Below are 71941 nucleotides of genomic sequence, written 5' to 3'. Positions count from 1 at the left end.
GACAATATAAATAGTCTTTTCGAGATCATCCCAGTTCGAGAAGCATCTTACTTAGGGTGAAAAGCGAAGGTGGACCAACCATAAAGAAAATCACAACACTGCTGGTGCTTTGGGATGATTGCGTGGTTTGACTCAGCCTGCACCTCTCTGAAGAGTTTGCATGCCTGCACATATGTGTGTTTATTCAGAGTTCTCCGCTTTGCTCCCACAGTTCCAAAACTTGCATTAAAGATAACTAGTTACCCTATATTTGTGTATTTGAGTTTCTATCTCTGCTTTGTTTGAGTCCACACAAGCAGGCATTACGATTCCGCTGTGAATCGCAGCGATACCACCAGAGTTTCACAGTATTCATGGATGCAGGGGTTGGGGGGCTGAAGGCCATTGTCAGCCGCACTCGCTGGAGAAAATTCCTCCCGTTCACTGAGGGAGACGTTATCAGCACAGGCACCTCATTAAAAGACCTCACTGTGAGCTGAGGACCCTCAGGCCAGGAAGGATATTAAAGCTTAAAGAAATTTGCTGACGAGGCAGTGGAGGCTATTCTGAACATCAACAAGGAAAAAAAAACAAAAACACCCAAATCAACTAACGTGGCAGATTCAAACGGTGCTTCTGACTTCAAATGACTTGTACATATATATGAGGCTTTTGAGAGAGAGATGCTGAAGTCAGTAACATTTAACTTTACAGACAGAAACGTATATTAAAATCCTTAAAAAGGCGAGTATGAAAGAGAAGACTCCCAGTGCTCTGGTTTCCTCTCTCCCGATTCTTGAGTAAACACATTATTTTGGTTTGTTTTTCATCAGTCATTATTAAAGGCCAATATTTTCAAATGCATGCGCTCCAGCACAGAGAATACAATTCACACCTGTTCATTTTTTGGATGAATGATGGCGAGAAAAAGCAGCAACAAAACTGCACATGGAGGTAGGTTATTGTTGGCTGGCAGGTAAAGGCTATTTTATTTGCCAAATGAAGTGGCCTTACCATGACATGTCACTTTGAAAGTCATTGTTACCAACTGGTGAAATAATTCAAGTTACAAGAAGTACAACGTGACAAATGTATGCAGGAATCCAGTGATTTAATACAATAAACTGCTCTCAACTCCGTGTCACAAATCGTTGCAGATTTTTATTGCAGAAATAAATAGGAAAATATCATTTAAAGGTAGTTTCCAGTGACATCAAGCTATGCCACCGTCTCCTGAACTCCCCGGCTTACTTCTGTCCAGGCTGACTCCTTTGTCCCTGAGTCCCACTTTCAGTAATCCCCTTAGTCTCACCGCCTACAGCCTTCCTATTATGTAAAGGCCGTAAGGAGGCGTTATAAGAGCTGACCAGACTGTCCCGCAGCAGATAACTGGGTGGAGGTTGAGGAGTCGTCAAGCGCACCCAGAGTGACCCCGTCAGTGGGTTTCCCGGCCCGGGGAGTCCAGGCAGAGGAACGAGTCAGGGAGCCGAGTGTCATCTGGCCTTCAAGGCATCTGATTTCACAAGTTTGCTCACTCAAGCTCACTCAAGTCTATTGATCCTTGTTGAAAGGCTCCAAAGATGTTTTACAGACTCCCCAGACTGACTCCTGGCTACATCAGGCTGCTGCAGGTGAGTGTGACTCTGAATGTTCAGGTCAAATCTGTTATCAAATCCAGTATCAATAAAATACAAACAAAATGTAAAGTAATCTGCTATGCTTGGAGTGTGAAGTGAGTCTACGTTGTTGAAAAGTGCTGAGTCATGGCTTGTGCATCGTGACTTTTAGGAAACATATTTTTAGTTCATTTCAAGATAGATCTGCGGATTCTAGCTGTGAGAATCAGGGCTTGTCTTTTCCAAATATGATTTATATCTATTTCAGTTTTGGAGAAAAAAATGAATAAATAAACAGAAAAAAGTGAGGGGTAACATTATATTCCTTTGATTGAAAAGTATTTTGTCACAACACTTTTTCTTTTGAAAGTGTAAAGTACACAAAATGAAGCTTCAGTGCAAAACTACAGTGTAACAATTAAGACAGTTGTAGAGTACATATAAAGACAGCCATATGTTCCATATATTAAAAAGCATCCAACTAGCAGAAGAAAGCTCTTAGCTTTCTCTGGATTCCGAAATTAATTCCTAATTAATACATTGGGATTTTCAACATTCAATCAAAACATACTATTTGAAACAAAGCAATATAGAAGTGAACGAGTGGAAATTATCTACTTTTAAGAAACCTGACATCCCCCCCAAAAATGTCTAATGATTTGCACATGAATGGTAAAGCAAGTTTAAAATGTTTAACATCAGAAAACGTGCAGATTAAGAAAACAGAAAAGCTGCAGAAACCTTTAAAAAAAAAAAAACATTAATAAAATCAAAGCTATAAAGTAAAGAGAATACAATTTACGATACAGTGCAGCAAAAAAAAAAAAAACAACACCAATTATTATTATAAAATTGATGAAAGATTTTCTAGTACTTATATTCTGTAGAAAAACATTGAGAGACGTTGTGTGTTTCACTCCACCCCACTGTTGTTTCTAATGATACCAATAGCAGTCAAGTCTGACTGTTGTAGAAAAGTTCAAATAAATGTACATCATTTAAAGAAAACCTATGCTAATGAAGAAGTACAGTAACAAAGTAATGTTTTGTGTTGTGTAGAAACAATCAGCACTCAGCAATCGGCACTATTTGTGTTGGCAGAGACAAAACAAATAGTTAATATATAAATAATAGAGATGTTAATCAATAAATGCCAGAACTGTGCCGAATAAGAGCAGAATGACACTCAAGGTTATTCTTTTGTACTTGAATAGCACAGCCGTGATAATCTTTCCCGGCCGGATCACAGTCGTGCTGAAATTGAGAACAACACTCCCTCTCTGTGATATTTCTTCAGTCAAAAGGTCCTGAAAGTGTGGAAGATTGAGACACCCACCTCACAGAGCTTGAATCTAATTGAACCCCCCCCCCCCCCATTTTCTCATTTTATATAACAAATATATGGAAAGTGCTATACAGTCTCCAACTGTATAATTCATCTTCATCACAAATATAATGAAACCAGTCATCAAAATGTATGTTTGGACATAATTACGAGTTTTACCTATAATTAATTTAGTTTTTTCAGGAATTGTCTGAATACGTTAAAGAAAATGGTAATGCTTAAAAAAAGGCGTCACCCTGACCCCCCTACAGCTGCTCTACACTTTAAAAATCACAATCATAGTAGATTGCACAGTGCTGTGTGCTGTGAGAAGCACAATAGAAAATAAAAAGGTGCCCATTTTTCAATGCAACAGTGAAATTGGCTCTTTGTATTCAAAATGCAGAGTCTGAAAGCAACTCTCTATTTCCCTGAACTCTTACTTCTATCTTGCATCAAATGTGACAATGTATTTCAACTTAAAGCCCCAAAAGACCAACTTTGAATTGAAGATTTTGCTGTGAGCTTGATAAACTCTTCTGTCGGTATAATAAGATGTTTGCAAGCTTCTGGTTTTATGGTCGCATACAGAGGTTTGTTGATGGAGACAGCGCATAAAACACATTCATTTCAACATTATTCTGCCTTTTCTTTCCCACTCCGTTGTCTCACCAGATTCAGCTCTGTCAAAATGATGAAACACAGTGGTGTTTTTTTTGGGGGGGGGTTTTGTTTGACAGACACACAAACCACAATTAGGTGGAATTTGGAGGCGGCTGCTGCAGTAATTGTGGGATGGCTTCAATTTTAGCTGAGTGGTTGTTGTGTTTATCACAAACAATGGAGAAATTGAAGCTTGTGACAGTCCATTGGATTGTAAGTGGAAATGAGATCTGAGTGAGTGAGCTACAGGAATGGCTTCCCAACAGCCTGTGACACAGCTCCATTAGAAACTATGAAGGTTCTATAATTTACTCCCAAATGCGTTTTATAATTGTCAAGGGGCTCGCGGAGGAAATCGTCCATGTCGCAAAAATAGATGAGCTTTTTGTTTGTTAAAAGAGATGCGACACAATTTAGTAAATGGGAAAAGCTGGAGTTTTATTCTCTGTGGGATTGGTGGGAGGTGAGCATATCGCTCATAGCTTGACCTTCCTCTCTCCTTTCAGACGCAGGCCTACCACAACGTGGCCATAACCCCGCCGGCTGCGAGGACCATGCCGGGCGTGGCGATGCTGCTGGGGGCCGTGGGGATCGGGATGTGCGGCTACAGCTCCAGGCAGCTGGCCCTCCACCACCGGCCCTCCGCCCGCGTGCTGCAGTGGGTCGGCTCGCACACCGACGCCAGCGCCCTGGGCTCGGCGGCACACAGGACCCCCGTCCTGGACGTGACCCGCCGGGTCGCTGCCTGCCAGGAGATCCCGCCTCCCTCCTTTGTGGGCCAGAAAGTTCAGTTGTAGATGGATGTAGTATCACAGGATGAGGTCCAGTGTCTGTGCTCTGTGCATCTGAGATCGTAGCTGTGCAGGCCCGTTGCACGAATGTGGCCCACGTGCTCTCTTAAGGCGTGCAGGCACGGATATCTGACTGAATCTGTGCGTTAGCAGATATCATGTAGTAGTTGTGCACCACACACACAGTTAATGCGTCAGATTGTATCACACATTCGCACATAGTAGAGAGCACTGAAAGGGCATCAAGTGAGAACGTGACTGCTGCTGGAACCTCCCAAAGACTGTTGCTGAATATAGCCTGAATGAGCTACCATGTTCAATTTGGAGGCATTGTGTGTCTTTTTGAGGCCTGGCGTGAAATGGTGCTGACGCTTGGCACTGCCCCTGTGTACACAGATGGTTGGCAACCGTCTGTCTGTAACCCCCCCCGGCCCTCCTTCCCTTCGATCTTTTCTCAGGCAGAAAGCCATGTGTAAGTGCTCAAGCATCCAGTCCCTGCCCGTGACTTCGATTGATTCCCTCCGAGGAGGAGCAGGTGCCATCCGTCAACAAGCCTCTGGTGTATTCTGGCGTGGCGTGCACTGGCTGTCAGTCAATAGGAAGACTCACAGGTTTGGATTTTGCGGTTGAGTCAGTGATTTCAGGATGTTCAACTTTCTGTCAGGGTGGTTAAAAATAGCAGGGTGGTTTTTTTGTGGCGAGATAACAGATGTTGATTTTACTTTAAATCAGAGGAATCGTATTAAAATCATGCAATTGATAAGAGATTTATTGTTACCGTGATATTGTGATACATATAAACATATCACAAAAACAATACTTAACAAATACTACAAATTCAGATGTGCAAAAATCAAAAACAACAAAATTTCAAACCAAACTGGAACACCAGTAACTGCTGGAACATATGATGAAAAACAAATGAAGAGCCACAGCTGGTGTAAATTAAGGCCAAGAGAAAGAGCACTGTTGTTTGTGAGAACCAATCTAGTAGCAGAAAAACATTAACATCATCCACTTTAGTCTTTGTATTTACCACAAGAACACTATCGCATGTTCGCCTGATGTCGTGCAGCCCCAAACGTTAACCACACATCTGAAATTAACAGCACTTGCATAACACTTGCACTATTGCTGGATTGTGAGCCCTAATTTACGTGACTGGTACGAAGCGGGTGGTGAAGAGTGGAATGGTGATTCCTGCGGGATAAAGCATGTGTCCTCGTCGGGGATTAACCCCAGTGGAAAGTCATCCCTGGCACACACACACACACTCATTAACCTAATCTGGTATTAGAGTGAGAAAACAGACAAGGAGCAGTGAGATTCAGGCAGTGAGCACACATCCCAACCCTGCACCGTTCCCCCTGTGGTGTCCACCATCAATCTCACCGTCACGCATGGATGCATAAATGCTTTTCACTTGGAAAGCAACCGGATTCGCTTTATGTTTTAAAGACTTAAAGCGTGTCCTATTGAGCCAGTGCGGAAAGGGACGTGAGATCTTGGCGAGACGCTAAGCGTGGTTGAGAATGCGTGCTGTGCCTTAGGGGGTGTTGCCTGCTATGATTGTCTACGAAACAATGTTTGTCTCCATGTGGAGGGGAAGAGAAAGAGGTGTTCAGTAAAGGTGTAAAACAGGATGTTGGTGATAAAGTTAAGTGTTTGATCAGTTAGGGGTCGGCCAGACCTTGTAATAAATTTTTTTTTTAGCCGTCCTTTGTCTGTCTGCCAAATTGGACGAGTGGCTGGTGGGAGCCCCCCCCCCCCCCGGTAGCGGACCTCCAGAACGCTAACACAGCAGGCCATCAACAAAATGGTGAGAATCCACTCTGCAGAGCAGACTAATGGCTCCAACTGGCATCATAACAAACAGTTGTTCACCTCTGGACTGACACTGACACCCATAAACAATTCTATAATGGGGTTCCGATGGTTTCAGAAATACCAGAATCCTCTGCAGCGTCTGTAAATCTCTGCTTCGCTTATATACATTTAACTCTTTAATCCGAGTCGGAAAGTATTTGTCGGGCACGCGTCAAACTCCGTCCTGCAGCCGTGTTCGGGGACAACACTCCCAGGACTCTCAAAAATCGATGTGGGTAAAAGGGCTGGAGGCTGTGTACTGCACCTGGCTGGTTTTGATGGATTCTCTTGGTACTGCAGTGGTGCACAGTGAGCACAGAGCACAGCGAAAACCTATTGATCTCAATCAGACGGCGAGGGATGGAGCTCGTCTCCCCGCCGCAGCACACTTCCTGTTTCATTCAGCATGGTACAGTTTATAGAGGGAGAGCCGCCGGGACGGGAACGTGTCGGGGTATAAATGCGGGGGGGGGGGGGATGTCTGGTAAGGTATGCCGCCTGCGTCACACATCAGTGCTCATCCATTATAGTCTGGGAGGTGTCGACTAACCCGAGTTCAGCTGTGCCCATTTCGGGAAGGAGCTGTTGTGTTAGTGAAATACTACATATTTCATGAAAAGATGTTTGGAAGACAGTTGTGAAATAAAAAAAAAAAGCTTTTGACAAAGACTCTGCTGGACTGTTTCTGTCCGAACTTTTTACGGTCAAGTTGTTATTTTTTTAAAACAATAAACAAATGTTTCAGTCAAACGTCATGTTGCGTACTTAGTCCTGGGAATAAAAAAAACTCTTAGATATGAAGAAGGTCACTATGGCATTCCTCCTGTGTTTCACTATTGCTTCAATTCAGCTCACATTTCAGTTAAAATCATGATTCAATGACTTCCTTTTTTTTTTTTCCCCACATTGATTGTGTAATAATCTACGGAGCCCTAGACATGACATCTGAAATAAAAGTTTAAATTGTGGCCATGACACAAACTCTATTCCCACAAATAAGAGTGTTTTATCCGTTTACAGCAAGACCCTTGAACCTATCAGCTCCCTGGAGCACCTTAGTGTGTGTGCCCAGCGCATCCCAGACACAAGATTAGTAAATGGAGAAACGACAATTTCCTCAAGGGGTTTAATAAAGTATGATTACTTTAGTTTCAGTTAGCTTTACAATCCACATCCAAAGTAATGGTTAGAATTAGTGTTCGGATTAGAGTTTGTGTTACATTAAAGATTACGAGGAGAAGAATATGTTAGTGTAAAAAACAACCTTTAGAAAATGTGCTTTATTTTAAAGAAGTAGGTGGCAACTGCAACCAAAACCTATTTTGCTGTAACCTGCACAAGATTGGAAATAACAATATTCCACATCAGTTGTGTAATATCTTTAGATATTGTTTCAGCATATTTCCTGTTTTTTTTAAACCAATAAATATGATGATTAGCGTTTCATTTCGAGTATGGCCAGCTTTGTCTAAACCAAAGCTCAACACTGGGATCACTGAGGTACTCTTGATTCAAAGGTATAGATTTCTGCCATTAGAGGTCAGAATTGCACAGTTTTCAAACACCTTAAAGTAGTATCTATAGTAGTACTATCAATTGAAACATGCTTTACATTTCAAACTATCACAGCATGACTGAATCTTTTTGTGCCTTTGCTGTCATCAACAACGAGAAACTGGACGGGCTCCGTCCAGTAAAGATGTAAAGTATAAAATCATAGATCACAGATTTCTTTTTGCATCTCTGTGTTAAAGACGGCAAGGTGCAGTTATTTATACACGTCTCATCAGTTACGCAGCCCCTCTGTCTTCATCATATGTTACTGTGCTCTTGTAATCACGAGAGGTTTTGGAAGACTAAAATAATTAAGACGTCACAGAGAGAAGTCATTAAAAGTAAAGGTATTTAGTTTTTGCTTTTTACTTTCACGTGAAGAAAAACTCTTGATTAAAGTTATTCAGACTCATTTTATGACCCCCACCTTTGTCATCCCAACAACATCTTTATCGAAATCGCAATTTCATTTTAAGTAGAACCTGATTGTCTTGCAAAGCTGTGTTTGATTGTTTGTAACAGTAAGTAGTATAAGTAAACATATTTCACGTCTCCTGCTCTGACGGAACTCCCATCAAATATACGGAGATTCTTGAAATCCACAAAACCATAAGAGGTTCCCGCGTTTATCTGGGATTATTTCTTAAACCCGCTTTTTTTCAACAATTGCCATCCTTTCCGGTATCTCATGCACTTCCAGCTCACTTGTGAATAATAAATGTAGTTTGGAGCCTTGGAAAATGCTGTAAATATTGATTCTCAGAACAAAATCTTTTTTTTTTTCTGCTGCCTCGGGCCTCATGGGAATGATACGATAGCAAATTGAAACGTTGACAAATGGAGCTTTTTTTAATAACTTGTAGACTAATTGGGGTTTGAAGACTTACTGAACATTGTCCTGAGGGCTGCTCTGGATTGTCTCTGAGGATCAGTTTCTCCTTTACTTTTCTGAGTACCTTTACATTTAATACTCTCAAGGACACCGTACAATCGGTTAAAACAGTGCATTAAAAACATTAAAAACAACACAAGACACAGGGCAATTGGCATCAGATGAACTAAGCAGTTTTGAAAAGACGTGTTTGGAGTTCTGATTTGAAGTGGGGGGGGAATGTGTCCAGGTTTCCCAGTTGAGGTCGCGAGTTCCAGAGACGGGGAGCAGAGCGGCTGAGAGCTCCAACTCTCGATATTAACTTTCTTTACCAAACTGCGACTCAGCACCGGGGATCAGTGAAATTATGGCAGCGAACAAAACGATGCCTTTAAATTGAATCAGCATGCATGAATTTCACGTTTTCCCTTGAAATGAACTGAGCGAGTGATAACTGAAGGCTGGTGGTCCACAGGCCACCAGTTGTCCATGTGAGTTACACTAATGACGATTTCATAACAGAAGGTTTGTCTTTCTGTAGATTTTTTTTCCCCGAATACAGTATATAGCATGTACAAAAGATCCATAACCACTATCATCAAAAAGGGCCAAGACGTCTTAAAAAATGGCAGCATGTAACAATTTTCAAGATTCTTTTTAAAATAACTTTTTACTTTTGCTTTGAGTACATTTCAGTACCTGTATTGTTTATGTAAGTAGCAAAGTCATTACCGAGTGTGGGTAGTCACCAGCTCCACAGTCTAATAAAAATTTAACTGATGACTGTTAAGCTTTAATGATGTAATTAGTTCTTGTTATAGCATAATTAAGATTACTCATTTATTGCATGGTCGTATAAAATAATATCAAACTACATAAAATGTTTTCAATTAAACCAGCTGCTTCAATTCTGTGAAAATTGTGAGACAAACCGTGCAAACATCCAAAATATGGAATTTTATCTCAAGATTTCGAGCGTTGGGTCTACCAGATTGTCCCAGTGAGTTTTAAATCTGTCGAAAGCATGAACATAAAGACAAGCTGATGCCTGAAGCATTAGAAATGTGACGCCTCGCTCTCAGACTCCAATCCTAAGAAGAGGCAAGTAACAAGCGTGTCTCTAGCAGCTTAATACTCTTCAACACAACACCCTCAGTTGTATCTGAATCACTGATTTGTGCTCTCATCCAACTGAGTACTAAGAAGCATTTTGAATTCGGATCTTAGAGAAGACAGTAGTTTGATGGAAAAACTGACAAACTGTTCAGATACAGGAAATCACACACACCTGATATCACAGCAACATCTTTATTTTGGATTACTCATCCTTGGAAACCTTGGTATTTTGTCAGGAACAAGAATGACTTCTTTACTCTTTTTTTTTTACATACACACAGTTAATTGACATACAATGCTGCGGTCGGTCATGGAAAAGCCCATCAGCATTATCTGTAGATGTCTCTACAGTGTACTATCCGGTAAGTGCGCCCTCGTCTTCCACACACCGATTTCCCTGAATCACCACTGTGCTCATAGCTTTTACAGTCTGTCTTTGCAGTTTACTTTGAAGATACTTCATTTTGCTCCTTTGCTTGACCTGTTCCCTGTGCAGGGCATCAACACGATATTTCTCGATACTTCTTGCCTTAGCTTTGTTCCTGTGCTCCGCATTTGTCCAACATAAACGGAAATTCCTTTCCTTTAACTTTGTTACGATACAACTCATCTTCTGCATATCTATTTATTTTCCCTCGTTTCTCCCCGAGCGATACATCATTCGGATATTTCGTCTTCCGCTTAAATGCCCTTTCCTTTTTCAAATACTTAGGAAGCCAAATTCCTTCTCTATCAGGACCTGCGTTGGATCTGTCATCAGAACCCGAACTGTCAATACCAGCAATACTACTTTTCCCCTTTTTCTGTTCTCTTAAACTGTATACTTTACTGTCCGAATACGCTTGGCAGTAACCATAGCAACTCTGTATTTGAGGTAGTTGCATGCAAAACAGTCTCATAATGGTTACCATTGCAGTTTTCCAAATACACCACCCGATCAGTAAACAGTGTATTATTGCAACGTTATTCAATCCAGCGATCGTGACAATAGATAAATATATTTACCCCGAAATAATCAGCTGTTGCTTGAATATCCACATCTGGAGCGCAGCTGCCAACGTAGCGCATTCTGGAAACTCTTAGATATTCCGTCATTGACGAGTGCTCACTTCTCAAAGGCTTTTCATATCCTGCAGCATTGGTTTCCAGTAGCTTGACAACTCCTGATCGAAGTTTGAAGTGATTCTTCTGTGTACCACTCACAGCTTGACTGACCGCTATAAAGAAGTTATTTTCATCAGTATCTATTCTGTGTTTGTTGCATGGGTTGCCCAACTCACCCACTTCAACCTGCTCCACTTCCAGTTTTTGTGACTCAAGGTTCAAACGTGAGCACAGAGCTTGTGCGACTTTGTGACAAAGAGGATTGAAAAGCGGTTTTCCATTTGTGACGGCATTGACATGAACAACATCAGCCTCACTGGCGTCAATCCTTTTTTAGCTCCTTTGGTGTACAACTCTTCACTGACACAGGACTCTTGAGACCTCTTTGACTATTTGTGGGACCAAATGTTGGTACAGCTGCAAACTCCTGACTGCTACCAACGTCACTCTCTACAGCGTCATCAGATGGTAAAGAGTCATTTGACCAATCGTTACTTACAAGTGGGTCTTTGTCGACGCAATGAACACCCGTAATCTCAAACTGTTTGTTACCGTTGGTGATTCTGCTGGCCAGTACACACGTGTTTGAAAACATGGTCAAGGCTACTGTAGTACACAACTGCAGTCCATCCATCTGCATCAACAATTCCATCTGCACCGCGTGAATGAGAATCAAAAACTGCATAACGACCATCTTCACGTTTAATTGCACATGTATTATTCTGCAAAGTCAGAAAGCATGTATCATACTCCGAAAACATCTGTTCTAGTCCATTCCATAAAGGTGTAAGTACCTGATCCAAAACTACCTCTCCATCTTCAATGTCAACATCACCACTGACGGAGTTGCCGTATTCAAAGTCAAACCTGTGTCCATCAGAAACACAGTGTTTGGGCCATTGTTGGACAGACAGGGAACCACGCTCACCAGATCATCACCCGAATCATGCTGATGATACGGATCTACCAGCTTCAGGCGGCAGCCCGAACGCGTCACACGTGTTGCAATTAACCGTCACTAAATAATCCTTGTGATGAACGACTGCACAGACTGCACCATGGAGATTCAGTAAGCACATGCCATCATCCAACAACAGTCGTTTCATGTCACACATCAAAGAGTCGTCCTCCATTCCACCAAAATGCTTGTAGGTCGGCAGACCAAGCTCCGCCATCCAGTTCCTGCCAAACACACTGTGATGTTCTCTGGACTTGTGCGCACCGACGGCTGCTTCACTTACCCCCGTCACATCCAAGGCTAACTTGCTTCCTTTGACACTTGCATCATCTATGTCTGCCTGTTGCCATGTACACACAGGAGCAACCACATGTTTGATTGCAGCCGTAACGCTACAGGCCGTCAACGTATTTACATCATGTGGCGAAAGTTGCGTTCCTCACATGACTACCACAGACAAGAGGTGATGGCTCCTTTTCGATGCACACATAGGTTTCTGTAAAGTTTCTCTCGTATCTTTGATGGACACATCATGGACGTTGGAAGACGCGTCGACAAAATGTTCAGCTGCGTCCACCTAAGAAGGAAAACATGGGATATTGATTGACGATTGAAAATATATTTAATTACAAGTAACTACAATAACACTTTGCATTTGAAATGAAACTACCTCTTTTGTGACCGACACCTTTGCAGTGCTGCTATGCGATTCCCTGGGACACTCCTGCTCAACACTGGGACTCGTCTTCAGCTAGAAAAACATTTTATAAACAGTTTAAAGCAAACAACAATGTATATTACCATTGATTCACAATTCTGTGTACAATACCTTTGGTTTGGAACAGCTGTGCTGGATGGAGGACAATCGAGGAGTGAAGTAGGAACATCCTCCACCTCGTCCTACAGAACATTATGGTTGAAGTGCCTATAAAAAATTTTTTAAACAAATGTTTTCCCTCAAAGTCAAACACAACAATAACAAAATGCTTCCTGTAGATAATACATACACAGTGCATAAAACATAATCACAAACATATCTAACCAGTATTCAAGCCTTCCGCGGCAAAACAGCGTTCACCACCTCAGCTCAGCTGCTGCCGCCCCCGGGGTACACATCAACGCACAAGAAAGATCTCCCGCCGGAAAACGGACAAATCCATCGACGAGACTTCTGAGATGGGAGTCGCCCACAAGCAGCACAAGCTAGAAAAATACAAAATTCTACATTGGGGATCATGATAATGTGTGATAAAGATGTAAAAAAAAACCAGATATATTCAAAAAGATTTCTTTCCACCAACCATCAAACAACAATCGTACCTTCTTGTCTGGTGACTCAGCTGGAATCAACATCTTGTGGCGGCATCCGGTCAACCATGACATGGGCCATTTCTTCACACGATTTCGGTAACCAGTACCTGCGCCTAGAATGAAAACACAAAATATTGAACATCTACCCTTCATAAATCCCTTTACAGTATGAACGTATGTTTTTGATGCAGAGCCAGCTGGCTCATTAGGCTTAAAGTTACAACACCCACGAATATAAAACAATTAATATGAAGTTTGGTTACATACGTGTGGTACTGGCGGGGTCAGGCTTCGGGGAATGGAGGGCCAGAATACGCCGCATCGCCATGTTCCTCTTGCAAGCCTGGGAACAGGCGTGGTTCTTAAGGCGAGGCAGCTATAGATAAAAATTGAAACGCAACTTCCTCAGGTGGAGTAATTTGTAATTTTACTCATACAGAAAGGAAAACGTAAACAGTTTGTCATTAAAGAATTCTGAGTGTCTTGGACACTTTGATTTTCCTTCTAGTGGAAGAAAACTAGATGGACCAAATAATTCTGAATTTGTGACACTTATTGTGCTTCAAAATGGTTTCTGGGATGGCCTCCACAAAGTTTGTACTTTATACCTCCCGACAGGTGGTTCTAAACATTACGCAGTTCATTTCTTAATTATATATTCTATAAAAGGAAGGAAAAGCACGGAGTTGCGATGGAATTGCTCAGTTGTTTTTAATCTCGGACACTTTGAGTTTGGTTGATGGAAGTTATGCATCATCTAGAAAGTCTGCTTTAGTGGCTTTTATTTGCGGTATAACTGCAGCGTTTCTCACTGAAGAAAATGTTTTATGGGGTGGTCTGAACCAAGTTTGCACCTTATACCTCCTGAAAGCTCCTAATAATTATGGGGATTAAAAGTTGATTAAAAATATGTAGTAGTGGGTTGGATTTATGACTGTTGTCCTTTTTTCAAAAAAAAGATGTGTGTCAGAGCCTGATATGTAAAATATTGCTTTAATAACCTTTGAATTTACACTTGAAAGTTTTGCTTTTGTTGTGGCGCGTAGTGTACCTCATGAAACGGTCTATAATTTTGCAAGATCAAACCATTGTTACTGAAAATGACTATAATCTGAACATAGTCAATTATAAAGAAACATTCTGCTGCAAAATACAGTGGAATGTAAAATAAACCCTCCTATAAATCCTATATAACCACCTTGCTTGATGCTCCTTCATTCGGCCCTGCGCCTCAGTAGTTACCGACTGACAGCCATCAGGTGGCGCTATGCTCCAGGCTCATTGGGACGGGGCGCAGACAACGATGGAGTCCCGACCGCGTGCTGTGGGTACATATCTATAGTTTTGCAACTTTTATAAATATCGAGGAGATTGCTGAGCCTTCTCCAAATATCATATTCCAGGTGTGTGTAACTTACATTTGCTGGGTTTATAGGTCGCTTAGCAAACTCTTTATTGAAGTGGCAAGATAATCTGAGCAATGAGCTTCGCTGAAAAGTTGCTGCTGCTCAGGTGGAAGATTGAAGTCCAGATGTATTTAGCATGTTAGCAGTCCTCCCGAGACCAGAGACTAAATTCATGGCGATTGAAAGCAAAGCATTTGGGGTATTATTATTATTATTATTATTGTTATTATTATTATTTTATAGCATTGAATTAAGTGGGAGGAAACCGGAGCACCTGGAGGAAACCCACGAGCACACACAGGGTGAACATGCAAACTCCAACACTTCAACATTCTATCTCTGTAGGATGGATCTCCACCAAGATCTCATTGATTTCATCAGCCAGGATTTGTATTCAAATGTTGTTGAACAACTCCTGGAAGAACAAGACACTTATGATCCTGCGCTTGATCTCTTGCTTGGCCTCGAGTTTAATCAGGACTTTGATCTTGAGCTTGAGCCTGAACTCCAGCCAGAACCACAACCTGGATCCTCTGGACCAGTTCATCCCCCCAGGCGGACCACGGTCCCTCGAGCCAAAGAATCTCCTTCAACTCGCAGCCAGTTGTGGTTCTGTAAGTAAAACTAAATATTCTCTTTAGACGAGTTGTCCTACAATTTAGTTAACTCCAGTTTTGGCTCTAAATAAGCTTTTGTTTGTGTTTGTGTGTTTTTTTTTAATATCATTACATTTAGCTTGTTCATCAGAGGTTTAATTCATTGCACCGTTTAGAAAACCTCAGCTTATTTAGTCTCAGTGAGGCCTGAGTGTGGATCGCATTGAATGCTGATTTAATTTTTCAATCTTCCTTAAAGTGTGTTCTTGCATGTGTTTTCTTGTGCGTGCAGAAAACGACAGCGTGACGACCAGCGGGCCGGAGCAGACTCCACTCCGGAGCTCCACTCAGAGCTACAACAAGGACGGTCCAGCGGGACAAAATATGTACGAACCCTCTCATCACGTGTAACTCATAAAGGTTCACATGACGTTACTACAACTGCAAAGTTTTACATCGGCTTGGTTAAAATTACATTTTCTGTCTTTAGGCTAAAACACGACTGCGGCCAAGAGCTAAAGGTGAAGACCACCTTTCTGTGAATCAATGTTTTAAAGTGACTAACTGCACAAGAAACATGAAGCTGTGTTTTTCAAGGATTCAGTGAAAGTCTGTCATCACATGAAAGTGGAATGCAAAACAGATTCTTCATAACAGTGCTTCTTAAATATTTAAGAAATTTGTGGTTTTTCTTTATGTTGCAGTGTCCGCAAGGAGCCACGAGAGACTGAGACCCCGCGGCTGCCTGTAAAAGTACTTCCCGGTCAATGAATGACTCCACGCTTCTTACTCTTGATGATAAAAAGAAAAATGTATTGATCTCACCAATTAACATCATGAAAACAAAAAACAGGAGATGAAAATCTCAGTTAATACTTAATGATAATTCACGTTTCACCCAACAAACTACTTCTTTTAACAAACAAAAGGTTACAGACATAGGAACTATTTACCATGTGCACCCTTGACCAGTTGTAGAAGGTATCCAACTTCTCTCATGCTCTGCTCTTGCTCGCTCTTTCCCTGATTAAACTGCCTGCCTTGATTTGGAACCCTGGCTCCCTCTGGTGGCCACAATCAGCTACTATTTTAATAAATTAATGACACGTTTATATATTTGATTCTAATTTTAATTAATTACTGATGCATTGAAATAATATTTTAATGGTGTATTAATTTAATGTTGGCCTCCATATTAAGCAGATAGAACTTTGGTTGCGGGGGGGGGGTGCAGTAAGAGCGCTCCATTCCCTCCGGCAGTCTCTGCAGGAGGGAATATCGACCATGAAAGAATTGTTCCACCTTGGGAGCCGCTATAAAAACTTCTCGGATACAGTGGATCAGCACACCCTTGTTGTGTAAACGACCCCCCCCCCCCCCCCCCCCCCCCCCCGGGTTGCATACTTGACAAATAAAGTGATTACAAATTGTGAGCAGTCAAAACAGAATATTACAACGCTCCTTCTTTTTTGGAGTTTTTTCTTCAAACACAAATGCCACATTGGAGAGGAGTCAATTGATGTTTCATATTTATGACGTGTCATTATTGCGTAATCACATAGACTCATGTATTTGAAGGCTACAATTTAGCAGGTGTTTACTTTGTGCAATCTGCACACAGCAAACTTCATGTCATGGCCTGTTTTTTGCGTTCATGTCGTACGGTGTATCTCGCTTTGGTCTTATAAGATTGTTAAAATTGCACCCTGAAGAGGGGCTCAGAGAAAGAATGGCCGAGGGGCCCATGCCTGCCTTAGTACCTTAATCCTCCCCAAGAAACTTGTGTTTCTGCATCACAAAGGTGAAGCGTCCAGGTGTTGATAGTGGTCGGTCACTGGGCTGAGTATCTGCTCTCTGATGGGGGCGATGCTAATGACTCCAGTGACTGGGGGACATTGTCTCAATGTCGCTTCTTTGTGTCGATGGAAATGAAGAAGTCACAGCTGAGGGCTGAACTATGAAGCCAGTTGGTTTACGTAAGTTTGGTTAAAACTCTTTCACGTTCACATAAGAGAGGACGCTTCATGGTTTTTAAAAGTTTTCTTCACATAATAATCGATCATGTACAGCTGGTTTAGTAACACATAGTTTTAATGGAGGATGATGAAGAATTAAAACATATATTACGGTGAAAAGACTCACGCTTGAAAGGAAGCGAGACAGAAATGTCTGAGGAAAAACAATGTGTGTAATATATTTATCCTACTGATCTATGCTGCTGCTTATGCTGATATAGTTTGACAGGATTTGAAGCCGAGAAGATTTTGTTCAGATCGGAAGAAATGTTCATACATATTTGTTTACACAGGAAGAGATTTTTAGGTATATTTCTAAAGTTACAAGCCAATCAGTATTTCCACCAGGCATTTCTTTTTTTTCTTGAGTAAATGAAACCAGATTGTTAAGTGGCAATTTATTCCACTATTACATATTGCACCGTTATTATATAATGCAGCGCCACAAACCAGGGAGGCAAATTTGGGAAAGGAAAGTTAACGTCATATCAGATATTTTGATTTCTTCAATACAATGTCACGGCGTCTATTCACCAAGAGGAAAACAGACACAGTTTTATGTTACATGCAGTTCTGTATACTTGTCTGGTAAAAGAAACTGTTGATTATACATTATATATGGTCAATATTGAAAACAGAAAAATACAACTAGAAACTCTTTTTGTGTGATGACTACATTTTGTGGTGATGAAGAATTTGGTTTCTGTTTGTTGGATCCTCCCAGTACGGACCCCGCCCATATTCCTCTCCCATGTTTCTGGTTGGCAGGCGGTTGTTTTGGCCACGCCCCTCTAAGAGGCTAAATACACAGGTGAAGGACTGACGCACACAGACCAGAGACTTCTATGCCTTGTTTCCACTGAACGCAATGGAGGACGTCCTCTGCATCCTGTTGTTTCTTTTAGCTGGGCTCGTCGTTTTGAAACGGAGCCGAGCTGTGGACAGAAGGATTCTGGCAGCGAGGAAGAGGAGAGAGAGAATTTGGGAAACGATACAGGCGATTTCAGATGGAGAGAGGAGAAGAAGGAGGCGACGCAACAGGGTGGGCGAACCGAGGCCGGTTTCAGAGATTCCTTCTGGTTCATTCATTCATTCATTCATTCATCAATGATGCATCATTGTATCGTCTAAAGATCCATTTATTTGAGCTTGAGGGTTATCTGGGGTATATTGCTCTTCCCCAACTTCATCATGTCCTGATACAAAGGTCTTTGATTCAATATACTTCGACTGTAATGACCAATCGGTGTTTTGTACGTTTTCCAGATGATTCAGCTGCTGCTCCAAAATTGCCGCCGCAGACCTACAGTTTGGGCCTTCAACCGAAGCAGCGAGTGGTGGGACGCGATCGTTCCTGGGTTCACCGACACACAGTGGATCCAGAACTTCAGAATGTCCAAAGACACGTTTCACTCCCTCTGTGACGCGCTTCGTCCGGCGATGGAGAAGCAGGACACCAACTTCCGCGTGTGTGTCCCTCTGGAGAAAAGAGTAGCCATTGCTGTGCGGAAGTTTGTGACCACCGCTCATTACGGGATTGTCGCCGACCTCTTTGGTGTCAGTAAAACGACTGTGTGCCGATGTGTTCTGGACTTTAACGATGCTGCTCGTGAATTGTTGGTTCCTGAACAGTTCCGGGACCGGGAGACGCGTCAACAACTGTCGGCCTTCTGTCAGAGCCGGTCGGCGCCTCCGCAGTGTGTTGGTGCCGTTGAAGCGGACAGACCTGGGCAACCAACTGCAGAAGCAGAACCTGTGGTGGCAGCGGCACGGGGTGCAGACGAGGAGGGCGGGGATGTGAGAGAGGGTGGAATGCCTCATTCATATTCACAAGAATGACTTTGTCTTGTAAACTACAGCAATCTTCATATGTGCTTTTATTCACTGAGTTTGTAATGTTTGTTTTAAGCACAAATAAATGTTAAAACACTGACTTTTTGCTCTTTGTTGTCTAAGTCTTCAGAAAACACACTGCTTCAGGTCTTAAGAATATCCAGAAATGGTCGTTGCTTTAACCTTTCATAAATATGACGTACATCAATGAATGACATTTTAGTCTTTTTGCCAACTTCAGTATTATCCAGAAGCAAGTGTTTCTTTAATTACTTTTATAAGTTACCCTTTTCTTATTACTTGGTAAAGCATCAGAGGTGAATTTTATGGGGCTGAACACACGAGACTCCGATTATCACCATGAACAATCACATTTAAAATGAAATCCCTTTTTGTGTCTGCACCAATCATATCTAACAGCAGTGACTGTGTCACCTTGTTATTTTCTATATCGTCACGTCACATTGTTGAAGACCTGACGCTTGTGGCTTTAGACCAAAATGGCGGATTCTTTAAATGGTTGTAAACATGCAATATTTTTCTAAGTATTAAAAAAGTTATTTTAAGCATTCAGTGCCACAAGCTTCGGAGGAATGTCAGTTTCGATGTTGTGACCGTGCTAAAAGTTCAAATCAATGCTGTTGCGGTATGACAAGTCATATTCGCCTCATGCTGCCTTGCTGCCTCATGTGCTTCCGCAGGCATCCCAGCAAAGCTCCATTCTCTGTGGCACACCTTAGAAAGGCTTACCTGTACTGCATCGTACCGCCAAATACTGCGCAGTGGAAACGAGGCTTTAACTGACCGGCTTGTGAGGATCAAACGATACCCCTTATTTGTCCACACTAGTTTCTCTACTTGTTAAACTCCCCTGCTTCACTACAGTTGATAGAGCTTTGTGCTCACTTCCTTCACATTGCTAATTCACCGGGAACCAAAACACAGTCGTGTTTTCCTCACATGCGATCCTGCACTACTTATTTACCAGTGACTGCAGTTAAAACTGTAAATTTTACATCTATTCCAGCAAACCTTGGTGTGGACGGATCCCCAGCTGCTCCTTGAAATACGACAGTCTCATGCTCACTTTAATGTGCATAGTCAAACATCTCAAGCTCGATTGTAGTAACTTTTATTTTTCTGCGTTTGATCTCAGCAGAGATTTTGGTTCTGATAGGAAATTACAGATAAAAAATGCTGTGTGGAGCTTTTTGTGAGATTTTGTTTTTCCACAACTAACAAATAAACCTTTACACAGTATGACAGCTACTACAACCTATTATTTAGTCTAATGATGAATATGTGTTGGTACAGTTTGATCCATGCAGCTGAAGAAATGGATTTGTGGGTAACATGCTGTATATGATAGAAGAGTGACCAGGTTAACTGGCTGATTTTTAAATGTTTTAACATCCCCAAGCACCACTGGAGCTCTTGGTAGAGCTGCCATTTGATTTGCTGACGAATAATGTGCCAGATGAGTAGAATGAATTTGATGTTTCTCCCAATTTAATTCTCAGTTTAGTTGAAGTCCATATAAAAATGAAAAGTGGGTGACATCTTCAGACTTTACAAGATTAATCGTCTAAGAAGAAAATGTGTAGAAACAGAGGAGACATGGAGAAAAATAGAACATCTTTAATAATACAAAATATTCGACATATTCACATGCAAAATGTTCAAAATGTTGTACAAGAGAAGAAAACCTCCAGAATTTGAGAGAAATCCTCCTGCAGCGTCGTCGTCTGTGTGACTGACAGTCTCACGGGTGTGTTGTAGAAAGCCTGGTCTTCTTGTCTCCCTGCATGGGGAGAATGTCTGTGATCCAGTATTGGAAGAGAGAAACGACTGCAGCAGTTTCCTCTAAAACACAATGAGACCAAATGAAACAGTTCAGTTCCAGCTGGAGACACAACAGCACAGAAGAGACGCACACACTCTTGTATTTTTGGTACAATGCATCAAATCTACACGTCGTTCCTCCAAACACAAACTTTCTCTCGCTTGTTCCTGAAAAGCTTGAATTCAATTTATCGGGCGCTGGAGGTAAAATAAGCTGCGCAAAGAAGAGCAGTCAAACTATGGTTATTTGTCAGAGGAAGTGAAAAATATACTAAAAGAAAACTTTGTTCCAGACCTGCGTCTGCAGTCAACCGATTGCCGCTGCAACGGCAGATGAATTGAGAGGAGCTTTACTGGATTTATTAGAAAAGCTTTGAAAGCATGCATGCATATGGATTAGCTCTGGCACAGCACTAAATTATTGTTATGTCAAGGTACAAACAATGGAGGTTAATTAAAACCCTCAATGATTGAAAAAAATTCTCACATTGTGATGATTCATGACTGTGAAACTGGATGCATTTTTAGAGCAACTAAAGCTTACATTAATTCTAAAACAAGCTTCAGTGCAAAACAACTCGTGTCAAACAGGTTTGCCAGTTTAAGACGATATAGAAAGACTCACTGGATGTTTTCAGTTAAATAGTCTCTCACCCAAGTTATACTGTTGCCTCAGGATCCAAACACCTGTGAAAGGTCATATCTTAAAAAAAAATAAGTTTTCTTGATTGAAGTTTGTTTTTTTTACAACTGTTCACTGTTGACACTTTGGTCTTATTGATATTGTGACTTACAAAAATGATTCAATATAGTGAAGGAAATAGAAAGAAAAGAATATTGATACTCCCACTCTTTATTAATTCCCTTAAAAAAGGAAACTTATGAGGAGTATTTAAAAAAAGCTGGACTTTTTTTGGTCAGTCTGTCAGTAAAGTCTGTAATGACTTGAAATATGTCAGGAATTTTGAGAATTTTTTAAAATAACGTCTTTTCATAATAATTTGAAACAAACCAAACAGTTCAACATTCAACTAAAAATGACACCCTGGAGAGTGACAAAGTGTTTCACCTATTAAAATCCTTTAGTGTGAGTGGGTATGTCAAGATTTATTTTATTTACCTTTTAAATATCTACTAAACAGTCCTCTATATTCATATACAACAATGTCAGTTAATAATTTCACCATGTGCACTTTTGAAACTTCTCTGATATGGGCTTCATGCTATGGGCTTTTTTTAGACTTCTGTATAACGTGTAAAATATAAAAATGGGATAACCTCAATATGATAGTTTTTTTTTTTTACATAAAGTAAGCTGCATGAATTATATGTGTGCGGTGTTTATGTACATGCATATTTTTTCATGTTTGTTCTTAATTCAAAGGAAAATGTTTCAGTCAGGTGCAGTGGTGCAATATCTTAAGATACACTCACAATGTACTGCACACATATTTAACCATCATTCTCTATTTGTCTTTAATTTGACATGCTCAGTTTGGAAAATAAGGAAGACCTTTCGAAGTAAAGAGTTAAAAAGGAAAGAAAGGTCCACCCAGAGGCGGTGTGGGACAGTCGATAACTGGACCAGAGGCGCGCGCCTCGTCAAAGAGGCAACAGGTTGTCCGTGACGCGGCGCCACCCAGTGGACACATCCGGGGCGGACATCGGGACCGTCGGTCACTCGCGATCAGAGTTGGTCTCTGTTTGCTATTGTCCCGCAGGTTCAAGCCAAAAATCTTTCTCTCATGGAGGACGGAACCTCGCCTGGACTGAGCGGTGCTCGATGCGAGAGCTGCGTGTGCGTTTGTGCGCGCGCCATCTGCACCGAGTGAAGGAGGACGCGCCGAAGAAAGAAACGCGTGGAGACGGAGAGTTCACTCAACCTGAAGATCGGGGACTTATTCACCTACTTTACACGGTTTGTGTGAACTTTGTTTCCGGTGAAAACGTGTGCAGGCTCACAGCGGACGTTAAGTCAGTGGGCGACAGTTTGTTTTACGCACTTTTGAACTTTACTCATGTTTGAAAGTTTTATTGCGCGTTCCAAGGCGCGGTTTTTAAGCGTTAAGATTAATGATCTGACACTTGACTAACACGAATCTACCTCTTGTAGGTCCAATTTGGCTTGGATCCCTCTCTCTACGTGTTGATCCGAGTTCATTTCGGTGCTTATATTTTTACGCGCACGGTGGACTTAAGCCTGTCAACAGCTTTGTTTGCCTCATGGTTTCAGGAGTTTGTCCTGCTGCTGCTGCTCTTTGCCTCGCCGTGCACAGACATTGATTTGCCTCCCATTCAAATGAGCAGCATGGCTTCCTTCAGGCAACCTGCCCTCGCTTTTAGTTGAACTCACTGGATTTGCTTTTCAGAGTGGCAAGGTTTTCAGCCATCATCTCATGGGATGTCTTGTTTTCTGTATATCCGTGTAGGTTACGTCCACAGTGTCTTTGACCTGGGCTGACAGAAAGCCCAGCAAGCACCTGCAGGGTCACCACCTCACTGGCCTTTGACCCTGAGACTGCAGTATGGGCAACTTTTCCAGCAAGGATGGCCATGGGCCCACAGGTAGGTCAAAAACAGACACACCTTCAAGCTTACATGTTCTTATTTTAACAAGCTAATCACTCCCATTTCAAATGTTTCTCCTTCTCTGTGTTCTCTAATCAAATGTTTGGCATTGTGTGCAGACGGCTGGCTCCGTGTGTTGGCCTCATGATCTGACTTTTTCTTTTGGAGGATAACGCCAGCCCACCTCAAAGATTTGATTCATGTAGTTGGAAAAAAAAAAGGAGAGCGAGAGGAAGAGTGAGCAAACGGATGAGGGATTGGGTGAGGAGTAATCAGGAAATTGGGACACAGAAGAGGGAGAAGCAAGTGGAAAGGGTGTGTGTGTTTGTGGGGCAGCAGGGATCTTGGCAGCTGTCCTGTGTTGTTCAGAGAGTGGTCATTCTCCTCGCGGCCCCGTGTGATTCGTTTCGGCCCCGGCCGGGCCAGCTGTGATGAATCGGCAGAATTCCCCAGCTCAGCACAAGGGCAACGGATTAATCATACACAGCCTAATGCTGCTACACACACACACACACACACACACACTCTCATTCAGTCAAGCTGCCACCCATGCACATGGTTGAAGGAGCACATTAAGGTTTGGAATGAAGAAATAAAAAGCAGCGGTGGTATGAGAGCGTTATTAGACAATCCTGTCATTCTTTCTGGGTGATCCGGCCTTGTAGCAGGTGGTACACACACAGCATTGCCAAATGTTCAGCAACCCCTTTTAAGTTAAGCAACCCCGTCATCCAAAAACGCACTGTTTTTGGATGAAGTGACTCTTTTGTCCAAACAAGGCAAAGGAGCAATGAAAAGGAGGAGACGCTGGTTCCCATAGCTCTTGAAGTCAGTATGGGTGGCATGCTGTGAGGAGCAGAGCCCATAAGTGGGAATCACTCATGCTTTTGTGTCAGGTCTAATAGTTTATTGGTGGCCTACTGCTACAAATATGTCTCTGTATGGGAAGTGTTCTGTGTGTGTGTTGCTGAATTGTAGAATGGGTGTCGTTGAGGATGAGCAGGCCAAGAGGAATGTCTCCCATTAAAGCTTGGGTCCACAGGGACATGGCCTGGATGTTTTGCTGGTCAGTGAGGGCAGTGTTGTTTCAGCCACATCATTGAATGGTGCTGTCAGTGTCCACATGCCAGACGAGTGACTACTGAGCCGACGTCTGTCTCCATTACATCTGTTCCTTCTGTTCTGTCAGCGCGGGGATAAGAGTTTGAAAGTAAAGTTTGGAGGCCGTCGTTTTTGTTCATCAAAACCTTTCTGTTACTTTCCCCCTCTAGGGGTTCATGCGGAGAGTTTCCACACCCCTCCTACGAGCCCCCAGAGTATTGAGGATGGGTTTATGGCCGTTGTTCCCCAGTTTCACTCGTCCCCCGGAGCGCCGATTTCATCCCCACCTCCGGTGCCAGCATTCACATCCAGTGGGAGGAAGTCACACCACGGCACCCCGACCACTCTCACCCCGCCTCCCAACTGGAGGCCTCCTCCACCTGTCGGCTCAAACACCCCTGTGAGTCCGGTGCACAACAAACCTGGAGCGACAGTGGCAGCCAGAGGGCATCCATCCTCAGGGAGGAATGGAGGGCCTCCTACCTCCACCCCAAAGACTCCAACCTGCCAGGAGAAAAGTGTGGCTGTCAGCCCTTTGAAGACTCCCTCGTGTCACTGCAGCGCCTCACCTGTGACAGTGAGCTCTCTGAAGCATAACTGGAGAGAGAGGGACAGTGGTCTGTCTCAGTCTCTGCCACCGGGGCAGGAAAGTAAAGTCGGCCACAGCGAGGAGCTGGAGAAGCTGGTGGAGGAGTGGAGGACGACACTGGGTGTCACTGCCTGTCAAGACGGCAACATAAACACAACAGGCAAGTCTGACATGCATCCATCATACTGTCTCCTTTTTCAGTACATTCACTCGTGCAACTAGTGAAGGAATCACACCTTTTTTTCCTGTGAATTCAGACAAAGAAAAAATAGTAGAATGTAAGAAGTGCTGGTTATAACTACAAATCTATGAAAATGTACATTTTTAGAACTGAATGTTTTCAAATGTAGAGATTTCTGAATTAAAATGACAATATGAGTTACAGTGAATTCATGATACACTATATGGACATAAGTATCTATTCACCTCAGTTATTTACTGAATTCAGTTGTTTCAAGCCCCATTTATACAACGTTTCAAGTCCAAATGCATCGTGGTTGTTTTTTTTTTTTACGTTTTTTTGTTTCAGAAACGTTTTGTGTTTTCATGGCATTGTCTTTTCGCAGAAATGATGTAGTTAGCAAGGCAACGCACGCCTGCAGGGAACAATAAGCTACAAGCATTTTACATCCATCCATCCATCCATCCATTTTCTTCCGCTTATCCGGGGCCGGGTCGCGTTTTACAATGGCGAGTAAAACTACCAAGTCCCAGGACAATATGGACTGAGAATCATGACACTCATTAAGGCGCCATTGTTGTTATTGTCCATCGACTCGCACATGTGCAGAAGAACTATTTACCACGGCTGTAGTGCACATGTGCAGTGGCAGCATTTTATAAAAGTTGCATTTTTGCCCGGTTTCCCTGGAGATGTCCAGCACGTCCAACATATCTTCTCCTCCATCAGTGCCAGACATCATAAATGCTCTGTTGAGTAAAAATGTCCACAAATTGCAACAGAAGAACTCTTGTATCTTGTATAAAACCTTCTTACAAGAGTGGAAGCTGGAGCGTAACTCAATATATTAAAATGTATGTATTTGAATACAATTTTTAAAAACAGTCCCTGTTGCTATAATGATCAGGCTTCTAGATGCTTTAGTCTGTATTGTGTAAAAGCCTCTAAATAGCTCACCTCTGATCATATCTTTCATTGCCTATTGGTAACAACAGCCTTTAACAAAGTCATTAGGAAACCCTATATTTTGCTGAATCTTCTATGTAAGACTGTACATTTTTTTTCTTTAGAATCCTGTGAGTTGGCAATCGAATTTTACTTATTACGAATTTCTAAATTCATTTGGGGTTTTTTGTCTGGTGTGCCAGGAGAATAGATTTAAGCCCTGTGAAGGAGATGCAATGACCATCCCAGCCAATTGAACCTTGCGTTTACCCCACTATACAACTGCTTGCAGAGTTTATATTTATTCCTAAAAGTTTCCATTTCATTGGGGGGCCTCACATTTCCCTCTTTATTTAAGAAGGGCAAGTCTGTTTCCTTGACATTTTTTTTGTGTTTGATATGCATGTGCTATCTGCTGACATTTCTGTATCCTTCCCTCAGAGATACTGAAGCATCTACTCACTGAAGTGAAAAGCTTGAAGAGTACTTTGGAGGTGAGATGTTCTTGAACGTTCTTTTCTGAGTCGCTACTCGGAAAGTTTCTAAATTTCAATTTGAAGGTCTGTTCTGCATTTCTTGTTGTTGTTTTTTTACTACAGTATGCACCCGTTTCTTTCCTCACTAAAACAGCGGAAAGAAGATTCATATGTAAACAGGAAGTCATGTAGAGGTCAATGTCGTACGTCTGACCTTTCAGCCTGGAGATAACACCATAACTCCCCCTCCGAATCACAATAGGCCCTGGTATGCCCCCCTGCTCGGCCCCCTGGGAGCCGCAGCTATGCTAATGAAGGTTTTCCTGTCCTCTGCCTCTCCTCAGAGGCCCGAAAGAGGAATATTATTATGAACATCTTCTGTCCAACAAGATAAAGGTGATGCAAGTAGTGTCTTTTTTTTTTTTTAAAAGTACAGATGCAAACGTCAACATGAGAAATGACATTGCTATAGATAGAAAAAAAGTTGCACTTTAAACTGGTAGAGTCAATTTTCTTTTTGTACATGAGGCACAAGATGCTTTTCCTCAAGAGATCTTTTCTGCCATTTCAAACGGAGCTATTCTTTACTCCCAAACCTGAATTCGAACAAACCGAGGCAAGGTGAGACTAAAATACAATTCTGGTAGAATTCTCCACTCCGATTGCTCCAGGTCTCTTGGCTCTTTTGGGGATGGTGATATTCTGCGGTAATTTCCTGTCAGACGCTCGTTCCAATTCCTGACACTCCCTTATGAGGATTGTAGCTGGGAGCTCCCAGTTTCCTGCAGATCTGTCACAGATTACAGCTGCTGGAGTATGATGTATGTTGTGCCTTCTTCCCCATTTTTTGGGGGATCTTTTTGACTCTCTTGCCATTTATCGTACACAAGTTTTAATGGAATGCTCCAGAGCATTGCAAATTCAGATGGCATCTTAATTTCAGCACCCTCCTTGCCTTTCTTTCCTTCTACTTTTCCACAACCCTACTGGGGACCGAGAAACACAAGCCTTTGTGTGGACCGGCTAAGTCTCAGAGAGACTGTGGTGTAGCATTGAGAAGGAGCCGTGTTATGGAAATGGTGGCAATCCAACACTGTGTTTACACGGGCCCTCTGTAGGGAGATCCACGCTGGCGAGGCTCGACTTTATGAACCCGCTCGTTCTGCTCTCGCAGTCCCGGGATCTTTTTCTTGTGGAGCGTCGGAGCAGGCGAGTGCAGTGCGGAGGAGGGGGTTCACATTCGGCTGTTCGGGAGACAAGAACTTGTTTTGTTTTGGCCGTGCGGTGAGGTGGCGGGGGCCGAGGCTGGCCTTGACTGACTGGCCATGTGTTTTAGTGTGCGAGCGGCACATGAGACTGAAGACTCACAAACTCGCACAGAAGAATTGAAAGTCTTGGCTTGGTAGAGTGGCCTCCACCCTCCCTCCTGTCTTTTCTCCCCTCTCTCCCTCGCTGTGCCTCTTTGCTTCTTCTTTCTTCATCAGTGAGCAGACCACTCCTCCCTGAGCACAAGAACTCAAACAATCACACACAAAACTTTGGCTTGCAGTGGTACTTCAGCTCGATGGTTCTCAACCTGGGGTCCGGGACACTCTTGAGGGGACGCCAGGAATCTCAGTGGGGGTCTGAAGCTTTGCCTGCTCAGGTTATCTCAATTAGATAATCGTGTTGGAAGAAAACCACAATAAGACACCTTTTAGGTCTCATTTACAGTACGTTTGAAGTAAAAACTCAATCTTTGCATTTTTCTTTCTGAAAGGTTTTGTGTTTTGAAAACGATGTCCGTTTGCATGACAAAAGTAGAAACGCTGAAAACGATGTAGTTTTCATGAATTTTTGCATTTTCACTTGAAAACATTAGACACCTTAGAACGTAGGTGGGTAATGAATGTTTCATAGCGGCCGCATGACAGCGACAGCTGTGATTGAGCCATAAGTTGATTCAGTTATCCTTAATAAAAATACAAAGTAAACGGGTTGTTAATCTGTATGATCTGCAAGTCAAGTTTCCCATAAGCGCTGACTTTAAAAACTGATGATAATGATGTGGACATCTTTGAATTTAAAGCCAACTAGCTGTATTCACATTTTCATTTGACTTATCATTGATTTACCGTCTAAAAGCTGAACAGGTATGACCAAAGGGACGACCTGTTGGGCCCATATGTTGTTGTGACATGAGAAACTGCCTTTTGTTCCTTATTTGAAGACTTCTTCTTTTGAATGGCTGAGACTGGGTGTGTCCAGCAGAATGTGGATTTGCTGTAAGAGTTTGGCAAAGCATTGATCCCTGTGCGGGTCTGCACTTTCTTAGAGTTAATCTGCTGCTTTGGAAAGAGTGCTCTAACTTCTCCTCTATTTCCTGTCTTTCTCTGTCCTCCCACTTCCATTCATCTGTCCCTGTGACCAAATGTTGTGTTCCCACCTGTTGATTGACCTTTATCCATTTAATCTAAGCCGCCATAATTCTTTCAGTCACATTCTGACAGAAAAGCCCTTCCTGTATGTTCTCTTCATCTGTCTTCATTACAGCTTTCCCAACTTTCTCTGTCCTTCAAGCATGCACATTTCCAATGAAGTGCAGTCAAAGAAGACACATGAATGCCCAATGTGCACGGAAACATTGCGGGTGTTATCCATTCTACCATCTGTTTGTGCTTATGTGCACCACCAGTCCTCAGTTAACCAAGGAAAAGGAAAACGTTACATTCATGCCTGGATAGTGGTTGTATGTGGGTGGCTGGTTAGATTTGTGTTCTCTCCTCGGGAGATTTGGTTGGTGAATCTCCGGTTTGGAATCAGTTCCAGGTGAGGGCTGCCGGAGAGTTCCGGGAATGATCTTTAGGTTCTCCCTGCTCTTTTTGTCTACGGGAGGCTGCTCCAACCAACCAGGGCCTGCTTCTGGAGGCCCTGGTGAACGGTCACATGTAGAATGAAGATTAAATGCATTCGGGAGGATTGGAGGAAGGGTGGGGGTGGGGTGGGGGGGGGGGGGGGGGGGGGGGGTGGTGACTGTGTGTGTTGAATTTGTAGTGCATAGGGAATGTGTTACTTGGAAACCTTTTCTTTGGTCATTGTAGACAGTTTGGCTTTTCTTAGTTATTTCCCTGTGTGTCATTTGCCAGGAATTGCTTTCACTCTGCTCTGTATGTATAAAGAGTCTTTCACTACACTGGTTCCCAGCCTCAGAAGCCTTTCTGAGATGCAATCTAGAAGGAAAAATGTTGGCCACCAGCGTTCTGAAACAACTGAATATCTGCTGCAGGCTTTGGAACGCTGAAGAAAGGAACCATTACAGAATTGACATGATTCCATAAGTATCAGCTCGAAAAGACTGGGTGTGGAGGTGAAGTGGGGACAAATGGGTACACACACACACACACACACACACACACACGACTCATGAGTGACTCGGATGTGCATCAAAAGAATAGACAACAGTGTGCACGGTTGTCAAGACTGAATACCACATCTGGTCTTGCACTGTGGGGCACTGGGTCAAGTCTTGAGGGAGAGAGTGGGTGTGTGTGTGTGAAGACTGGCAATACACACCCTTATCTCAGTGTGAACTGAGAAGCGCTCTTTCCTGTTTCCTGAAACGGACATGCTCCAGTTGCAGTGTCCACATTCAGATAACTTTATGAAGCTCATGTCCGGGGGAAGCGTGTACTTCAGCTCGCAGAGTGCATATAGATGCACGTGAGAAAACTACAGTGTGGTTTGGTGTTGAGGTAAAAGAACAGGGAGGTGTGGGTGGAGGGGAGGGGGGAATATGATATGTATGGTTGTGTGTGTGCATCCAGTGTAATCTGGTCCAGCTGTGGTCTTAAGTCACTGGTCAGATGAGGGAGAGACTTGGCTCAGATGCTGCCTCCTCCTCTCCATCCATTCTTCATCTAATTACCAACCTCCTCAACCCCTCCCCTTTCTCTGCACTCTATTTCACTTTACTACTTTGCATTTTTTCCACAGTCCCCACACAGAAGACAGACAAGACAACAGAAAGTGGTTGAACAAATGCAATTCCGTTTCTTTTTTTCACCCGCGCCTCCTTACTTTCTTCAGTTTTAATGGCAACGTTCAGCGTTTGTAAATCGTCTGGTATTGTTTAAACCTTGGCTCCTCCAGTTTGGAGCTCCTTCTTTCATGTTTAGGGTGTGGCTTGTTACATGTATGAGACTGGAAAAACTGAAAACTTTTTCTGTGTCAAATATTTTCAATGCAGATGTTGTTCTGTTTGTTGAGGTTTTGAACAGTCTTTATCTCTACCCAGGGGGGCAGCATGAGGAATGGTTGTGCGAGTACCTTGGGTGGGTTAGGGTTACTTTCAGGCCCCGTTTACATGACAAGTGAAAATGCATTGTTTTTGTGTTTTCATTTCAGAAAGGTTTCGCATTTACAACAGCAACGTTTTAAAAACAATGTCCGTTCACACAGAAATGGCAGAAAGTCTCACAATGATGTCGTTAACATGCCAGGCCATAAGTGAGTGCGGTTTGTTATTGTAATGAAAAGACAAAGAGAACAATACTCTATCAACATTAACAATGGCGAGTATGCGAAGATTCGTATGGACAGACAAAGTTGGATTGCAGGTGACTCTCAGGTATCAACCTACCAAGTCCCAGGAGAATATTGTTGTTATTGTCCATCTAATTGCGCATGTATGCAAGAGTTATTTACGGCCACTGTGGTGCGCATGCGCAGAGCATCTTTTTTTTTTTTTTACCCTGTTTTAATAGAGATGGAAGATTTTCAAAAAGTTGTATCTTCCCCCGTTTCTTCGGAGTCTGCGCGTTTTCCAAAAGCAGTTTCACAACACAGTGTTGGCCACGCTCCCTACAATGCTGCTTGAATAAGTTTTTCTTTTTTGTGTGTGTGTGTGTGTGTCCAAGTTATAGCTGTTTTTCTAAACTTAAAATTATTTGGAAAAAAAAGATCAAACGTCTGGCTCATGATTCAGTTTTGCCTCCATTAGAAATGGCTTGTCAGCTTCGTTATCTCGACTTGCTCAGGGTTGCTGATCAGCTCAGTTCACCTTCTCTTCTGATTAGGACTAAATAGATGTTTGTTTGTTCATCTGATTCTATCCATGTCTGTTGGGAGTTCAGCCAGTGGCAAGCAGATACATTTCAGGTTTAAATACACAGATTTTATTGGCTCAGTTAGAATGTGTCGTCTTCAATCTCAAGGTTCTGGATTTGATTTCTTATCTTACCCTGTCTATAAGTCGGTGTCCTTGAGCCAGACGCTAAACTATAAAGTCTCAATGAGTTGCACATTTAATCATTCAGCCTACAAAGGTAGTTTTATCAATTACTCCACTCGTCCAATCGCCTTCTAACCTCACCTTTTCCAGGTTAGAGTCAGAGACTGGAGCATTGTGCAGCATTAGACGGGCCACCAGTCCATCACAGAGACTGACACACACACACACACACACACACACACACACACACACACACACACACACACACACACACACACACACACACACACACACACACACACACACAAAATATGCAAACTCCCCTCAGAGAGATCAAAGTCTTAAGATGGACTTGGGACTCCTTGCAATTAGAAAAAACAAAGAATTAAAAAGATCAATGTGTTGTATGTGCTTTTACAACGCCTTGCCTTGGCTGTTGGGACACAGCAGAAGAAGAGTGGGAAAGCATGGTTTGACTTTTATTTCCTGAAACTACTTATGAGTTTCACGTCTCCTTTTTAATTTGCCTGACTGAAACACAATTCTCTAAAATTGTCTGCGTAGTGTCAACAGCCCATATCTCAGCCTTACAGATGAAAATATCAAGAAATTCAAAGATTGAAGCATTGTTTTGTGCTTTTTTTTTAATGCATGGCTTCTGTAAGGTGAGCTACTTACTGTAAAACTGACAGATTTACTTGGAAATGGCAGGTTTCATCAGCCAATCATGTGGCAGATTGTAGTTTTATGTACAAGTATTTCACAGTTTAGATTTGTTGGAATAATTGATGTGTAATTTAAAATGGCTGTGGTTTGTTTTCTAGACGGAGCGTGGCGAATGGCTGCAGTTCCAGGCCGACCTCCAGGTGGCGGTGGCGGTGGCCGACCGCCTCAGAGCCGAGGCTGAAGAGGAGCTGACGGCTCTCCGGACGGCCCACAAAGACACTGAGCGGGAGCTGGCCGCGGCCCAGCAGAGACAGAAGGACGCCGACGTGCAGCTGGTCACCTTAAGAGGAGAGCTGAACGAGAGCAGGCAGAGGCTGGCGGCCCTCAGCCAGGCTCCGCACAAAAACGAAAGCCAGCGTCCTCGTCAGGAACCCGACAGGCCGCGCGTGGAACCCCTGAACTCTGACAGCGGCGAAGGAAACCAGAGGGGCAGAGTGGTGTACAGGCTGGGATGGGAAGCGGGGGAAAGGAGTCAGAACGATCTGATGAAGAACGTGGTCGGCCAGGAGGAGAGGACAGACTCTAAAGGCGTGACGAAGCGTTACCTGAGAAATGTGACCAATGAGGAGAGGAGTGGCGAGGGCGGGCGACTCGGCGAGACACGAAGAGTGATAACCACAGAGAGGTCAAGGTGAGCGTAACTTTACCTTGTATCTTCCTAGATATGAAATAATCAGTAACATGTATGGTACTGCAGTACGTATATCCACAACGCAGTCGCCTCCTGCCAGGGATAGATTTTTTTTTTTTTACTTCGTTCCTTTGCAATGATTGTCTCAGATTTATTTCTTTTTTTACACCAACTATGTCAAGGCTGAGCTGAAATGAGTATTTCGCTGCGATTTTGGACAAAGTTTGTGTTTCCGCCAGAAGCGCTGTTTTGCATTTCAGACATATTGTCCATTAAGGGTCAAGGTGCAGCAAGTTTCCACAGTAACATCATCAGGCAGTGCAGACGAGGCTCTGAGTTTAAGTAAAAATGCAACAAAACTTTGTCTCCGTGGAAACGGGGAGGGAAAGCACAACTTTCTGAAAATGCTCAGGCTGTCCCTGTGTAGACGGCGGAAACGCTGCCAATACGCTTGCGCTCCGCGGTTGTAGTAAATAGTTCTTCTGCACGCATGAATAGATGGAGACTAACAACAACAACGTTGGCCTCCAGAGTGTCGTGACTCCCCGTCCATGTTCTTCCTGGGACTTGGTACTTTTATCGTTGAGTCATCCGTAACAACAATCCAACTTCGTCTCTCCATACGAATGTCTGTGTACTCGCCATTGTCAACGGTTATAGCGTGTTGTTCTTTGCACATGTGTGCATTTGGTTTCTTTACAAAAACAAACGGCACCCACCCGTGACCCTACTTGAGAATACATCCGATTCAGCATTTCTGCCATATGCAAATTCTTTTTTCTGAAACGAAATTGCAAATCGATACATTGTCATGTAAGCAGGGTCTAAATGTGGTCATTTTTACAATGAAACTTACCCTATTTCACTATATTTGACTGTATATCGGGTCATATGCTCAAAATCACTTAAGCATTTAAGAAAAATGACCCAAAATGACAGTCAGCAACCGCAGTGACTCAACAAAACCACAATACGACTGTGACGTGCCGAGCCTGGTGTGTTGGCGATCAGACAGTGTGAGTAAATTAGTGCAACGAGCAACTTTACATATTTCACATTACAACAAATTTCTTCATTCTGCCACAGCACAAAAAAACTAAAATACAAACTCGACCAAATATGGTTTTGAATGTGGTTGTGGTTTCTTTTCACGAGCAGCCTCACAAGGCCACTTGAGGACACATTGCAGAGTGAAACAGCTGTCCTCCACCGAATGCCATGTAAAACATTTGGTTTAGCTTATTGAGTCTTTTCTTTTTAATATGCTGCAGAAGCCTTTCCAGATTACCTGCTTCCTCAGACTCCATCAGCCTGCAGAATGGCCAGGGGTCCCACACGGCCGCAACGGCTGGGCCAACAAACAAGGTGAGCCATCGTCTGCGAGGAGGAGTTCCCGGGACGACAACGCGGTCGATCCGGGAAGTTTGCATATTGGTAGGAATGCTCAGTTTCATATAATTCATGTTAAATATCTGTTTGTGTTTCAAGAATGTGGGGCAAACGCGAGCGCAGAGAACTCTGGACTGGCAAGAAAGTCGGTTAAACAATGAGATTGGTGAGTTATTATGGATTTTTTTAATGCACAAGTTTCCCACTTTAACATTATTTTAATGCAGTTTTTACGTCAAAATGTTCCTCATTTGATCCGTATCTTAACAACTGACTGCTGTAATGTCCAAAGATAGCACCATATGTGTATTTTAAGAGAATAAAATGGTATCACTCAATCACATCAAATGTTTTGTTTAAGCATTCAATCATGGGATTTAATTAAATATTTTTCATTAACACTCTGAGGCCGCTTTCAGAACTGCACTAATCATTTTTTCAGAGCAATTAATTGACTCCAGATTGTTAAAATACCAAATTTCGACACCTTTCCCAGGAATATAAAGGATTTGAATGTGTTTTAAGTGCACGTTTTTTGTTGCTTTTGTTATTGTGCAGCTGGGTACTACTCCTGCAACAGAAAGTGGTGGAAAATATAGACTTGGTTATTTGCTTTTCTCTCAGGAGGATGGCCCTGATGCCAAGTTTATAAAAAATGTATGTGTGTCGAAGTTTTTTTCTTATTTTTTTTATGGTGTCGAATGGGTTATTCTGTGCATGAAGTGTATTTATCATTTCAAATGTTTTGTCACCTTTATGCCCGTCTTTACAATTGTGATCCAGACTTTGCTGAAGAATCAGTAAATTAATGTTACTTTGAAGGTACAACTGCAACATTTAAAATGTCAGTATTTACAGTTATGTTATGATTTGCATGTGAGACGATTATGTTTAGCGACTGTAGCTTTCTGTCGGTCCTCAGTCTGTGTTTTGGAGGATTTGTTTGTTTTTGTTTATTTTAACTCAGCGATTCAGCTATCTCTTCATTTCCTGTTCCTTTTATCAGTATGGGCAAATAGTCCTGTGCTCTTGAATTTAGCCTGTCAGTAAACTGGGCATCTTCAAGGATCCCTAATTTAGTTTTCAAGATGATGGCATACATAGTTGCAGAAGGTTTATCACTCTTTCTTTGCCTCAGACAAACGGCTCTATCCTACAGTCATGAATGAAATGTGGTGTAATATTTGTATTTATACTCAAAGAGCGAGCAAACGAGTTTTATCTGAAGCTTCTGATTGGAATGTTTTAATAAACTGAAACGCCACAACCAAGGTTTTTGTTGAGGAAGTTTGAATTCGGAGCGCCCAGGCAACTGGAAAGCAAAATAAGTTGTGACTCATGACACCATCTTGAGGTATAGTGTGGAATTGCAATCAGTGTAGTAGCTGTTCATACTCGAACAGCAATACGTGTTTGAATCCCCAACAACCCAGGCGCATTTAGCTCTAAAGTAATGCATTTTGTTTGTCTTTGCAGAAAAACGTGAGGAGTCTCTAAACAAGTACAACTCTGCTCTCACTGAGCTGCCACCAACCAAGTGAGTCCACACGTAACCACACACTGACATCAAGTCTGGTTTATTTGCAGCATATTTTAAAATCGAATTACTTGTTTTAACTTAAGTTCACTTCTCTGGCAAAATCAAAGGTCAGCATCGAGGCTGAAAAACCTTTTAGTAATTATATAACTGAATCAACTCGGTCTGTGGCAACTTTCTCTTCAGATTCCTGCTTCTAATAACGGCTCATGCTATATCTGTGTCCACCTGTCGTCAGGTCTCCGGACGGATTCAACCTGCTGCTGCGTCGCCACGGAGGATCGAAGAGAAACTCGCTGCTGCGCTGGTGTCAGAACCGAACGCAAGGCTACAAGGTGATTGGACTCTTTATGCAACAATAAAATGAGGCTGCAGATTTATTGATAAATAAAAACTCAAAAACACTCAAATTTCTAAAAGAAATAACAATAAAAAGGGGTTTTCCTTTGGATTAAGAAAGACTTACCATATTAGGTAGAATATAATTTGCACCTGAGAAAAGATGCATTTGTCAACAAATATGTCATGAAGAGTAAGAAACATTTCAACTGGTATATAACACATGTTTTTTTTTCATGCATTGATGTAAAATTATTGATAATCCTCCAATAACTGTTGGAATCCAGCTCACATTGTCATCCTTTTTTACTTTTATATTCTGCTGTGAGGGTTTTTCTTCGTTCTTAGTTTGGTAGGTTTTTATGGTACTGTAGCATCATTCTGTTGTCATACAGAGACAAAGAAATACGGATTCGGATCACATCCCAAATTTGATTGGATCTTCTGTGCAGTAGTTTATATGTGATCTTGCTAACAGACATTCAGATAAATAGATGCCGATTATTTTTATTGCATCCTTGGCGGATGTAAAAAAGTCCCACTTATTAGATTAGATAAACCTTTATTTGTCCCACAAGTGAGAAATTCGAAAATTTCTTAGTCTGGAAAATGCAGTACTGCATTATAACCAACATGTAACTATTACTTATTTAACTATTTCATTGTAAATAATTCTGACAGCACTTGCAGGCTTTTATAGAAGATTTACACGAATTCCACTTAAAAAGCCTTCAACTCGCAACATGTATGACAGGTGTCCAATACATTTTATCTCAGGGGCCACATACAGCCCAACTTCACCTCGAGTGGGCTGGACCAGTAAAGTCTCTCCTATCACCTCCACCAGCAGACCACTAACTATATACGACTACGTAACAAGATAAAAGCGCCTTCTGCTTCCCTGTCCATGCAGAATATTGACATTACCAACTTCAGCAGCAGCTGGGCGGACGGCCTCGCCTTCTGTGCCGTCTACCACACCTACCTCCCCTCGCACATCCCTTACAGCACGCTCAGCCCGGACAACAAGGTGGGAGTCCTTGCACAGTGTCCGTCTGCCTGACGGAGAGCGTCGGGTCACTCATAACTAACGGATTTGCTCTTTTCTGTGTAGAAGGAGAATCTCAGTCTGGCGTTCAAAACGGGAGAGGATGTTGGGATCGCGCAGGCTCTGGTAGGACGAGTCCCGGTGGCTTCAACAAAGAGAAGAAATCAGCTCCGTTTGCTTTATGACTTTTCCTTATGATCTTTGTGTAACAGACGGTGGAGGAGATGCTGAGAGTCGGAGGTCCTGACTGGCAACGGGTGCTGACCTACGTGGAGAGCATGTACCGTCACTTTGAGATGTGAGCGCTGGAGGTACGGACAAACGGTCCCACACAGGACGCCCAAGGACTCTTTCAAAGGAAAACTTTCAACTCTACATTCAAGATCTATAGCTTCACATTGAAAGAGTAATAATTCAAACGCCCACATAATCAAATAGTTTAACACAGTGTGGTCAGTCCCATTAATATCTTTCTTTCAAGGTTTTTTTTTATTGAATTTTACAATCTTACAATTACATAAGAGCCTTTTTGAATAGATTTCCTGCGCACTCCATCACCCCACAGTATATACATAAAAACAGATAATAAGGAAACAAATGTAAAACTGACCCTAACCCTAAAATACAATTGGAATTCTTCTCCCCGATATGCAAGCAAACTGACGATTTCAAGCTTTTTTTTGGGGTTTAATTCTTGATTATTTTTGACATGCAAGTCATTAAAATTATGTGGTATCTCAGATTTTTTAGAATATTTCATACAATTAGATGTTCCACTTTTACATTTATATGTTGACTGTCTAAAAACAAAACAAAAAAAAACATGAACTTTTCCATGCAATTCAAATTTTCTGAGATGCACCTGTGCGTCTTTAAAAAAGAAATGTTATTGACCACTGTGAGTTTGTAATAAAAGTATCCAGGAGAATGTATGTTGCTGTAAGTGTCTCCACACTGGTACTTCACACGCAGAACACACTGTATTGCACGCGTGTATTGAAAATTGGAAGCTTTTAAGTGTGATTTTTTTTTTTCTGTCTTTCTTTTTTTGTAAGAATTCTGCATGTCTGTGGTCCTTCTCAGCACTCTGTAAATATCCCCCTCCCCCTCCTCCTCCCCCCTCCCCCCCAGCACTTTTGTGGGTGTCTGAATGCGATTGTGTACAGTTGCATCATTTTTTTTTTTGTCGTCTTGAAAAGCCTTCAAGTCGAGCAGCTACAGAAATGTCTTGATGATTTGTCCGAGATCAAGTTTCTGTTTTGGAATAACACTTTTTGTGCTTTCTCGCGGATGAACGTGGCGACTGTGTGGCTCGATCTGAATCTCAAACGGCCTCTCCCGTGTTTTCACAAGTGTTGCAGTGCTGTTCTGGTGCTCAAGGATGTGCGTGACAAGAGTTTGTAAAAAGAAAGCGAATCCAAAGCCTCCACAAGGCTGCACATCCATGTTATCACATCTGCATCATTGAAAAACACGGCTGGTATGAATAAAATAAGTGTTGCCAAAGTTGTAAAAGGCCAAAATGTACGATATGTGTATATGTAACTAATGTGGAAAATTGAATTATGCCAAAGCAATAAACGGTTAATGTGAAATATGTAGTGTTGTGCAATCATGTTAAATACTTCCCCAAAGTGATGAACAGCTGCAGCAGAAACAATAATGGACATCTCTATTGGCTCGGAGCTAAATCCTCATGTCCTGTGTTGGCTAAGCAGGATTTAATCAAGGTTACACTGCCATCTGGTGGTAACTCGAAGGTAATACAAACTACCGCCAGGAAGTTTGGAGACTACTGCATTTATGACGTAAATGGTCATAATTTTCATCATTACCTCCCCGAGCTGCTATTTTTACGATGAGCTCAAACTAGTTGTTGCTTTGTATCATATTATACATGGGCCAAAGAAACTAACACGTTTTTCCTCAGTTTACAGTCCATCCCACTGACTAAGCTTGCTCAAAGTTTTTTTTTGTCATCTTCCATTGAAATATTTTTGGAATTATTTAAAAAAAAAAAAGGGAAATGTTTTCATCCATGGTTTCTTTGTGGCTCATGTCAATAACAATTATATTTAAAATGGGTTTGTATGTGTCCTTTATGCATCTAAAAAGTATTGCTGTTACAAGTGTTTTTGTGTTTTACTGCAATTCAGTCATTTATCAGATAATTTCATACTTTTCACTGTACATTTAAAAAAAAAACCCTGCAAAACAGATTGACAATTTAACTAAAGGTTAGCTGCTGTTGTGTTTTTTTTCTGCCTTGAACAAAGAGACTATTTGACTTTTTTTTATAAATGTAAGACACTAAAGACACATTCAGAATGTTGCCATCTGAGTACATTGTACCGGTTGCAACACATCTGATTATGATGGTGAGTTTCAAAAAAACATGCAAGCTTGATTGATTGTCGAGAACATACTAGTGGGGTTTTTTTTATACATAGCAAAAAAAATATTTACAGTTTATTATTGTTTCACGAGACTGGACCCACTAAGATTAACCTGAACTGTATGTGACCCCTGAACTAAAGCCTTGATTTGAAATCACAAGTCACTATCGGTATATGAGTAATGGGAAACTGGGAAGTTCCCAATTGTCTTGAGGAAACTGCATCTGTAAATTTGGGAAGCATGTACTCAGAAAACCTGATGTTTTTCAGTATTCATTGCAACATTATTCCACACACATGTGGTTTATCATGCAGACGAAACGATACGATATTAAAGAGTACCCTTTAGTTTGTCAGCTTCTAGTAGATTTTGTGTCCCATAACACGTGTATTTGTCTCTCCATGGGTTTGGGACACGACTGGGAGTAGTCTGATCCTGAATAGACAGACGAGATGTCTTCCCCAGGGCATGGGCACTAAGAGTCCTTGAACACCTGACTCCTCTTTATTCACTGTGTGCGACAAACAATCTACGTGCTGTGATATGTTCAGGTGTGTGTTTGAGCATGTGAGCTTTGTGGTGTGGGGGGACAAGAGGGTGGAGTCGCATGAAGCAGTGTCGCTCAGTTTGAGCTCTGGAACTGAAACACGCGCGTGACTGAGACGAGGGAAACATGAACAGCATCTGGACCCTGGTGGCGTCTTTGGAGGTTGTGTGTTTTGTTGTGCTTGGGTCAACAGAAGATTCATCCAGGTAATAGTTTCAGGTTTGTTTTTTCCCCCCGTCATTATACAGATTCTTTTGGACTGATCGTTCACGTCCTGGTTCTCCGCTTGCAGTCCCACCTTGTTCCTGATCTCGGCTCCAGAGGTGCTGCATGCTGGCACCCCCACGTCACTGGCTGTCACCGTCTTCACTGACTTCCCAGGGAAAGTGACGGCTGAAGTGGCTCATCAGAGCTCCAGAGTTTCCCAAACACAGGACTTCCAAGGAGGTGAAACCACAGCTGTTCGGATATTTCAGGATTTTTGAGTGCGAGGGACTCGGCGTCCTCCAACTCTCATGCCACACATGTTTTGTCCCTCCCTTTGTTTGACAGACTTCTTTATGGTTTTCATAGAATTTCTCAATATAGATTTGTTCACAGCTGTAAGTCTTCTCGCAAGGTGGATGCTGTTAATCTGAGGAATCTCTCCATACAGTCTGCAACAGTTTTTTGTCCTTGGGTTCACACAGCCAAACATCACATTTATACATCAGTTGAAATATATTTATCAATGCAACATTTTCCACAAACAATCACTATTTAAGACTTTTAGTTTTGCACTAAAGCTTTTTTTTCTTTCTTTTTTTCAATTGTATTGCTCTCTGATACACCTGCAACAAATATATTTCTGAAAATGTCTCATAGTTTTAACTTTCCTCTTGAAAACTGAGTGAAAAACATCCTGGTTGGAAACGGCGTCCCCCTGCACCCTTAGCGGAGGCCAGTCTCACACTTTGAAAGCTCATACAAGGTTTTAATTGGACTTAAACCTGATTATGTCTTCCAGGTTTGACCAGCGTCCTTACACTTCCTCCTGTGAGTATATCAACCATATGTAACTTTGATAATCAATGAGATGGAGAAGTTATCGTGTTTCTCTAATCTCTCTCCAGCTTCCGGGCTTCGTACCACAGAACTCCCCCCTCACTCTGACGGTGAGGGGCTACAGAGGAGAGACTCTCATTTTCACCAACACCACCACCTTCCGCTTCAGCCTGAGGAACGTCTCGTCCTTCATCCAAACCGACCGGACGCACTATGACCCAGGCGACACCGTCTCAGTCAGAATCATGTCCGTTCGGCTGGACAATCACCCTTACGGAGGCAGAATAGACGTCTCAGCACAGGTAGCTTTCTGTTTCCTGTGTCCGGAGAATCATGTGTTTGTATCGAAGCCTTGTGCGGTTGGAAGGTTGATTTCCCTTTGGTACATGTAGGATCCCAGTGGGAATGTGGTTGAAAGGTGGGAGGCCACAGGAAGTCGGGGGGTCGTGCTGCGGGAACTCCGTCTATCTGAGGTGGCTCCCGTTGGACAGTGGACCATCACAACCACAGTCAACGTAAGGTTGAAAAGAGAGCGTGATTTATTGTTCAGTTTTAGACTTGTGCTTGACTTCAATAAAATCTTCTCATCCTTTCCTTATAGGGTGTGAGTGATGAGGAAGCCTTCACCGTGGGACATTGTGGTAACACACACTGATTTATTTACACATTGTGTGAAGACATGTAAACAATATATGGCTCTTTGGTTCCTGTCACACAAGTTACTGTCTTAACATAAGTTACCTGTTCGTTGTGTAAAATACATTTCCTGCAAACATCCATCAATCATCCCACTTTTAGTGTTTATATAATAATAATCATTCCATTGTACTGAATGTGCTTAAAATCTGTACCTAGAAAGTGACTGTCTCCAGAGGAAACATATCAACACTATTTAAATCTATGACAAAATTCCTCTGCAGACATGCTGCTGAAAGAAAATCTGCAGTAATCTTAATCATTCTCTGTCTTTCCTTTGAGATTTTATTTGTATTTTACTTTGTTTAAGGCCACATTTTGAATAATAACTTCATCAGCAGTGACGTTATGTCACAGAACGCGGCATGTTGTCACATTAAAGTGAATGTGGTCACAATATCTTCCTGTACGTCGCTGTGGCAGAGCGTCCTCGGTTTGAAGTCCTGATCAAGACCGCCTCACAGATCCTCACCGGAGACGGGATTACGGGATCAGTGAGAGCAGTGTGAGTGAAAAGAATCCATTCACAATCTGTCACATGTCGAGTGAAGACACAGCAGCGCTATGTTTGTGTCTCCAGCGATCCCAGTGGGCAGCCTGTGCACGGGACGTTAGTTGTGTCCGTGACTTTAGACCCCCCTGTGACCTCGACAGTTCCTCCGCTCCTGCTGACACAAACCAAAGAGGTTTGTTTCATTGTCTCTGTAGCTCGCCTGTTGCAGGTATAAATAAAGGACGAGGAATACAAAGAGCTGTTTGACCTCGTCTTTCAGATTCACGGTTCAGTGCAGTTTTCCTTCAGCGAGGAAGAACTTGGGAGCTTACCCCGCCGTGCGACTGTGCGCATCGCCGCCCGTGTTACCGACAGCTCCACAGGTATGTTTTGTTTATCTCCTCCAGCCGATTTGTGCGCGAATTACATTTCATCTGCAGCGTCAACTTACTACTTGTTGTTTCAGGAGTGGAACTGAACAAAACGGTTGATGTCCAACGCGTCCCGAACACATTTCAGCTCAAGTTCCACAATTATCCCTCCACGCTGAAGCCCTCTTTACACTTCTCTGCGAATGTAAGTGAATTATTCCTATTTTAAATGTCCATTTTGTTTGCGATTGTGACTTTCCTGACCTGCAGTGCCTGTTTTCCTCAGCTCATTGTCTCTCGATATGACCGAAAGCCTCTCACCTCCACCGACCTGATGCACACAGTTGTTGTTGAAATCAGCAAAACTCCATCTGTGATCACAGATGAGTCTCAAACTCTGACATTTCCAGTACCCAAGGATGGGAATGTCCAAATTAGGTTTCGATTACAAGATCAAGTCACGGCTCTTTATTTTTGGGTGAGTATTTTTGAGTGAAGGTATCAGAGAGGACGTTCCTTCGGGGAAACAAGTGGACGTAAGATGAGTAGTTTCAGTTGCAGTCAGACTCCACACCTCTACCATTAAGAACAATAACCCCGGGATGTATTGAATTCTTTGGATTCTCAAAGAAAAACACCCCCCCAAAAACTGAGGCCTTATTTTAGATATTATTTTACACCTTTAAGACCACATTTTTATACTGACCATATCTTGTGTTTATATTCAGGCCAGATTCCAGTCCAGTGAAGAGACTCTGGCAGTCTTCACCAACGACTCTCCAAGTGGCTCGTATATTCAGATTTCACCAGTCAACAATTTACCTGCACGGGTAATACTATATGTTAAAACAATATGAACATAAATGAGGGGTGTCAAACTCCTTTTACTTCAGGGGCCACATACAGCACAATCTGATCTCGAGAGGGCTTGACCAGTAAATAATAGAGTTATAAAATAACTCAAACTCTAAATCTGTCTTTGTTTTAGTGCAACAAAGTATTAATATATCACTCAGAAGTTCACATTTAATGATCTGTCCTTTTCACAACACATGGCAAATCAGAAATTTTTATGAAAAAAACTGAAGTTGCTTTACAATATACAAATCACACTGGATTCTTATAACAATATTTACATCTTCAAAGTTTTGGCCACATGTAGCTGGAATATGATGATCACAATAAAACAATTCTCAAATTCGAGAAACAATTTAACTTAGACACATTTCTACATCTGTGTACTAATCCTGATCACCTGAACGGATTCACAACATTATACGAAAAGTAAAGCGGAAAGAAAATAAGTTTGTGCGCCCCTGGTTGGTCTCATGAATATATTGCAGTTAATGTCATAATATCTCACATCTGGAAAATGTCATTTTGCGGACTGAATTGGACTCTCTGTGGCCCCCACGTTTGACCCCCCTGACATAGATCCAACCATCTAAATTAAAAAGGTAATTTTTCTACAAATCCATCATTTAATCCTCTTTTTTGCTTTTCAGATTGGTTTCCCTTTTCATGTAGATGTGGAAAGCACCTTTGAAATAACAAAGCTGCACTTTGTTGTAAGTATATAGAGTATTTGTAAAAAGCAAGTGAATAGAGATGATTGTACTCATTGCAGCCAAGGTTAAAAGAAATTGCAAATCCTCACATCACTATTCAAGTAGTGTCGTGCATCTTTATTATTTCAGGTCCATCATTTCATGAATAAAAAATCAAAAAAGTACAACTGACTCCAGGCGACCTACTTTACTTCGTTTAAAGTTATAAGTCACTGCTGAATACACACAGTATAAAATAAAACATTTATTTACAGTGAAATAGCCAAAGTGTCATTTTCATTTGCTTCACTGTTTGTAAAAGAAATCTGCTTTGAATATAGATGTTTTATATAATAAGTTCCCTGCTGTTGGCGATGTAATTAAATCTAGTTACAAAGCATCACCCCAGAGTGTTTTTTTGGGTTCGACAACAAAATCATTAAAGTAAGAGAAATGTATTGCAAATAATTCAGGGATTTACTGATACACATTCATCTTTAGTAAAGTGTAATATCTTTTAATGAAAAGATGAAATCCAGAGTAAGGGTTAGTGAGATTGAAATATATACAATTAGAAATAGTTAAAGCACACACCTCGAGAAAGGAAGTTATTAATAAACTAATGACAATAAACTAAGCAATGGTGCAAAATCACAAGTGTAGCAGTGAAACACTTTTTACCAATTAACTAGCCATAGAGAAATGCTTTTTATTACCCATGAAGCCCAACTGCTGGTAACAATGATGTCTCATGAAGTTAAAACATTACAAAGTCGAGCATTCAACCAAGAATTAACACTTGGTTTAAATGTGGTTCAAACTCTGTGGGGGGGGGGTTTAAAAATACTACTTTTCACTTGCTGCAATTTAAGTATTATATCAGGAGTTGTACACCTTTTCAGTACCGTTTGGCTTTCATTGAGCTTTTTAACCAAACGTCCTGCTGCATGTCTAATAAACAGTGTTTCTCTTGTAGGTGAGCTCCAAAGGCAGAGTTGTTACTGCCGGGACCAGAAACTCTTCCTCTTTCTCTCTGAGTCCTGCTCTGTCCTGGTCCCCTGAAGCTTGTGTCACTGTCCACTGCGTCCTCTCAGATGGAGAAGTTACCAGTGACACAGTGCAAATACCCATCAATCAACACAGCTCCGTAGGATCTTTTTTATAATAATACATTACTTTAATGATAACTATCATCTTTCTCTGATTCTTTCTGCATTTGTTTTCCTTAGTTATCTCTGAGCTGGAGCAGTGACAGGGCCCAACCAGGCCGACAGGTCTCCCTCACCATGACTGCCCTCGAATCCAGCTCCTGGGTGGGAGTGGTCGTGATGGGCTCACATGACGACTCGCCTCTGCAGTCGGATCGGGACTTCAAAGTGGAGGCGGTATGACAACACTTTACATCTGTCAAAGCTTAAAGGTCAACTAGTTTCTGCAGTCCAAAGCCGCAGTGATTGTCATTAAGGTTGTATTTGGGCTCCCAGAAGCGACACTCCTCTGTAACGTCCTGAATAATTGATGTTTATGTCCACGGACAAAAGAGCAAAATTTAATCTGTGAAATTTACACGTCTGTGAACCTCTCGGAGAAAGTCACCTGTTTGACCGCTGTCGGATTTACTTCATTTCTCCTTTGTACATTTCACAGTTTGATTACAAAGACACCCTGGCAGTCAATGTCACACTCGTCCCACTTAGGTAGTGTGTGGTCACTGAACCGGCTGGTCTGGATGTAACACATCTGCGTGCTTTGTTACAAACCCACTCCTGTTTCTAAGCTGGTAACTCTAGTGGGTTCAGAGCAGGACCTCGGGGTCACTGAAGGCTGGAAGATGGAGGAAACAAAGCTTCATCACTTTTGTACAACTGGCAGTTTTCATTGTTTGTGGTAGAAAGGATTAGGAGTGAAAAAATCACTGGTGACTTTCAAGCCGCTTCACATCACCTGCAACAGACCTGACCTCCATTTCCTGCGCCGTGGCCAAACTCGCATTCTCCAACAAAGTACATGTGAAAGTGCAGAACAGGGGAACCACGGGTGACAGGCAATCATTGGCTCAGAGAGCATGACCTTTGACCCCCATCAGCTCCCGGGGTGCTGTACTGTGGCGACCCACTGTTCCTAGGAATAGGATTGGTTAAATAAAGAGAAATAGTCCCAATAATTTCCCAAGAGGGATCTATAAAGTACATAAAATCAAAATGCAGAAGCTACCGAATACATTATGTCAAAGGCTAAAAGGTAATACATTTGACTATTTTTAGGAAATAAAAGCTGAAACATAAAGGCAAGACAGCTTTATTTGAATAGCACATTTCAGCAAATATACAATTCAAAGTGCTTTAAATTAACAAACATGTCCAGTTGACAATAAAAAAGGTGGATAATAATGAGAAAAGATGGATAAGAACAAGATTGAGGTACAAAAAAACCCATGGAAAAATACAGATAAGAACAAGAAAAAGGCAGATGACACCAATTTTAAATTTGCTGTGAAGATCCCCATCCAGCTTAAATCAATATCAAAGTAGATCCATTCTTGTTGCTTGGGGTGTTTTTTCAGCTGTATCACAAATTACCTTTAGTCCACTTGATGTCTTCTTCTTATGACTGTTTTGGGTGTTTCCCTGTGGTTATGTGTCTTTCATCATATCATTAAAAGTAAAAAAAAAAAGGAAAAATTAATGAGTCAGTCTGACAAATGTAAGGGTGGAAAGTACATATATTTCTCTTTAAACATAAGAAATAAGTGAATGTCATGAGACAATAATTCACTCAAGTCCAGAAAAGAAGTACTTGTATGTCTCAGTTCTGTGTAACACAATACATGGTGATATTATCTTTTTAACGTTTTGTCACCATGCAGGGATGTGATCTGAGGCTGCTGACAAATACAAGACTGCGTCAGAAAAAGCAGCCTGATGGACCAGAGAATGGTAAACAACAACAATCTGAGGCGCCCTCTTGTGGCCATTTTAGCATTTTCTTGCATAAACTTTCAGTTTAAAAAAATAATCAACAGGCTGACCCTCTTTTTTTTTTTTTGAGATATTTCGGAGGAAAATCTCCTGATGGTGCAGAAGTACTGGAGCTCCTGGACGAATGCTGCCGAGCCTTTTCTCTGGTTAGACGCTGACACGAGGTGAGGCCTGAGAGGTGAAGGTGATGGAAATCAGTGGAGGAATTCTGCAATCGCTCACTGTTTCTTTTTCCATCTCGCAGTGGTGAGACGTGGACAAGCGAGGACATAAGAGTGCCTGATGGGGTCACTTCTCTGAGGGCTCTCGCTCTGGAGATGTCAGAAAACCTGGGTCTGCTTTTCACACCCGTCCCACAACAGGTTACCAAACGTGCTCCTCGACGTTCCTGTGACCCCCCCCCCCCCCCCCCCCCCCCTCACACTTTTGTCAATATAATAATCAGAAGCAGACGCTCTGAACTTTTAACACACATATTTATCTCAATGACAGCTGGACGTATCCAAGGATTTCTCCTTGTCTCTGGACGTCCCGCCACACCTCATCAGAGGAGAGGAGATTGTGCTGGAAGTGAACGTCATCAACCATTTAGAGCAGGACATTGATGTATGTTCAAATCATGTTACGTACTCAATCTCGATGGTTTTCAGTGTTGGCAGTAGGTGTCATTAAAGGGCTTCAGGCGAGGCCCAGAGATTTAAAATGGAAAAAAACCATAACAAAACCTAATAATAAAGAATGGCGTATGTAAATATTTGTTAAAGATTTACAGCATTTTGCCTCCTCTGTTGGTGAGAAAGTCAGACTGTGACTCAGGACTGACCTTTGGATGCTCTTCATGCGGTCTGAAGCTGTGTAAACAAGCAACATTAGCTTATGTTAGCTCAAGTGTTTAGTCTGTGGGAAGAAAATAACACCAGGGTCATTTCATGTGAAGTCAGAAGAGGCTTCCTAATGCACCATCTTTAGATTTACAATCTGCTTTGTAGAAATAATGCTCATGCACCATTTGCACTTTGGCTCCGTATTAACTTTATGCGTTCTTCAGCAAATCCGAATCGGATGAATGTGCAGTTATGGTTCGATTTAAAGAACCTCATATGTTTAGAAGCCTGAAAATGTTCCAGCCTGAGAAGATAAGTATGAGGATTTGCTGAACTTTGCAAGGAAGATGTTTCATCTAACCCAACAATAATCGACTTTTTTTCTTGATCACTCTCTCTCATCAGCCAACTGGCAAAACCTACTGTCACCATGTACCAGTCAATCAGAGATAGCCAATCACCACCCTGATCTAAGTTATCAATTAATAATGGGTAACCAATAAGCAAAGTTCTGTCCCATCTAACCGGTAAAAAGAGTGAAGGCACAATATGTTGGTGACATTCGTCGTAGAAAGAACAATTAGGTAAGTAACAATGCCCAACGTCCAGTAGAAACAGGAAGTGGGGCATGTTCCTCAGTCAGTTCGCTAAAAAGTTTTTCTCATGCTATTTTACACAAGTTAAAGACCTGTGTATGGTAATGCATCCAACTGGGGGTTGTGTGGTTCGAGAGTGCGAGACTTTAATGCTTGTTTGAAGAAAATCTATACATAGAACAGACTGATGCCCATATAGAGCTCGTCAGGCCTGGAAGCCAAACATGGCCGCCGATAGGCTCCAATCTGGCCAAACCACCAAGCAAATTGTAAAAATTACAAAGGAAAAGTTTTTTTTTATCAAGATAAAATTGGGCTATATGTATGTGGCCCCTGAACTAAACTGTTCAATTTGTTGTTACAGAAGAATTATTCTTGAGACAATCGGATCCAAGAGATTCGCCGACAGTATATTTATTTATAAAGTTAAGACTAAACTTCTATCACTGTACTTCACTTACCTTTGTTGTTCTAACCATGTTGTGTTTGATTCCCACAGATCATTGTGCTGATAGCACAAAGTGAGACTTTCGAGTTTGTTTTGTCAAGAAGAAGCAACGTGTCCGTTATCAACGCCCAAAGGCTCAGGTTAGGGAGTCACACGTCTGCCTCAGCCCTGTTCCCAATAAGGACTTTGACTCTTGGCGAGATGGAAATCACAGTGGATGCCGTCTCTGCGGAGGCATCGGGAAGCCTTGTCCGGAGTTTGCCGGTGAAGGTATGACGCCAGAGAAGTTACAAGGTGACGTCTGAGTACAAGATGTGCATTTATACTGATAACTGTCATTCACTCCCTGTTTGTGAAGCCTGAGGGGGTTGAACAGTTCTCCTCACAGACTCATTTTCTGGAGCTGGTGCCAGGGAAGAACTTCAGCCCCGTGTCGGTCTCCTTCTCCTTCCCACCAGATGTGGTGCCGGGCAGCCAGAGGGCCCATGTGGCATTAGTTGGTACGTCTACCATTTCTTCTTCCTGCTGTGCTGGTGGCCGCTCCATCCCAGCATCGCTTGTGTTTACTTTTAGCGAATGAGGCATGCGTGTAAGGCGTTCTCCATATCCTTTCTGTTTAGATGATGAGTCCAGAGATACGTGCCGAAAACATTTCTAGTGGTAAATGTCAAAAACAAAACGAGAGAATGGAAAGGATGGACATCAAACAGGAATGTTTATGGTAGACAGATTCTGAACAGCTGTCAAGCTGTTTGGCTCGGCTCCATTCAGGTTCAGGGATGTTGGGCATTTGTCATGCTGGAGAAGAAAGCTTTAGGATTTTCCTGAGTTCGAGCCAAGCTTGAAGTTTTTGTGCTTGTTGTGACAGTGAGCTTTGTTGAACGGTAAGCAGGACAAAGGGTTTTAAGTCTATAGATCGGTAGCGTTCCGCTTTGTGGGAATGAGTTGCATAGGATTTTCTCCTCTCCTCCACCTGACATCTGAATTGGGCCATTGCAAAGAAATGTTTCTTTCTTTTCATGCACTATGATCAAGAATATATACAAAGGTTTATCGTTTGCAATCGTATTTCCAGAACAGTTGATGTAAAATGTTAACAGCATCCGGATTGGCTACTTAATTTTTCTGTGCCTGAGAAGACGTTGAAGATTCAAAAAGAAATGTCACGCATAATCCGACCGCAGCTCGTTTTAAACCTATTTTTGTTCAGGTTCCACAAACAGCCACAATATGCTCCTAATTATGACAGGCCAGTAAAATCATACTATAATAACCAATAAATACATCCAGAAAATCTGTCTGAAACGGCCCGCATGTGTTCACAAACTGACTCCTCGTGGTATATCGCTTTGATTCTCATGCCATTAGAACAACAATAAGGTTGTTAGCTCTGATTGCTGCATCGGCAATCTCTCCACTGTGAGAGCTCTCATGCAAGCAGCACTTGTACAAACACACTTGTTCCTAAATGGTTTGTACACGTTTGGAGGAAATTGCTGCATGACATTTCTTTTTGAATCTTCAATGTTTTCTCAGGCACAGAAAAATGAAGTAGTCAAGCTCTGACTTTGTGAAACACCGGTGTTGATAACAGCATACGGATTACACAATGTAGTATTTTTGTAACTTTAAACTAATTTTGACTTTCAAAATACAATCCAAATGATTTAATTCCGCAATTTGAATTATAGAATATATTTTTTTAAGCTTTCAGATTCAATACGTTGTCAGAGTTAGTTTTCACTGGGGTTGTAGCATAAAGCTTAGTAACCATGACACACGATTCACTTTCTGCTTATTATCTGGGTCAGTCCATTCGGCTCCGAGCTGCTACTTCAAACATTGCGCAACAGTTAAATCTTTCCTCCTTCCCTCATGTATCGCCTTACACAGGTGACGTCTTGGCTTTGTCCATCAACAACATGGACTCACTGGTTCAGATGCCCGTCGGATGCGGAGAGCAGAATATGATCCATTTTGCTCCGAGTGTTTATTTTCTCCACTACCTCAACAAGTCCACCCACGATGACAAAGGGATCAGGAGCGCAGCTATGAGCTATCTGAAAGAAAGTAAGCGACTTTTATATCAATGCCAGGATGGATTATTTTTCATTCAAATTTGCGACATACGTAGATGCGGTGGCTCGCAAACGTGTTCACACTCCTTGACCTTCTCCACATTTGGTCACGTTACAACCACAACTGTGTTTTATTGGTATTTTATGTAATAGAGCAACACAATGTGAAGCAGAATCTATCCATCCATCCATCCATCCATCCATCCATCCATCCATCCATTTTCTCCCACTTATCCGGGTCGCGGGGGTGGCAGTCTGAGCACTGTCACCCAGATCACATTGCACCGATTAATCCAGGGTGATGTACAGTGCTAGTTTTCTACACATAGTTCAAAATGGGGTCAAATACTTTTGCATGCCACACCTTCCACTTTTCTTATTTGTAAAAACATGTAAAGCAGATATCATTTTCCTTCCACGTCATGATTATGCAGCACATTGTGTTGATCTATCGTATAAAATCCCAATGAAATACATTTATGGTTGTAATGTGACACAATGTGGACAAGTTCAAAGGGTTTGAATACTATTGAAAGCCACTGTACTCTACTTATTGTATTTCTTGATGAACGCATTTCATTTCTTCACAAGGCTATCACAAGCAACTGTCCTACCAACGAGTTGATGGCTCCTTCACTGCTTTTGGAAGCAGGGACACTTCTGGGAGCACATGGTGAGTAACCAACGAGGCCTATATGTTTATCTATCCATCCATCCATCCATCCATGAACTCATACTTAAATAATTTATTTTAGTGTTGACTTGCTTTCACGGCTTCATTACGAAAATCTGCTGTTTTCAGTGTTGCATGAGGAATACCGGTTACTTTTATCAAATACTCTTTGTTGCGAGGAAAATTTATATTCTATTTAAATTTAAAACAAACAAATAATGAAATAAAAACACGCGATGCCTTTAAAACAATTTATAGAACTACTGAGAGCAGATTGGTCATAACCATGCTGAATCTTTAACGTCTTTTCTATCATTTTTAACACCATATGGTCATTTCTCATTCCAGATTTGACTCTCTGGGCAGCTTTTCTCGACATTCTGTCCTAATGATTAAACAACTATGCATAAATATTTAGTATTGATGTATGTTTTATCCCCCTGATGTTCCTCTTTTCTACTCGTTCTCTCTGTGATGACAGGCTGACGGCCTTTGTGCTGCGATGCTTCATGCAGGCTAAACCCTTTATGCACATAGACCAGGATGTCCTGGACAGGGCCAGGACTTGGCTTATAAAACACCAAGGACCCGACGGGGAGTTCAGAGAGGCCGGCAGGGTGATCCACACAGAGATGCAGGAGGGAATCGATAATGATTCAGTAGCTCTCACTGCTTCTGTCCTGGTGGCTCTTCTGGAGGATGGAACTTTTGCTGTGAGTCAGAGAAACATTGACACCCTATCAACAATTTGTGGTTTTCTCTTGAAAATGAGCCTTCCAGAGGAGAATTTAAGTGTGGTCATGTCAAATCAAAATTCCAGTGTTCTGGGAAATCAGATCAAGAAGCTGAGCAATCAGCCCCTGTGACTCTGGCCCGGAAGTACCTGGAGAACAAGGTGTTGGCTGGAGGAGTCAGGAACTACAGCCTGTGTCTGGCTGCGTATGCGTTAGCTCTGGCTGGCAGTCCTGTCACTGACGTCGCCATCGCTGAACTCAACAGGAGAGCTGACTACATAGGTGATTAGACATTTTTTATGTAGGTTTTCAGATCTTGTATACAGACATGCATTACGGCTCCTAAAGCTGCATGACCAAGTTTGGTCGGAACATTTTCCCTGTATCATCAATAGATTATTAGTTTATTGTCAGTTTGATATGACGGTGGGATGGTGAAACCTTCTGGATGTAGATTCTGAGTCATTAAAACTAGAAAATACATTCTTGTGTGCGATTGTAAACCTGACTTCACATTTTTACTGTGCAGGATGTAGCAGAATAAGAGTATTCAACCCCCCCTCCCCTTTATTCATTTATTTATTTATTTTTTCTTTTTTTAAGATGGTTTCAAGATGTGGAGCACATCTCCTGGTTCAGCTTCTCATGACCAGCAGTCGCATTCAGCTCAGATCGAGATGGTCTCTTACGTCCTGCTGACGCTGCTCAGTCGCGGTGGTTTTGTTGAGGGCATCACTCTCATGAAGTGGTTAACCACGCAGCTGAGCCCTTTTGGGGGCTACGGGACGACGCAGGTGAGGGTAAAACTTTTTATCCATCACTTGAAAACCTGATCCATCCAGCTATGGTTTTCCAGTTGAGGTCAAGAGGAGTTCGACCGGGGTTTCAATCCCATTTGGCAATGGGCAAAGGGATGGCACACCGTGTACAAGTTGAACACCCCCCTATCTAATGAAATATAGAGAGAGAAGAGCTCGCATTCATGTCTACTGGCAACTATGCCCGATCCATCACCAGCGCCTCCTCGTGGTAGCCATGGATTTGGTTCTGCACCTTTCGAACAAGTCTTTTGAGGCTCTTGGTGTGAAATCAGCAACATTCTGAACCGTATGGACGAGTTATGAGGAACATGGCTGTGATGGAGTTTGACCTTAGTGTGGTTGCTATGAGTGGCAGAATGCCATACAATGAGTGGTTATAATTTGGTATCAGCCCCTTATTGTTCCTAAACTTGTGATTCAGGTTCTATAATCTGGATGTGGGTGTATATTGACTGTATTGTCTTCCCCAGGACACGGTGGTTGCTCTCCAGGCACTGGTCTGCTACGCCGTGTATAGCGGCGCGGACACCATTGAACTCAAGTTCAACATTTCTGCGCCGACATCTTCACTTACGTCCGTGTTCCATATCGACTCCACCAACTATCGAACGCTTCAAAGCCAAGAGGTGCGTTTGTGAGCAGTTTCAGATGATTTGCATTAACTACAGTCAAACTCTCTTTAATCTCTAATTTTGACTTCATCTCCCCTAGATGACTGCTGAAAGTGATCTACATCTAAACATTTACATGGAGGGCAAAGGATTTGCCATATTTCAGGTAAACTGTGTAACTATTTCATCCGTATGCATTACGTTGCATAGATGAATTGCAGGCTGCAGGTTTAATGAGTGTTTGCAACTGACCTTCACACAAGCAGGAATGCTTCTATATCTACAACATGTTCAGATCAACAAACAGCTCCACCGGCGGAGTGTGCACGGAATAAATTGATTACAGCCGCTGCACATTACAGCTTCACCCAGCTCAGCATCCTGCATTACAAATGTTAAATCGAAACAGCTAAACGCAAATATGACACGATAATGGTCTCCTACAGGAGATAACATCTGGGGCACAGACTGCAGCGATTTACTCCTGGTGTATCTTTGTAGAGGACTATGGTGAAAGATAATCATCTCCCCATGTTCCATATTTATTAGAGATCCCACTTATGCCAAACGTAATTGGTTTCAAACTGCTTCGTAATGTTTTATGCTGAAACAATTAAAGATCTAAAGACTTTAATGGAACAGCAAAAGCTATATATTTCAACTTTCCGTTACTCGAGTTCCCATCTGTTGAGTTTTAATCATTTTTGTATTTCAAAATTCATGCAGCTGAATGCCTTTTACAACCTGGAGACTCAAGCAGTTTCACGGCACTTTCAACAAGTTCAAGAAGCTTTCTCGTTAGATGTTCATCTCACTGATGACGGTGACCATAATCACATGATGCTCTCCATCTGCACAAAGTGAGTCGAACGCATGATACAGCTTTGACTATATAAGTTAGTATTAACGACGATGTTTAGGTACAGGACTCGTCACATGACCTCTATGTTTGCTACTTTCAGATTAAAGGACGATGAGGTGATTCCGAGCACGGGTATGGTCATAATGGATGTCGGCATGCTCAGCGGATTCACTCTGTCTCCTGGAGCTGCTGTTACAGCAGATCTTATCAGGAAGGTGGAGAAAACGGCTGATAAAATCAGCTTATATCTGGATTCAGTAAGTGTTTGATTAATGTGCTCTTTTTTTCATGGTCGGGTTCTAAAACAGTCCATCCTTCCATCTATCTTTCCATCCTTACGCTATACCTGCTTTACTCACATTAGGATTGGGTTCCAGTAAAACCCACAGAAATATAGGGAGAACCTGCAAAGCCAGGCCCTCTTGTTGTGATGCAAGCGATACAATACACGGTGCTTCATCAAACCAAAGACTGCTGGAATTAATCTCAGCTGGTAATGGATGAAAGTAGGGTCCACTCTGAACAGTCGCCAGTCCAATAGAGGGCAAACAGTCGACCTTCAAAAGTCAAAGGTCCTACCCTGGAATCAAACCCGGGACCAAAACTCAGCATGTGTTTTTTGTGTATAATTACATATATTGTACTTTGTGATACTTCCATGGAGAAACTGTGGGGCACCAACCATTACTGTAATCCAATCAAGACACCGCTGGATTCACCAAAATGATCATGAAAAATAAAACCTTGTAACCTAAAAGTAATTCAAACAGGAAGTAGGTCTAGACCTGATATGTGCTAGATTTAACTTCAGATATACTTTCTGTATATTCTACATAATAAAAACAGCAATAAGATACTGTTGTTCCTGTTTGGGTTCTGTTGAAGAGTTTGATGCAGATGTTAAAGGAAACAACGTAATACAAAGAGCATTTCCAACTTAATACTGACGTTGACATTGGAAAATGAAGAAGTCGTGCATAAAGAGAATCAACTTGACCAACAAAGGCAAGACAAATACGTTCTTATTTGACCTTTATTCAACCAGGTAAATCATTAAGAATGGATTAAAATGGCAACCTGGGGTTAGAATTATCAACAGATTTTACCCACATGTACAATTATAACAGTTATTTCAGACAATATAGTAATCAAGATATGAAAGAGAGACATTGGTGGCAGCCTTTATTTTTTTGGCACTCGTCCCCCCGGCCTCTATTGACTATACCTCATATCTATACGTCTATATAATGGCAGTAATCCATAATTCCTCACTTTTTTCATACCATCTTGCAGCTAAACAAGTCACTGGTTTGCATCCAACTTCCACTTGTCAGGAAGTACAAAGTGGCTCAAACACAGGATGCCGTGGTGCTGGTTTATGACTACTATGAACCGAGTGAGTACAGTTAGTGTCTTTCAGTCATCGAAATCCAACATTCATTTTGTCCGACCATGTTAAGGTCTGATGTACTAACCCATGCAGTGTCCAGATGATGTCTGATTCCCCCTTGTTTGTTTGGTTTTTAGCGAGGAGGGCAACAGCCCCGTACAACTCCCCCGAGCTCCAAACCACCGACTCCTGCTTCTTCTGTGGTGCAAACTGCGAGGACTGTTTACCAGGAATCACCATCACGGTCTCCTCCCTGCAGTCTCGCTCCACCAGCAGTGCAGCCTCCAAAATTAGCTGTCTTTTCCTTTTAGTCGCTGCTTTATACACTGTACTTTGAGGAGAAAAAGGCTGAAGCAATGTACATGTATTTATAGTTGATTTTAGTAAAATGACATGGACTGGATGGTTTCTTACAGCTAACATTTCTGGACAAATGGTTGTAATATTTAGGGGACTGATTGCATTCTGCTGTTTCTCTAAGTTCCCTCTACTGTTTTTGCATTTCAATGTTAAAGGTAAGAATGTGAACACAATCCTTGGCAGCTTTGTTAGAAATTCCATACATGTATCCAGCATATTTCTGAAGTTAGTACACTATAAAACAAATACATATATGTACATTCCTCTTCACGGCTGCTCTTATATGAGTCCATGTGTTGACTGAAAGTCATGTATAGTTGGCAACAGAGCAAACAAAGAGGATTTATTTCTCACTTCCATATGTGTCCTGTTTTGTCTTGTTTCCAGCACTTTGGCCGAAAACACAGACATGTTGAGCTGCCTGAATCCATATAAAGACTAAAAAAAGATCCTTCCTCAGGTCTGGTGCGCCCTCCCCTCAGTAAATGGCCGACTTTGGACTTTAATGTGTTTTTTACCCCTGTCGATATGAAACAGTCCAGCTGGAGGGATTCAGACCTGGGTCAGTGTGTAAATACGGGAACCAAAAGGGGGAATGTGACCCCTGGGATCTTCTGGCGTGAGATGAAGCCCTCCGCACTCCACTGCACCAGCACCTGACTGTGAGACGGAGGAATGTACACTGACCTGCACAAGTATGCAAAGCAACACACACACACACACATGCAAGTCATCCCAGAGTTTGACGTCACAGGGGTGATCATAACATAGCATGTTTAAGGAATCCGGCAAGATTTTGGTTTAGAATTGTAGATTCATAGCTTCTGTTTTTTTCCCCCCTAAAATCTTCAATGTTACTCTGGAAGGGACTGTTAAAAAAAAAAAAAAAAGAAGAGAAATTATATTTGTGATGGACTGGTGACCTATGCAGGGTGTAAAGTTGTTGTAAGTTCGACAAAGCTGGAGAGAAGATGGATGGATGGATGTTTTTGATTGGGTTATACATTAGGCAGCAGGGGAACTCTGTTGCCTCAATGTTGGTGTGTTAAAAGCAGAATACTGGGTGAGATTGTCTCAAAACTGCAGATCTGGGGTGATCCCAGACTATAGTGGTCAGTATCTTTACTGGGTAATTGGCGGTCAAGATTCAATGACGCCACCCGAATTTAAAGGATCCCAGTGCCAGATACCATAACACACTTTCAGACACTTAAAGTTTTGCACAAGCTTAATGGCTGATCAGTTCAGACAGTGACGACCTGTACAGGCTGTACCCTGTCTGCGTCCGTAGTCAGCCCCTGATACGGATAAAGCAGAATAGAAGATAGATGGAGGAAAATTAGAAGGAACTCATCCAGGTTTTGGTGAATAAACACAAGGGGTAAAAAGTATCGACTATAAAACAACCACTGCGGGTGTTGTTTTCTTCCACCTCTACATGTGCTGTGGTGTCAGATTTGAACTCTCTCCAGAGCTGTGTTTGAATATTTTAACTTTATGTTTGGGGTAAATTTTACGCTCTGTCGATTAGGACCATATGTTCACTGACTCTGTTAAAATCTTGAAGTGCTGCAGATCTTTTTGTGTACTGTGGTCACTCCAGGGTTTGGGTGAATGTTTTGTACAATGTCAACACGTGGCTCCATGTCGACAGTTTTTAACCCCATTTCTTTTCTAACCAATGTTCTCACACTTATTTCATATATGTATAAATCCCTGTGAATGTCCCCAAAGTTATTCATCCAGTGTCGTGTTGAATCCCCACTAGTGGCTCGAGGTTCTGCACTGCAGCTGATGCATCTAACATTTGACCTCAGCCTAATGTCATGTTTCTTCTTTTGTTGCTTTGTTTGTTTTAAACATTCACGTACTTGATCTGTGGCGTGGTAATGGATTCGCATGTCTGGTTTTTATGTGTGGATGTTTTAAAAGGCTCATAGCACAGCAGATTCCCTGCAGGGACAATAAAGCCTTTCATTTATAAGCACAAACAGACTTAGGAGGGAAAATATGGGATGTTATGCAAAAAGCAAATACATACAGCACACAAACACACACACGTTTGAACGTTTAACGTGGCTTCTGTTAGGAATTTAAAGGGTGTCCCAGAGTGACTCGCCTCAATCCATTCTCCACCTTTGAAAACCAGACTTTATGTTAATGAGGGAATTTTTATGGTAATCTACAAAGTGTGCTGAATGGGCTTTCATATTCTGTAGATCCAGTGAAGTTATCGTCAATATATTGGCCTATTGTACTTTTTAACGGTATATGAACACTACTGTTCGGTCGAATGTCACTATAATGTTGCTTTTGGCCGTACCTTGCTAGGAAATGATTGCTGATAGAAGTTTCACCAGGGGTGTCAAACATGAGGCCTGAGGGGCAAAACTGGCCAGCAAGAGGCTTCAATCCAGCCCACCTAACCTCCAAGCAAATTGGAAACACATTTCTTAAGAGTAGCGGACCATTTTGCCAGAAAACTTAACATTAGCCCCAATGCCATACTATCAGAGTGAGTGCATGCACAATACATGCAGCTGAAGTTATCATCAGAATTGGCTTTATGTTGAGATTGTAGTGATTGTTTTTGTTAGTGCAAAAATATAGACATTTTCATCACGTATACTCTGAGCCACAACAAAGAAAAACTTTAAAGTTTAAATCTAAATGTTGTTATGTTATTATTTTACCGTTCCGGGTGACTCAAGATGAAACTGAACTGTTTGTGGTCCTTGAACTAAAATTTGATTGACACCTCTGAGTTGCACAGTTACAATTGACGTTTCCATGAGCTTATCATTTGTTTCTAATATTGAACATGAGAACAGTTTTGGAGCTGCTGTCTCTCTCCGTCCTCCTCAATAAGCAAGTACTTTTGACGTGTTTTAGTCTGTTTGAAATTGATCTAATCTGTTTTGTTGCTGCTTCTTCTCAATTACATGAACACATGCATCTGAAAAACAGGAGAACACGTGTTTTTAATGCTTTATTATGGAAATGACTGTCTTCGTAACATCTGCAGTTCTTTTTGTGCAACTGGGAGTATAATGGCTTTCAAATTTACATCCAATGCATCTTGTAAGCCACACATAGCCATCTTTATTATATAGTAATAGAAGTAGGATCCAGTATTGTGTAGAGATATTGAAATATGTATGCTTTTAGTGGCTTTTCCACTTTCCAAGAGCTTTTTGTGTGCAATGATAATATATAAAGACAGTAATCTGATTGTTAAGAGAGGAAAAAGTCTTGAAATAGATTTGAATAACTCTTGCTGTCTTCCAAGAGAAGCTTAAAGAAGCCTCTTGTCCTTCCTTATTCTCTCACATGGTGTTCACATACTGATGACTTAAGACATTCCTTGTGAGAATATTCCTCTAAATGATAACGCACAGCTGTAGTTTACAGGAGTGTTTGCCAAAGCCTGAGCACACCTTGCAGGGATCGTCACAGTCACCTCACAAAGCCTTAGAGCTGCACTTCTACCCGCATGGACACTAGATGGCAAGCTTGGTACCAGAATCATGATGGTTTTTAAGCTCCCAGAAGAAGTGGGATCCAGAAGAGCTGATGGTATCTCATAAAGAAAACACTTTTAGCATGTTCATGCTTTTTTTTTTTTTGTTATTCAAAAGTACTGTGATGCTTCTGCTAATAAATGCTAAAAACAGGAGGTGAATATCATATTTGAAGGCTGCGGTCTCACGGATGATTTCAGAAAAGTTGCAGGCTCCTTTTTGAGCACACGCAGAATAATTAAATATATTCCCCATCCTGTTTACCAGTACTTACGCCACTCTGACATTTAATTCCTACAGATCTTTAACTGCATTGTGGCTCCGATTATGTATTCATGTGGAATAAATCTGCACACATAGAGGCCGCAGCACATGACCCCTGCCAGCCTGCACCTTGTTGTGGGTCAGGCTGCAAAAACAGACATCAATCAGGGGCGTACACTAGTCATGAGCTCATGCATTCAGCATGTCAGAGGGCCGACGACTGTCTCCTGCAGTGGCCTTAACTGACAGACAGCTCACTCTAAGTGCAGTGAAAGTATCGAGAGTTTAAGGTGAGTCGAGGGATGTTTTTCTTTGCAAAAATGTAGCTAGGTGGAGGGCAAGAAGATTAATGGCCTCGCAGAGCATCTATCTTTCACCACTTTGTTGTTTAATGGTCCAGTGCAAGAGGAGATTAGAAAGGAGAAGAAAACTCTCCCAAAGTGAAGCCAGATTTATCGATAGTAATTGTTTTCTTTGACTCATAATGGCTGGGTTTCCTCGGTGAACTCTGACACCTTTGAGAGAGGACACCAGCACTGTTTTTCCTAGATTGGGGTTGTTAAGGCCAAAACCGGCCTGCCAGAGTATGAAATCTGGTTCACAGGATGATACTTTAACTAAACTCTAACATTTATTTTAATCACTCAAGATAATTTCTTAGTAGCCCGCGACATAATAATCAAACTCAGAATAAAATTCTCAGTTATATCGTGATGAGAATAAAACGATAAATAAGTAATCAAGATATGATAAAAGTAAGCGAGGCAGCAGAGGCAGCTAAAACTTTCACATAAAGATGTCCCTGGTTGTTACGCTGTCTGATGACCCGGAGGACAAAGGATCTCCTGAGCCTCTCAGTCCAACAAGCGCTTTCAGCATCGTCTCAGGCTGCCTGGGTGGCTTTCTTCTTCTGAAGTCCACCACCATTTCCTGGGTCTTGGTGGTGTTGAGGAGGAGCTCATTCTTACAGCTCCAGTTAGTGAAAAACCTCCACAAGCTCCCTCCACTCCTCCTGTCCACACCGCACACAAGCCACAAGAGCAGTATCATCACTTCTGAGCGTGGCAGGACTCCGAGTTGTTTTTAAAGTCAGCCCTCTCAGCGGGGAGGGCAGAACGGTGTTGAATGCACTTGAAAAGTTGAAAAGCATGATCCTCACACAAGGACCAGGCACGTCCAGATAGATGCGGACCCGGTGCAGCATGTAGAGGGTTGCATCTTCCACTCCAATGGGATCCTGGTCGGTGAACTGAAGAGGATCTTGCTCCCGAGTGACCCGTGATCTTATGTGACGGAGGAGCCGCCGCTCCACAGCCTTCATGGTGTGTGATGTTAGAGCCACAGGTCTGTTGTCATTGATCTGATTTGAACGTCGGAAGAGAAGATGTTTTCCACAGCACTGGGACCTTTTCCATCTGAAGACTCAAGTGGAAGATTCTCTGAATTGGATCAGCCAATTAGGCCGAACAGTCCTCCAGTAGAGGTGTGGACACAAGCACAAAAACTGCTTATTGAGAAAGTTTTCTCACTGAGTAATACTGAAAAGCTTTTAAAAGCGATTTGAAAATGTGCAAATTCAATACGTTTTAGCTCACACTTTTATTATTATGACCTAATTTACCAATTGCCTTGTTTTTACTAGTCATCCTGATTTACCAATTGTTCTTTTAAAATCAAATGTTCTATGTTTTAACTGCAACTGTAAGATTCAATATCAAAGGTGCATGAAAAATAGAATGTATCATCATTCTGATTATTATTAGGAGTATTATGACCACATTGACTCAATACACCATCTTGTGTTGAAAACCTGTATTGTAAGACTAAATGGGCCGAGGCAAGTTGGACAAATTGTCCAGTTTGGACAGTGGTGGCCTCGAGTTTGGTGAAGTGAGTTTGTGTTTGGATGTTGTCAGGTTTGAATCCCTCTCCTGACAGGTTGCAGCTGTGAGTCCCTGAGCTCTTGATCCCCCGGTGCTGCACAGTGGCTTCCCACTGCAAAAACCACTCGATCACTCTTCATTTATTTGAGCAGTTCATCACAACAGCCTTTTGGAGATGACACTGTGGCTGTTGTTTTTTCTCGTTCAGCTCAATATTTGAGGTGATATTGATTTACGTTAAGCTTCAATTATACACAGTTATAATAGGTTGTTCTGCTGCCATTATCTGTCTGGATCACTTGATTTAAATTGGTCATATGTGGAACCTGAATTAATAGTTTAACAATCCTGTTTTTGATATTAAAAACATTTGAACATTTCATCTCACACTAATTATTTGTCTGTCAATGGGTTTGACATTTTGCAGAAATCACTCCTCTATTTTCGCTGAGGCTTCTGGGAGCTTGTGGTCAGGTCATATCGTTCCCACGAAAACCAAAGGACTCAAAAGTCCACAGAGTCTGATGGCATTTAATAATATTCACTCTTATTAACGTGGCTGTGTAAGAATAGCGTTGGCCACATGCCTGTCACCAAGGAGATGCAAATGGGATAAACAAAGTGAAGGGCATGTTTATTTATGAGATGCGTCTCCTGATGCCAGCTATTACAGAGACAAAAAAATATTGTTGTTGGACTCTCTGTGACAGAAGGCAAGATGAAGTGAGCGTTTTGATCAAATAGGCAATAAACATGGACAGCCGCTTGTGCATATGAATCTCCGGACTGCATGACTGAGAGAAAAGTGTCAGATGTTAAACAGATTGGATCAAACGCACTCCTCGGACGGGAAGAGTTAGCCGACAGTGCGACACAGCCGATGTACCCTCACCCGTGAGTGCATTAACATGCAGCGACACGTTACAGAGGTAAATTGCGCCGTAGCGACTGGTTTTGTGATTCAGTTTTAGGATGATGCAGTACGGATGTGCTTCTGGCAAATTTGAGGCTTCGTTCAGTGAAACGTTTATATCAAAAACAGAGATAGAAAACGACTCCCCGCGGCCTCTCCCTCGATGACATCAGCAGGGGGGGAAAAAAAAATCACCATCACAACAAACAACCTCATCATATGGAAACCCACTTCTGCTGGTGTCCTGACAGAAATCGGGGGCGGCAGCAGCAGCAACAAAGATGAAACCGAGAGGGGAAACCGTCCAAGTCCCCAGTGATGCTACCTAAACGACTCCCTCTGTCTGCGATCGGGGTGGAGGATGATGCGTTTGTTTGGCAAGCCACGCTCCATTCAACGGGGCGAGTCATGGAAAATCCCTTTGAGCTTCCATCCCACCCAGAGCGAGCGAGTATTTATGCAACCCCTGGGCGACCCTGAGCAGACCGACCCAGACAGACAAATCCATGCTCGGCAGCAGGGGACTCCACAGCAGCGGAGCGGCCCACTCAGCCGGCCTGCTTCTGGTAAAGCAACCCCTGATCTCATCCTTATGGTATGATCCTCTCAGGTAGCAGACTGGAGGAGTATGGCTCATGCTGTGTCACCACCGAGCTCCATGCTTGGCTGACTGGTGTGTGGGTGTGTGTGTGTGTGTGTGTGTGTTTGTGCATCTAAAGATAAATGCTTATGTGAGTCACTGCCTTTCGGCCTGTCAGCAACTTTTCAGTAACAAATGCCCGCATCTGCAGTCGTGCTGTTTGTACTGTACGAGCTGCTGCAGGCCCGGTGACTTAAACCTACATACAGATGCTCAGGCCCAGAAATACATGTTTGTACTTATCTATCCCCTGGATCCTCGTGGAAATGATCTAAACGAGTTGGTTAGTAAAACTTTAGAATGAATGAGGGTCCAGACTCTTCTATGTTCTATGAGTTTTGCATTAGTTGCATTACAGCTGCTAATCTAAGTAAAAGAGTGTCACCAACGGAGGACAAATCAGTAACAGCACTAAGTTTTATTGAGAAATTGCAATTAATATCTTTTGATTTTTCCAACTGTCATCCTGTGGGCAAGAATCGACCCTCTGAATGGCCTCTTTTTGGAAAATCTAGCAAACACATTCAAAAGGTAAATAAAGGTCAAATTATATCCCAGAACTCCCATTTAATTTGTCTTGCACTGGTAAATACACTGACATTTCTTTGGTCCATCTTTATTTCAACTTTCTTAATTTCCTTGCACACATTTCCTTACACCATTTTGATTAGTTGACAAATCACATAAAAATTATGGACATAAACATTTTGACCATCTAAGACAACCAGAATCACTAGAAAGAGAAAGGTCACAAGCTGTCTGTTACAGCCAACTGCCTGTATGATTATTGATTTATCATTAAAATAATGAGGGAAGTAGATCATGACAGGCAAGAGGAGACAGCATGTGAAGTTTAATGTAGACTGCACAATGTCTGAGTTTGGACCATTTATTGCTTTGGTCGCGAGGCATTGAACTTTTAAAGTCTCCACTTTGATAACCTTTCATCTTGTGAATACATCTATGTTCATGAGTAAATGTTTTATCAGCACTGTCACATGTTTTTTGTCAGTTGTCTCATTAGTGCAGTAGTTAGTGCTTTTGCCTCACCGATAGAAGGCCGTGGGTTCAAATCCAGCTGGAGGTATTTGTGGATTTAACTTGTTTCTGGGTTCTCTGGTTTCTTCCCACATCCTCAAAACACTCATGTTAATGCTAAATTACTCCTGTGTGTATACTCTAATAGACTGATTACCTCTTCTTTTGAAACGTATTTTAATTGACGTCCATTTGACGCCCAGACAAGATGTGAATACAACTTCCAACAAAGCCATCTAAAAAACTTTCATTTTGGCTCTTCTGAGGACGTCTCCTGGATGTCAAATATTGATGTAGTTAGTATGCCGGGCCACTGGAGGGCGCTGTTGCTTGATTTTGTAAATAAACCACACAAACGTGTGCAGAGAACAATACGCTATAAACGTGAAGAAAATGGAGAGAACCCGACATCCGCATGGACTGATGACGCATTGGATGCTATCAGGGGTGAGTCTCAACTATAAAACTTCTCATATGGACGATAAAGCTAGAATACGGACATCGAGTCATACCACTACATGTCCGCCATGTTTGTTTACAAGTGGATGAGCATAAGAAAGGGAGGGAGGGGGAGAGATATGCACATGCGCAGTAATAGCGCTCAATTGCCTCTGGCAGTCTGCAGGAGGGAATAGAGACCGTGATAAAATCTTTCCACCTTGGGAACCGCGATAAAAACTTCACGGATACAGCGGATCCCCCAAAAGTGAAGAACGTTTTGCGGATACTCTAGTATTCCTTGTCTTGTAAACGGGGCCCAAAAGAAATCACCAAAACAAAAAGTCGTTTTTACAGAAACACAATAATAAAAGAGAACAGCTTCCCTATACTGAAAGTCTAGTCAAATCACTTTCAAATTAATATTTTATTATTCTTGTGATGTGGAAGTTATGATCATATTGTTTTGTGTTCATTGGTGAAGACTTTGTAAAAAGAAAAATCGGGCACTAGAAATCTAATCAAACTGATTAAACTCGATTATGATTGTTCCTTTATAAATCACAATTTCAACACTATTGCACTGATGACTGCACAGCACCATCGATCATCTTTAATGTGCAGCATGTACTTTCCTCATTAAAAACTCATTAAAAGTTTGAAATCCACAGAATTGAGCGCATTTTTGATAACTTTTCCAAACACATTCCTCTTCATTTTATAAACTGTATGTTCACTATAACAAACTTGTGATTTTCATCTCAAAGTACAATTTTTTATTAGTTACATGTGCAAGATTTCACTTGTATGCGATTTGATTTTAGTAATAGTTACATTTGGTTATTTTCTGTGACATTTACATCTGTGTACCTCTGTTATGTAAATCGATGACCACTTTAGCCACTTCCCAACCGCACACTGACATTTCGAAAAGGCTGAATGAAGCTGTTTTCATCCTGGTGAAAGGACATCACTGAAGGAGGCCTCAACAAGCCCGGCTCCCGGAGTGTGAGTGATTGCTTCAGTCTGCCTCGGGACAGCTTCTTGACTCATCACCTCTGTGCTCCATTTATCCGGCCTTGTAATCCAGAGCGTCACCCTGTGGGTCCGGTCTGGCTCTTCAGCGAAGTGAGCGGGGGAAAGAGGAATTGCCGGTGAAAGACAGACTAAACTCCACCGGTATATTTGCTGGCATAACCTCTCCCGCCCGCTCACTTTAGTTTTCCACTCATTTTTCACCGGGGGTCAGCTTCCCTGCTCCAGATTCAGCTGTCACACGTTTCCTCGGCCTCAGCGCCAATTAGAGTAATCAGAAACAGGTGGAAATGGGTTTACACCACTGCTCCTGTGTGTGGAGGGAAGGCAGAGCTGCACGGACAAAGAAAAGGGAGACAATCAAAGCAAGATTGTTTATGTGTGAAAGCCTTGTGAAGCAGCGCGCGTGTGTTTGCACAGACATACCTGAGTGACGTGGGATTATTATGTGTCCAAACCGCAGAGGGCGAGAGAGAGAGAGAGAGAGAGAGAGAGAGAGAGAGAGAGAGAGAGAGAGAGAGAGAGAGAGAGAGAGAGAGAGGAGTTCCTGTGCTCTGATTAGCACCCAAAAGCTTTTTGAGTTGTGTGGATTTGTGCGATGGAGCGCTCTGATTAGTCCATGGGCCGTGCGTCCCATGTGACAAGAGGGGTTCACGCGGTAGCAGGAATCGCAGGATTGATGAATCGAGGGAGCAGGGAAAATAAACCCTCGTGCCGTGTTATTCCGCTGACGTATGGCTGGATGATAATGAGTGCATGAGACGACCAGACCTGAATGGAAAGAGTGGAAGAGTTGGCAGCACTTTGTTCGTCACATTTTAATCTAAAGATGCAACTCCACGTTGTGTTATCAAGTTTTGATTTAAGTCAGGCTCACTAAAAGAGTGAGAGCCTGATTTTTAACCGACTGGTACTTTGTGGTGGGAATACATGGTTTTGGAATCTTTATACAGCTTCAGTTGCTCGATATAAAAAGCCACAATAAGGAGTATTTTTTCTGGGTGATTTAGGGAGAGCTGAAGAGCAAAAACAATGCAGATGACTTTCGGTCCAATAAACAGTTTTTTGGTTTGTTTTTTTAGCTCCGCCACCAGAATCTCTGTACCACTGTTTTCTTTGACTAACCTCTGCTGAAACCAGTGAACCACAAACATTTTGCTTTGAGAACAATGAGAGTGATCGTATCCAGCAAAGTTGTCATAGTTACAGTCAAACTGCACAGATTCATACATATTCGATGGCGTTAAAACTGCATCCTCATTGAAATGAAAGACTGCCACTTACATTAGTCGGGACAAATTTATTTTTCATTTGTTTATTTTATTTGTTTATTCATTCCTTCTCACATTTGTTGACTGAGTCACTTCTTTCTTATCTTGAATCGGACTTTCATTTTCTTATGTTTCCTTTAAGTTGAACGTCTCTCCTCATTGATATTATTCAGTGCAGTTAGTGCGCTTTTGAACAGAATCCCAAGCAGATGTGATGGTGCAAAACGAGAATTTGTTTTGACAACATTTCACGCTTTCACCACTTTTTTTGTGTGTGAAATAAATAAAGAAAAAAGTGAATTCAAGGTCATAGTCAATCCATAATGAAATTTAATTCAAATTGAATTAAGGTTTTAATGTTATTTATTTTCATATTACAATGTCTGATGGCAACTCACCGAGACCGACTCGCCGTTTATACAACAACGTTTTCAAATGAAAACTGAAAACTTTTTGGGTGTCCGTTTACACAACAGTGGTGCCTGCTACTTCACATACTCACCATGGCCGTAGTGCTTCCTGTGACCTGGATGTTCAACAAGTTCAAAGTGATTTCAAGGTTTTTCTGGTCGAGGTTTCATTAACATCTATGTTTAAGGTCCTTTCAAAACTCCTACCGGTTCGTATTAGTCCGAACATAGCGAAGCAAGTTTTTTTTATTTAACAGTCCCTCCTGTTTCTACTCTTTGGTTTCCACTCCGTCTCGAGCTCCGGCTGGTCCCATCTGTCCTGTGATTTCAACAGGCCTGATCTTGTTGTCTAAATATTTCCTGTCACAGCGAGTTTAAGGCGTTTTGCAGATGGGCAAACGGTATAAAACTCAGCAACGAAACACAGAGGGTTCACTATAATACACTGAGTGACAGGCTTATAGGGAAGCACCCTGGGCAGACGCACGGAAGATAAGCAAAGCTAACTCCTCCAGGTGTAAAACGTTGCCGTCCATTACCTTTAATGGCCACGGATGTACTTGTGTGTGTACACGTTATTAGGAAGGCACCCAGGAGTGGCGTTCAGGGGTGTGATGCTTTTTCAACAGATCATAAATTCCGATAATAAGGACCAAATATTGTAGATGTAATTGTTTAGGTTAGATCTGAGAGTGCGGGTTGTCCAAAATAAATTTAGTTCCCCGACTTCTTTTCAAGCTGCAGTTCAGCTTGATCTTATTCCCTGTCACAAGCCCATAAACTTTATAGCCTGCACTTTGGCCTGAGAGTCCCTCAGTGTGGTCATTCTGCAGTTTTTCTCACGGAGAAATCCAGGAAAAATGGGGGCAACACTAGAAAACAGATAATGAAACTCTATCCAGCTGAAGTATTTACTAACAGTACTTCTTTTTTTTAGACCCATCTCTTCTCCCATGTTTTATTATTTATTAGTGACAAAACGCTAAATTCTGTCTGATTGGGCACCTAATTATCCTGCTTCACTTTTTTCCCACAGCTACTGTGAGGATAATATGCTTCCCAGTATTTGACCGGTGGGGTAACGTGAGACAATGTTTGGGTGTTTTTTTTGTGCAGGATAATTACGATAGTTTTCTTTTTCTTTTTCGGTAGTTACATCGTGGTATCCAACCACAGATGTACAAAGAGGGAGGGCAGGGTGAGGACGGGGGGAAGCTCTGGTGGAAGCCTGTGGCGTTCCACATTGGTCATCCGACCTGATTATAGGGGCGTAAAGGCGGATTCATACTCCATAAGAACAAGGATGAAGTTCGGCCCTACGGGGTCCTGCTGAACAAAATGACATAATTTTCGTTGGTCAGCTCCCTCTGGCCGAAGAAAAGTGGATTTGACCCGAAATGAATTACTACCACAAATTAAGTGAATGAAACATTAAATCCTATCCAATAGACGATATCAATACATTTCCTGGCACTGCCAGTAATGCCAAGTGGTTTCAAGTAACGATGGAAACCTTTTGTAGCATTTTGGTCGTCCATTTAAACCACAGCAGAGCTTATTGGAGCCTCTGAAGAGGCAACTTTTAGAAAACTGCTCCCAAAGAGGAACTTTCTGAAAAGCTCTGTGTCCATGTCCGCAGAAACGGAGGAAAATGTAACTTTTAGATAGGTCTCCTGCACATGCACGTGTAGATTGACAATAACAACGATGGCGGCCTGGTACTTGATAGTTTTATTGTTGAGAGTCATATGTAATAACAATCCAACTCCGCCCTCTCTCCATAGGAATGTTTGTGTACTCGCCATTGTTAATGTTTATAGCATATTATTCTCTGCATGCATGTGTGTGTTGTTTCATTACAAAAACAACCCACAGCACCAACTTGTGGCCTGGCATGCCAACTACATATTTTTCAGCATTTCTGCTGTTTCAATGTAAATGGAGATCGTTTTCAAAGCGTTGCCGTGTGAATGTCAGCCTTTTCTCAAACGAAAATGCTTCAACAATGCATTTTCAACTCATGTAAATGGTGCCACAGTAACCATGGAGAATTCACAAGTGGCCACGCTACGTTTTTGCCTCATCCAAAGTAGTGATGTTTATTTGAATACCTTAAAGATACAACACATTATTTTAAGTTATTTTTGTAATAGTTGTTGTAACTTTCTAAGGTTTTACTTTGAATTTGATTAATTTAAAAAAAGTACTACATTTTGTTGTGATAACAGTTTTGACAATATGACTTCCTCTGAGTTAGTGTCATAGAGTTGTTTTCACTTTGCATATCTGTTGTGTGCGGTTCATAAAGTTTCACTCCCGATACAATTCACAACAATCAGCAATGAAAAAAAAAAACATTACTCAATGCCAGCATTGCAACGTTTTATGCTTTCTTGTTCGCATTAAATTTTGGGTGGAGTTGGAACACATTCAAATCCGATTATTTCATTATGATGACTGAATAGCATCAAGAAAACGCAAGACGTCTGAAACTACAGGGGGAAAGAAAAACACTGAGTTTTCGTGGTATAGTTTGTAAAAGACAAAAACAACACAAACCCTCCAAAACCCAGTGTGGTACTTTGACTCTCTCCTGCGGTTTCTCATTCTCAAACATCTCCTCTCTGATTATGGTGAACATAAATGTAAGTTTTTTTTTTTACAAAGGTTGAGTTGGATTTCATCAATCAGTTCCATCAATCAAAGCTTGGACTTGGTGCCACTGCTCACTGCATGCATGCTTGTTAACTGGTACCCTGCTGCGCATTGGACTCTCAATCTAAACCCATGTGGTGTTGAGAGAGACCTTGTACTTAAATTAAGTCCATCAATCTCTTTTTCTTTTCCCGGCATGGTCGGCCCCAAGTTCACAGTCGGGCTCTGACCCCTCTTTGGCCCAAATCCTCCATGTCTGAAGCCACCTGTCTGCTGACGTCTTCACTCGATCGACAGTTCCTGTATCCTAATGACTCCTTCTGAGCTGCCGATACCACCACGCCCCATCAAACCGCTGCAGTGTCTGCTGCTGTTGAGTTACTGTTTGTACTCTGAGGAATTTTTCTTTTCTAACAACTTCAAACATCAGAGGTCCATATGAGGCCAGCTGGTCATCTGCTGCTTTGGATCATCTCCACCAGCTGCTGGAAATGATGCTTCAATGTACCTGGAAAAACATCCAGTCCGGCAGATCCATGCTTACACGTGTGATTCATGGTTACTGTATATAAACACGCGCACACTAAAAGTGAGATGGAAATTATTGCAGTGTAATGAATGGGAACAAGGCATCCATGACAGTATTCTGGTATTGTGTCAAATCACAGTCAGTGATGAATTTTTATGAGATGTGTTATAAACTTGGCTGTGAAGGTGCATACTTTGTCACAGAAAAACTGGATGTGCACTGTGTTATATTCCAAATCTGATTTTCTCCTTCGTCGTAAAGTAACAAGAGTGGTTGCATTTGAAGGAAAA

At 42.0% G+C, this 71941-nt stretch overlaps 3 protein-coding genes across 3 annotated transcripts; all 3 read left to right on the top strand.

Annotated features, from left to right (window-relative positions):
• Positions 1-1347: 1347 nt before the first annotated feature.
• Positions 1348-7684, top strand: LOC308120188 (uncharacterized protein). Its single transcript, XM_080480639.1, has 2 exons — positions 1348-1610; positions 4089-7684. Exons 1-2 carry the CDS (start codon positions 1560-1562, stop codon positions 4377-4379), a joined length of 342 nt encoding a protein of 113 aa, XP_080336765.1. The 5' UTR covers positions 1348-1559; the 3' UTR covers positions 4380-7684.
• Positions 7685-22432: 14748 nt separating this feature from the next.
• Positions 22433-39176, top strand: LOC308119579 (cytospin-A). Its single transcript, XM_080479671.1, has 12 exons — positions 22433-22763; positions 23275-23410; positions 24685-25263; positions 26671-26723; positions 32739-33271; positions 34543-34636; positions 34760-34826; positions 36137-36197; positions 36436-36532; positions 37450-37566; positions 37651-37710; positions 37797-39176. The coding sequence occupies exons 2-12, from the start codon at positions 23371-23373 to the stop codon at positions 37884-37886; spliced, it is 1791 nt and encodes a 596-aa protein (XP_080335797.1). The 5' UTR covers positions 22433-22763; positions 23275-23370; the 3' UTR covers positions 37887-39176.
• A 1370-nt stretch (positions 39177-40546) lies between these two features.
• Positions 40547-57928, top strand: LOC308119578 (CD109 antigen-like). Its single transcript, XM_080479670.1, has 32 exons — positions 40547-40734; positions 40821-40975; positions 41535-41563; positions 41641-41874; positions 41965-42087; positions 42174-42213; positions 42692-42773; positions 42849-42954; positions 43042-43144; positions 43228-43337; positions 43419-43610; positions 43861-43962; positions 44638-44700; positions 45656-45826; positions 45909-46064; positions 47546-47615; positions 47728-47821; positions 47902-48019; positions 48150-48263; positions 49577-49795; positions 49884-50025; positions 51419-51595; positions 52195-52276; positions 52758-52989; positions 53097-53292; positions 53614-53804; positions 54302-54457; positions 54543-54608; positions 55169-55302; positions 55405-55561; positions 56598-56700; positions 56832-57928. The coding sequence occupies exons 1-32, from the start codon at positions 40655-40657 to the stop codon at positions 57029-57031; spliced, it is 4197 nt and encodes a 1398-aa protein (XP_080335796.1). The 5' UTR covers positions 40547-40654; the 3' UTR covers positions 57032-57928.
• Positions 57929-71941: the final 14013 nt, after the last annotated feature.

The sequence above is a fragment of the Lipophrys pholis genome, assembly GCF_963383615.2.
Source record: "Lipophrys pholis genome assembly, chromosome: 14".
NCBI lineage: Eukaryota > Metazoa > Chordata > Actinopteri > Blenniiformes > Blenniidae > Lipophrys > Lipophrys pholis.
This window is presented reverse-complemented; position numbering and strand designations above follow the sequence as displayed.

Excerpts from the sequence above, each read along its gene's own strand:
- LOC308120188 (XM_080480639.1), top strand. The coding sequence starts at position 1,560 with ATGTTTTACAGACTCCCCAGACTGACTCCTGGCTACATCAGGCTGCTG. Across the intron at positions 1,611-4,088 it reads GCTACATCAGGCTGCTGCAG|ACGCAGGCCTACCACAACGT; the intron begins GTGAGTGTGACT and ends CTCTCCTTTCAG.
- LOC308119579 (XM_080479671.1), top strand. The coding sequence starts at position 23,371 with ATGGGCAACTTTTCCAGCAAGGATGGCCATGGGCCCACAG. Across the intron at positions 25,264-26,670 it reads CGGCAACATAAACACAACAG|AGATACTGAAGCATCTACTC; the intron begins GCAAGTCTGACA and ends TCCTTCCCTCAG. Across the intron at positions 34,637-34,759 it reads CGGCTGGGCCAACAAACAAG|AATGTGGGGCAAACGCGAGC; the intron begins GTGAGCCATCGT and ends TTGTGTTTCAAG.
- LOC308119578 (XM_080479670.1), top strand. The coding sequence starts at position 40,655 with ATGAACAGCATCTGGACCCTGGTGGCGTCTTTGGAGGTTGTGTGTTTT. Across the intron at positions 41,875-41,964 it reads GAATAGACGTCTCAGCACAG|GATCCCAGTGGGAATGTGGT; the intron begins GTAGCTTTCTGT and ends TGGTACATGTAG. Across the intron at positions 54,458-54,542 it reads GAACGCTTCAAAGCCAAGAG|ATGACTGCTGAAAGTGATCT; the intron begins GTGCGTTTGTGA and ends CATCTCCCCTAG.